The sequence below is a fragment of the Arvicola amphibius genome, chromosome 7 (genome assembly GCF_903992535.2).
Source record: "Arvicola amphibius chromosome 7, mArvAmp1.2, whole genome shotgun sequence".
Classification (NCBI taxonomy): Eukaryota; Metazoa; Chordata; class Mammalia; order Rodentia; family Cricetidae; genus Arvicola; species Arvicola amphibius.
Window position 1 is genome coordinate 120,387,945 of NC_052053.1, and position 71,498 is coordinate 120,459,442.

Genomic DNA, 71,498 nt, shown 5'->3' on the forward strand with positions numbered 1-71,498 from the left:
TAGAGCAGATAATGGAGAGAGAGAGAGAGAGATGATGATTATAGACTCGATGATTATAGACTCGAACCCTCTGAAACCATAGCCCAGATAAACTCTTCATTTTATGTGTTGCCTTGGTCACAGTGTCTTATCCCAATGGGAGAAAAGTAACTAAGACAGGGGAGTAGGTTTGGTCTTTGTTCATGGTTTCGGTCATCAGTTTCTAAAACCCTGGGAATTTTGTCAGCCATAGAGTGTTTTTTGCCAATCCTAAAAAGTCCATTGGCTGACACTTGAATTTATGCTAATATGCTGCCTTAGCCTCAGCTGGGTTAGGGCCCGCCTCCAATCTCCAGGAAAGGAGAGGGGCATGATGGAGATCAAGGTCTCTAGAAATCCTGGAGACACCTAGCATTCGCCTTTAAACCCAGCAGAGGCAGGTGGAGCTCTGTGAGTTCGAGGCCAGTCTGGTCTACAGAGTGAATTCTAGGACAGTCAGGGTGGTTACATAGAGAAACCCTGTCTCAAAAAAAAAAAAAAAAAAATCCCCAAAACCAAACAAAAAAAAAAACCAACAACAAAAAACAAAAAACAAAACAAAAAAACCAAAGCAAACATTCCTGGAGGAGCTCTGCTGGCACTGAACACAGAGAACCACTAAGAGGGTTGCCTTGCCCTGTCCCCCTGCAGCTGGGTGCTCACAAGGGTTTCCCTGAGTGCCCTGAGTCCTCCTGGCCAGTTATCAGGAAAGCATCACGGGAACCCTGATCAATGTGCTAATGGTGTAGCAACAACTGAGTTCTTGCAGTCCATGTCTTAAGTGTGGGGGGCTGGTCACTCACTGTTCTGAAGGACACCAAGGACCCTTTCGGGGAAAAATAAACCCATGCTGTAACCACAGCGAACGGCGCAGTCATTGATTTCCTGTGCAGTTGTACCACACTGATGAGGGGGGCCCCACTTTCAAAGACGTGCAGATAGGAAAGTAGCCACAGACAACGTATGTAAGACCACGCCTGATTGTCCCAGTGCACTGTTTGTTCCACGGACTGCAGGCACCAGCTTTCATGTTAGAGACTCCCCCCCCCCCATCCTAGAATTCTCTTTCCTCAGATATTTGCATGGGCAGCCCTGAACAAATGGATTGTTCGAAAATCAGCAAAGAAAAGCCTAAAACTGAGAAAATTATTAGAAAAGAAATTGATTTTTAGCTATTCCCAGAAAAGTATTCAGTTGCTTGCCACTAAAGGGAAACCAGAATTTTGTTGACCTTTGCACTTACGGTAAGGCTGTGTTCTTTTAATTGCTTAGGGTGCACTGACTGTTCTTTCAGAGGACCAGGGTTCAATTCCCGGCACCTACATGGCAGCTCACACATGTCTGTACCTCCAGTTCCAGGGGATCTGGCATCCTCATACAGGCAGGTAAAACACCAATGCACGTAAAATAGAAACAAAGTTTTATTGTTTAGAGAGGGAAGGGAGGAGAGACCATAACTTCCTATTCCTTCTGGGGAATTCTAGCCTCTGGGCAAAGGTAGCCTTTTCAAGGAAGACACTGAAGATCCTACGGGCTTGACCCCCACCACCTCCATTCACATGCCTTTATTCTCTTGCCACGTTCAACAGCTACCCACAGTTTTGTGCTTATCTGGGGGCTTCCTGATATTTTGTCTGTCTTCTTGCAGGCAGCCCACAGAAGTACAGGAATCCTGTCGTCTTGTCTTTGGCTCTGCTACTGGGTGCCTGACACACTGAGACATCAGGAAACTACTTGTCCATTGAATGAATGGATGAATGAATGTGTGATTGGATGCCTCGTTGAAAGCACTCAAGGAAATAAGAGCTAAAGGTGTTGATGCCCATGAGTGAATATGGAAACAGTAAAGTATACATTTGCCAGTTTATAGCAAACAGCGGTGTTATGTCAGGCTCAGGGCTTGGCAGTAGGGACACTGTGACTAGCACCTGCCTGCCCTGCCCCCATAGTCCTGGATGAAACAGAAATAAAGTCAACCCAGAAAAACAAACCAACAATAAAATGTCAGTTGTCTTTTGATTTTTTTTTCCTTTTTTTTTTTTTTTTTGAAACAGGTCCTCACCATGTAGCCCAGACTGATCAAACTTTGATCCTCCTGCTCCAGGCTCCTGAGTGCTCAGACCACAAACACTCAGGTTTCTGTAGGGAAGAGACAAGGATGGACGCTTTGCAGAGGGGCTAAGAGATTGGACTTGCTTGGTCAACTGTGGGAGATGTGGTGAGACTGGGTCCCTGTGAATGACGAAGGCCTGGTGACAGGTGCTAAGCCTGAGCCACTCATCTTCCTGAGCTAAGTTTCATTTTATCGTCCTCTGAGTGTGTTCATGCGCATACATGCCCAAGCGTTTATATTCACGTCCATGTGTGCATGCCCTTGGAAGCATGTGTGTCTATGGTATTCAGAGATCAACACTGGATCTTCTTCAAAACATGTCTTTTTCAGTTGATTCTCCACCTTGTATTTTAAAACAGAGTCTCTCACTGACTCTCACCCAGAGTTAGACAGGCCAGCCAGAAACCCTGCAGGACCTTTTATCTGTCTCCCGATGCGGAAATTATACACTCGTGTCTGCCTGGTTTTCTGTGTGGGTGTGGGTGCGGGGGTTCAGATCTCAGACCTTCATGCTTGTGGTCAATGGATGACATCTTCTCATCCCCTGTTATGGCTTTCTGTGACTGTAGCCCAGGTGAATCTCACACGCACCTTTTGTCAAGGGTTGGCAATACCAGGAAGCACCCACAAAAAGAGGGCAACTCCGTCTAACCTATTCCTTGGGAAGCAGGCTAGGGCTTCTGTGATTGTGCATGGAGGTGACCCAAGCATGGAAGCTGGGAGGTCTGAGAAGTCTGTGATCCTCACTGTGGGAAGTGGTGTGGACGTGGACTGGCAAAGGCAGTGGAGATTGGGAGAAGAGAGGAGCTGGAGGTGCCAGTGGCAGTGTTCACCGGCAGTGTTCGCGGGCAGACTCCCTGTGACCTGGAAGGGTGTTCAGGCATATCAGTTAGTGTTTAGCTAAGATAGTAGAACACGTAGAAGGTATTTCCACAAGGAAACAGTCATAAATATGTTGGACAACTGGAGGATCCTGAGGGCCCAGGTAACCTAGGAATAAATATCTTCAGGAAGTCACGGTGACTTCCACAGCTGAAGGAAAAATGGAAGGCATGATGCTCTCAGTACCCAGGAGTGGCTGGCCCCTGACTACATGGGAAGCCACGAGCACTGTTGAAAGCTAGCCGTGGTGTCCTTGAAACTGCTAAAAAGCGGGAACCCCACTATTGCTAGTGTCCCCTACCATAGCCACTTGCAGGAGTTTAAGATAAGGGCAAAACTGCTTCCTCATTTTGTATGTGTGGAGGGGTGGGGGGGGATGGGCGGGGGAGGGGGGGGGGGGGGGGCGGGTGGGGGTGTGGGGGTGTTTCCCCCGCCATGGGCGAGCAGCAGCTTGCCCAGCTGGCTGGCAAAGGCCTCTGGGAAATGCAGTTTGCAGGACTTAAGGCCCCACCAAGAGAGCAGTGCCAAGAAGCCAAGGGCCAGCACAGGAGAATAGAGACTTGTTTTTAAGCAGGACAAAGAAAAGTGTATCCTTAATTGTATTTCTTTCTAAAACTGTAACACAAACCTATTAGGGAGAAAAAAGAAAACATAAACAACTAAATGTAAGTCTCACCCCACACCCCTGCTTCCCCACTGTCCTCAATACCATCTAGACTGTGCACTTCCTCTCTCTCTCTCTCTCTCTCTCTCTCTCTCTCTCTCTCTCTCTCTCTCTCTCTCTCTCTCTCCCCCTTACCTGCTATTCTGTTTTGTAATCCAGTATAGTAAATGCATGCCATAAACCACTGGACAGCCATTTCCTTCGTTCTTCGTTGAGAATTATGCACTACCATATTTTCTAACTGTAAATATTTTTAAAAAAGGATTACTGCCTAAAAATAAACTGAAATTCAAGAAAACAGCTCATGCGGAATACAGTCAGAATGCAACCTCCTATTGGACTAGTATTTACTATTTCCTTAAGGTAGAAGTAGAAAACGAATTGTTTTAAACACACAGGAAAGACAGGACTTGACTGTTCTCTTCATTTTCTCTGCTGGGGAGAACTCCCAGGCAGAGCTAAGCAGGGTGCAGGCAGGCCTGCCCTAGGCCCACCCCATCCTTGCATTAGACCTGCCTCTGATGCCAGCCTGTCTGGCCTCTCCTGAATCACACTTCTGCAGAGCATAGGAGGCAAGGGACTCAAGTGCAGGGCTTCAAGAATACAGGTTTAGCCAGGCATGGCAGCATATACCTTTAATCTCAGCACTTGGGAGGCAGAAGCAGACAGATTTCTCAGAGTTCAAGGTCAGCCTGGTCTACACAGTGAGTTCCAAGCCAGTAAAGGGCACAGTGAGACCTTGTCTCAATTAAATTAAATTTAGTTAGTAAAAATTAAATAAAATAAATTAAGTAAAAGTTTAAAATAAAAATTAAACTAAATTAAATAAAAATAGGTACATTTGCATATATTTATTCGAGACTGGGTTCTGCCATATAATCCTGGCTGACCGAGAACTTGCTGTGTGGTCCAGTTTACAGAGCTCCTCATGCTCTGTCTCCCAAATACTGGGATTAAAAGCATGCATCACTACACCCTCACTTTAAATAGATACTGTCTCCTAGGATTACAGGGTGGCCTCATTTCTCAGTATCTGTTAGGATGATCTTGAAGGCTGGTCACTAAGAATTGTGACATACGTTGACTGAAAGAATGAGGAAACATATGATCTCCCATAACCAGAAGTCCCAGGGTAGAAGAGGCTCCAAGTACTGAGGGATGAGCAACTCTGAGGCGCCCCAAAAGTCCCCATGTTTCTCAGCACTCTGCCTTGCCTTGTGTGGGCTCCATCCTGAGACTAGACTCCTCTGTGGTACCCAGCTGGCTGCTACAGGGTTGCATCACCTTTTCCTGGGCAGCAGAAAAGGAACGATGATTTCTCTAATGGAAATCTCCTGCTCAAGCAGACTTGTTCTTGCTCCCACAAGAAAGCTTTATGATTTGCTTATTTTTTTTATTATGTTTATGTAATGATTTACTATATATAACATCATTTATTTAAACTCTTAACAAGCTGCCCATACCCAGCCTAGGGTGGGGCCTCAGTGTAGGCCGTTTCTTTCAAAGCTCTTAGGAATTTCTACTGATCGCAGGATTTGGTTGGTGCAGTGTAGACCAGTAACGTTCCCTCACTGGGGTAATGGTGTTCTGATTGGATGGGGACAGTGGCTTTTAATGCAACACTGCAGACCAGCAGAAGCAGTTTCTGGGAACTGATCAGGGGTACATCTGCTGAAGCCCCAGGGATGGGGACCCGCAGGGACACCATTTGAACAAGTTTGTCAAGGACTCTGATGGATGCTCAAGTTTGAGACTCTCTGTCTTAGAGCATGCAATGCTTTCTCTGTAGCAAGGCAAAGGCAATAACAGGTCAAGTAAGGCAAGGCTCTGGTAGGACAGCAAAGCCAAAGGACAGCTGGGCCTGGCATGCTGCTCCCACTGCCAGGCAAGGAGAAAAAAGATGGCAAGTCAGCTACATGAGATCCCTGGATGTGCAGAGGAGAGCTTCCAGTTATCCCACTCACTCCCAGCCATGCAAGGGAGCACCCAGAAAGGAGACAGACAGCATGTCTGGTGGCTTTCTATGGCTCTCCACCCCAGAGGTCTCCCGATTGGCTTATCCAGGAGCTCCAGGCCCAGGGACATGTGGGGCGTCTTTCCACCTTTCCACGATGTCAACAGGATCCTGGGAAAGACAACCGTCACTGCATGAAAGTAAAGAAAATCTGAGCGAAATCAGGGCTTTAGCTATTAAAAATATATCAGAGCCATTTGGAAGTCACCCCAACTCTACCAAACAATACAAGATGCTAACAGTGGGGGAACAGCCTGTGAGGTGTTTGGAGACTCTGCATTGGGGGTACAGCCTGTGAGGTGTTTGGAGACTCTGCATTGGGGGGACAGCCTGTGAGGTGTTTGGAGACTCTGCATTGGGGGGACAGCCTGTGAGGTGTTTGGAGACTCTGCATTGGGGGGACAGCCTGTGAGGTGTTTGGAGACTCTGCATTGGTCTTCACAGCTTCTCTGTTCATCTATGATTATTTTAGGATACGTTTATTTTTAAAAATATACGGCATGGTGTAAAATCCTAATGAATAGAAACACTTTTTGGAAAACCCTTTGTGAAATTAAGCAAAAAGGCTCTTAAAATACTGTCTTAAAAGTTGACACAGCTGTATCTTTGCTACTAATGCAAAAGCATTTTAGACACTTAAAGCCTAAACAAGAGGAAACTGGGAAAATATTAACGAGTATTTTTAATGTCACGTTTCCCAGAACCAGACCCTGACAGAATAATCACAGCACAGATGCGATGGATGGAGATGTGCCCGTGTGCTGAGAAATAATTAAGGATCGACACAAGGCCACTGTCCCAGCTCTCCAGCATGACCTGGGAAAGACGAGGAGGGCTCGCATCCACAGGGAAAACGATGTAATCAAACACTTCCTCCTAATTTATGCCCATGGGCTTACTACCATAAATTCACTTTGGTCTTGTTTCACTAGCCGCCTTGAAATGAACTCACTTCCTGAGTTCTATGAATGCACCCTCCATAGCTCATGGCTAGGGATTGTTCTCAACAGGCCAATACATCACTGCAATTTATGTTTTGCATCCTGGAACCCTGGGCTATAATTAGGATGGAGCAAGAAGCAGACTCTAAATTTGCAGTTTGAAAAGTGCCTGGCATCTAAACAGCGTATGGTATATTTGGCTTATGTCCCATTGGCAAAAGGTATTAGTAAGGAAGCAAAAGTTTTACACACTTAAGTGTCCCAACTAAGAACAGTAGAAAAAAAAAAAAGTGCTCCAGAGTAAGGGATCGCTATACCCAGCACATAGCCTAACATTTCCCACAGCCTCAGCGTACTGGAAGACCCCACATTGTGTGTTCAATGTAAACTTCAGCAAATTATTTACCATTCCCATGTCCCACTTTTTTTATATAGTCACAAAAATAGTCACTGGTAGTTTTTTATAGTCACTCATAATAGAAGTTAAGTCCTAGTGTTATAAAGGTTAACTGAAGTAGTGGTTGTAAAGTCTATGACATCAGACCAAATGATAGGAGAGTGTTTTAGTCAGTAGGTATCATTTGTATATTCATTCAGTATAAATCTGTAAGTCATTCAGTATAAAGGAAAATCTCAATGACAAATCTCTCTCTCTCTTTCTCTCTCTCTCTCTCTGTCACACACACACACACACACGCACACACACACGCACGCACGCACGCACGCACACACGCGCTATCTAGACACCTACTAGGATGGAAGGAAACGCAGACAGCAGGAGTTTGATGGAAAATGATAAATTACACAAGGACTAAGCAAGAATCTGAGGGGCTGCAGTGACCGGCCATCAGTCAAGAGCAAGGATGGATCGAAAGACCCAGCCCATCACTCACACAGGGGCTCACAACCATCTGGAACTCTAGTTCCAAGAGAGCCAACTCCCTCTTCTGACCTCTGTGGGCCACAGAAGCACACATATTGTACAGAAAGACATGCAGGCCAAACCCTCCTACAGACAAAATAAAGAAGAATTTGAGATGAAGATGACGGCAAGTACCTTTAATCCCAGCACTCAAGAGGCAGACAGATCTCTGTGGGTTTGCCAATAGCCTGGTCTTCTAATGAGTTCCAAACCAGTCAGGGCTATAAAGTGAGACCCTTCCTTGGGAAAAAAAAAAATGGATAGACTCCTTCCACATTAATGGTGGGTATAGTGGTATATTATTTGTCTTTTAGTAAATAAAGCTTGCCTGAAGATCAGGGAGCAAAGCAGCCATACTAGTCAGCCATACAGGTAAGGGAGTGGTGGTGCACACCTTTAATCCCAGTACTCGGAAGACAAAGGCAGAAGGATCTCTGTGAGTTCAAGGCTCTCCTGGGCCACACAAGATTGAATCTGTCTAAACGAGAAACAAAGTTCACATAAAGGTGATCCCAGCACTTGGGATCACATGCTTTTAATCCTGGCACTAGGCAGGTGGAGACAGGAGCAATATGGCTGGGTGGAGAGAGGACTATAAGGGAGAGAAACAGGAACTCAGTGGAGTGTGGAATCTTCACTATTCATTGAGACAGGATCTTGCCCATTTTTAGTCTTAGGTAGAGGTTAGAGCCAATGGCTGGCTGCTTTGCTTTTCTGATCTTCAGCTGGAGCCCCATTATCTGTCTCTGGGCTTTTATTATTCATACTACAAGTGGGAGTGCAAAAAAGTAAGTTGTAGAAAATAGTTTGGTGGCTTTTCAAAATGTGACTCCAAAATTTCACTTCTAGGTACATACCTTTAACCCCCCCCCCCAATTGAAAATGAATACTCCAATTCTTAGATACATGTGTTCACAAAAGAAGTTCTGCTAATAACAGCTCGAAGGTGGAAAGAACCCAGATACCATTGTGCTGGACTTGTCCTAGGTCAGCTTGACACTCAAAGAGTTATCTGAAAAGGAGAACCTCAATTGAGAAAATGTTACCACAGCATCAGGCTTTGGGCATTTTCTTAATTAGTGATTGATGTGAGAAGGCCCAGCCCATTGTGGATGGTGTCCTCCTTGGCTGGTGGTCCTGAGCTACAGAAGAAAGCAGGCTGAGCAAGCCAGGGGAAGCAAGCCAGTACACAGCACCCATCCATGGCCTCTGCATCATCTCCTGCCTGTAGGATCCTGCCCTGTTTGAGTTCCTGTCCTGACTTCCTTCAGGGATGAACAGTGCCGTGGAAGTGCAAGCCAAATAAACCCTGTCCCCTCCAACTTGCTTCCTGGTACCCACTAACTGTTAAGTAGATATATTATAGCATATCCACGATGAATTATTATTCAGCCATAAAAAAAGAAGCTTTGATATGTGATACAGTGTGGGTGAACCTGAAAAGCAGCTTCATGTGACATGGAAGAAGCTAGTTGGAAGAAGTCTCCTATAGTATGATCCACTTACAGGAAGTGTCTGGTATAAGCAACTCCATGGAAACAGAAGCAGATCAGTGGTTTCCAGGGACTGGTGAAAGGTGGGAATAGAAAATTACTGCTCAAGGGGTCTAGAATCTCCTTTTGGGGCTGCGCAAATGTTTTTGCCCTAGAGAGAGGTGGTGGCTCGAACACACTGTGGTTGTACTAAATGCCCCTGAAATGTTCACTTTGGAATAGTGTGAGGTCTAGTTTTGCTAACTTGACAAACTCTAGAGACCTGGAGACATCTGGGGAGTCTCTCTCAGTGAGGAATTATCTATACTTCATTTATATATATTATATATATATATATATGGGTGTTTTGCCTGCATTTACATCTATGCCCTACATATGTGTCTGGTTCTCTTGTGGATCAGAAAGCGGTGTTGAATTCTTGGGAACTGGAGTTCCAGATGCTTGAGAATCACCATATGGCTTCTGGGAACAGAATCCTGGTCTCCTAGAAGGGAAGTAAGTGCTCTTAACCGTTGATCCATCTCTCCAGTCCCTCTGTGAGGAGTCACATAGACAGGTCGGCCTGTGAGGAGTCTGTGAGGATGTTATATTGATTAAGTTAATGCCTGGGAAGGACCTGCCCACTCTGGGTGGCACCATTCCCCAGGCAGGGGTGTAAGAGCGGAGATGGTGAAGCAAGCATACATTTTTGCTCTCTACTCTTGACTGTGGATATAATGTGTCTCGCTGCTTTTCATCCCTGACAGCTTGGCTTCCCTGTGACTTCTGAGCTAAAAGAAGTCCCTTTTCCTCTGTGCTGCTTTTATCAGGGTATTTTGTCAGAATCAAAAATAAGAGAGTTGGTTTTATGTTTTTTGAAAAGTTCTTTTGATACTTGCTATAGTTTGGTTCTTAAATGTCTGCTCTAGGTTCATAGGTTAAGATTTGATTGGTAACCCATGGTACCACTGGGAAATGGTATAACTCTAGGAGTGTGTTCTAGTAGAAAGAAATTAGGCTATTGAATCATATACCGGAACCCAGAAAGAACTCTGTCACTCTTCCTGGCTCCCCCAGACAGAATAGGCCTTGCCAGGTCCCTAAACACTGTGGAGTGACTCCTCAAAAACCATGAGCCCAAATAAGCCTCTGTTCCTTTTAAAGGGTTGCTCCAGGTATTTTGTCATATCTACAGAAAGATGATCATATAATATCGATTTTTAAAATACAAGTTAATGGACAAGTGTCTGAATTAAATATACTTAAAAGGTAACTTGGGTTTTGCCTGTCTGATGTTCAGCCTTAGAGCCTGCTTGACTTCTGCTTGTCTGTGCCCTTGACGTAGTCATGACCTTTGATTTCCACCAGCTACAGTATCTCTGGCTCCCTTACTGTACTCAGTGCTGGCAGCCCTGTGTTGATTGGCAGGTCTGCGGTTGATTAGTAAATGCTCTTGCTGGGCAGGGATGGTGCTGCAGGACTGAGTCCCTTCCTTAACAGCCTGCGTTTTGGAACCAACGTCATCTAGAACAGCTTCAGCCTTGAACCCACTCAACTATTGTTCTATTACAGATAAACATGGTCATCCAAGGATGTGGATATGTACTTTTGTGTGTTTTATTAACTAACCCCTCCACAAGGACTGTAGGTTTTCAGGCCTTTATAAATCCCCTCTGTCAGCCTCAGGAACATGGGTGCTGTGGAGTAATCCTTTTGTACATTGTGGAGATGTGCTACTTTCATGGTTAATAAAGAGCTGACTGGCCAATAGTTAGGCAGAAAGAGGTTAGGTGTGAAAGCCAAATGAGAGAATGCTGGGAAAAAAGGTGGGTGGAGTCACCAGCCAGATACAGAGGAAGTAGGAGATGAATATGCTGTGCTGAAAAAAGGTATTGCCATGTGGTAGGGTGTAGATAAAAAAAAGGGTTAAGTTAAGTTGTAAGAGCTAGTTAGTAATAAGCCCAAGCTATTGGCTGAGCATTTATAATTAATAAAATGTCTCCAGTGGGTTATTGGGGAACCAGAGGTCCTGATAAAAAACTCCACCTACATATGGGTTGGACTTAAATGGAGCCATAGGTTAAAAGAATTTTGGCCAGTTTCCAAGAACTATCTGCTACTCTGACCCCTCTTCAGAGCTGTCTACTCTGAGGTCTAATACAGTCTCCATGCTGCAAAAGCCCCAATGCACTCCCTACCTCACCTGGCTAGCCACAGTGTTCCTGCAGAAGGGCACAGCTGGGCTCAGAGTGGCTCCTAGAGACGGGGAATTCAGATAACAGTGGGGAGATGGCCCTTCCTTCTCTTTGGAAGTCATTTCCATTCTGTTTTCAATGGAGATAACTAACCCTCCAGCCTTTTTCGTATTTGCCAATACTGGGACAAGACAAGGCCAGCTGGTGAGACCAACATCTTACAGAAGTTCTCACTGTCCCCCTCCAGTGGCCACAAAGGTCTTATTCTTGACACTCCATCCCAGTGAATGCCCTGGGAGGCTCCTCAGTCCCTCTTGCAAAAGGACCTGTCCTGCTGGCTCCCTGTCTAAAATCTCAAGTGGAGGTTGCAGGGCAGGCCCAGGTTCCCGGTCTCAAGAAACTATTTTTTCAACCATCTATCTTGTGCTGGCATCAGCGTTCCAAGGATGTGGGCTCCTACCACCCTGTGCTGCTGGGGGCTTTCTGTTGACAACTTCTTGAGCTCAGGCCAATTTGGACCTTTACGCTAAGGAAGAACACCTCCTCCGGGACAGACATATCCAAGAGGCCATCCAGGCACTCCCAGGGCCCGTTCTCCATAGAACCAGCTAGGTTTCATCAAACCTGCCACTCCCCAGGGGCCTGCTTGCCCTCACCTGCCCCAGGCTTCTTCTAGCCCATCAACACTCTCTTCTTCTGCCGCTCTTTCTCGGTATGAACTGCACCCCGCTTCTGCCCTCAGAAGAGGAGAGGAGAGGGGCTATTGGGAAGAGGTTGGAAGTGAAAAGGCTGTAGGGACTTTAGACAAAATAAAGGAAGCCTGAAAGACTGGGGCAGTTTTCCATTCAACTTAAGTGAAAATCCAAACGTACAAAGATGTGAAATTCAGAAAATGGGAATGGCTTTTCATGTTAGCTTCAACACTTCCCTCCTTCCCTTCCCTCCCTCCCTCCCTCCCTCCATCTCTCCCTCCCTCCCCTCCATCTCTCCCTCCCTCCCCTCCATCTCTCCCTCCTTCCCTTTTGATCTCTAGTATTTGGAAGGAAAGGGTATCAGAGAGCTATACAGCCGCCAGTTTATCGGTAGATATTTAAGTCTTTTAGGTAGGGTCTTGTACTCCCTCCCGAGTCCAGTTGCTTGTGGCTAAAGTCAGAGACTTGGAACACAGTGTATCTCTTGGGGAGCATGTGAGTGGTTTGAGGCAGACTTTCAGAGCCTTTTAGTAAGGACCTTGGGTAGTAAGTGGGGCATGAACATCTCCCGTAGGGCAAAATACAAACATTTGCAGGGTTTGGCAATGCCCCTCCTTCCCCTAAAGCCTCAGTTATGCATACCAGCCTGGCATGTGGGGGTGTCAAGGGGGTGTCAATTGTTAATGTATCAGTTTCAGTTAAAACTGAAACTTACACACTCATCTTACACTCTCAGGGGTTGGAACTGCCAGACCCAAGTCAGACAGAAGAGGGAAAGGGAGGAAAGAAAGACACCAAGCTAGCGCGAGGTCAACAGTTAAGAAATACAGTCACCAAAGAGGTGACTCCTAGAAAGTGGCTGTAAACTGTGCAGCTAAGTTCACGTACATCTCAGATCTGGGACCCAGATTTTCAAATTTGTTAGGAGATTTTATGCAAAACAATATGCAAATAGAGAGCATTTTTAAAAAAAATTCCAGTCCTTTCTTGGGTCACACACAGTTTAGTGAAGGACTCTCCCCGACGCTCCGCAGCACCAGCTCAGGAGGAAGGGCTCGGAGGAGGGCCGTGCTGGGGGCGGGACCATGACGTTAAGGTCAAGGCGGGGCCTCCTCTTGTTCCTCCCTTGGCTGCGGCCGCCGCGGTGGTGCCTTTGCATCGCCAAAAGGGGCCCTCTGACTTCTCACTGGGCCAGTCCGGCGTTGGGTGGCGGAGTCGCACACTGCTCCCGCCGGTCTTGGAGCGGGACTCCCTTCTTCCCTGAGTTGCGAGCAACTTTCCCCGCCCCTGGAGCTAAAGTGGCTCGGGGACCGTGGCCGCCTCAGGTGGGTGAGCCCCGGGCCCGGCTCTCCGCATCCCGGCTGTAAGCTCGAGCAGGTCAAGCCCAAGCCCTTGGCGCGTGCACCGTGGGGGTCCCCCGCGTCGGCTCTGCAGGCGAGATGCCTCTGGGACACATCATGAGGCTGGATCTGGAGAAGATCGCCTTGGAGTACATCGTGCCCTGTCTGCACGAGGTCGGCTTCTGCTACCTGGACAACTTCCTAGGCGAGGTGGTGGGCGACTGCGTGCTGGAGCGAGTCAAGCAGCTGCACTACAACGGGGCCTTGCGTGACGGCCAGCTGGCGGGGCCGCGCGCCGGCGTCTCCAAACGGCACCTGCGGGGCGACCAGATCACGTGGATCGGGGGCAATGAGGAGGGCTGCGAGGCCATCAACTTCCTCCTGTCCCTCATCGACAGGCTGGTCTTGTACTGCGGGAGCCGACTGGGCAAATACTATGTCAAGGAGAGGTCCAAGGTAGGATGCGTGCGGGCGCCCAGCCGCAGCTACCGCTGCCGGGGACGGGAAACCTTCCTTCGAAGTGTTGTGCCTCCTTCGCTGGGTTGCAGCGAACTTTGGTTTATAACCAAGAAGTCAGCTTGCCTTATCTGCTCCCTCGCGTCCCCTCCACCTCCCGGCCCACCTCCTTAAAGCAAAAGTCCACGTAAAGGGGCTCAGGTGTGTCGTGATGATGAGCTTCTGCCGACTCTGAAAGAATTGCTCTGGTTTTGGTGATGACCGCAGGACAACTGGCTTGTGGAGGGAAAAGATATTCCAAACACTGCAACACACATGTCCATGATCCGAAGTGCCTGCTTTAAGGCCAACCCGGCATTGCCCTACACTCTTAACCCTACTAGAGGCAAGTGCACTTTTTGCCTTGTGTGAGTTGGCTTGTAGAGTCCGGTAGGGTGGGAAGGAAGAGTTTGATATGTGGAACAGTTAAGACGCCACTTCTGCGTGCAGCCTTTGACCCCTGGCGCCCAGGATTCTCTTAGACCCATCGACCCAACTGAAAAGTCTCACCTGGTGCCGAGCCCTACGCCGTCGCCTTTCTTTTCCTATATACTCATGGCAAAGTCCATTCAAACAACCTGATAAGATCCTTGGAGAGAGTGGTGAATTAGCTCTGGGTAGAAACCTTGTTTTTCTTCACAGAGCCGGATATGGTGCCGTGGGTGGTGGTGATTTATGTTGGAAACGTGTTTCCAGGTAGAGATTGGAAGGCAAGCCAATGGAAGGTGGAGGGGCTGAGACGGTGCACACCCATTGCTTTGGGTCGGTCTTGGCTACCTTGGCCTCTTTTTCCTTTAACACTAGTCAAACCCTCTTTCCAGGAGCAATTCAGGGTGATTTGTCCTGACATTGCTGTCTGGTCAAGAGACTCTCAGAATCATTGAAACTTGTCAAGTCCAGCGAGGTAGAGCCTACTAGCAACTAAGGGACCATGAGCCTCCCGTGCCACTCTTTGATAATAAACGTGAGGTTTCCCATTAGAAGTTTGGTCTTGGGATAAATTATTGTAGTCTTATTTGTTTCCCCAAACTGGAAAGAGTATTCTTATTAAAAAGCAAGCGGTCCACTAGAAATGTCTGGAGGCGAAGGGCTGAGATGGATGAGTAGCATGGGGAGCTGAAAACTGCCATCAAGCTAGGAGGAGGTGTCCTGCCTGACTGCCTGACAAGTGTCCTCATGGACGCTTGGACCCAAAGTGAATCTTAGAAGAAAGTTTTGGCGTCTACATTTTAGTTTGATTTGGGAGTAGTTTGGAGTTAGCAGGACTCTGTTGAAGCATCACGGTAGAGTGTGTTTTTTTCTTCTTCCGTGAGTGAGTTTGGTGGTAGACTTGAAGGTTATCTGTATTTTGATCAGTGTTGTTTCTGCCCTAAAACCTTGCTGATAACCCTGGGGTTAGCCTCAGTATCGGGAGACACTTGGAGCTTTAACCTGAAAGGACAAATGGCTCTTTATCAAGTTTGGTAAAGTTTCTAATAAACTTGGGTGTTAAAGAATTTTCCCTCAGTGGTTTAGGAATAAATTCCCCTCCTCTGAGGGAGACTGAAATTAATTGATAAGTCATGTCACGAATAGAGTTTAAAATTTATATTGCTTTGACTTAATGGAAGACAGAGATCCCGAGCTAGAGTTTAATTCAAAGGGAATGAAAAACCAAACCAAACCAAACCAAAACAAAACAAAAAGCCTTAGTCACCCAGGGTAAGGTGGCAGGCTCAGTGGATTTTTCAATCCCAGGTTCTCTCCTGGGCAGACGAAGTCTCTTGTCAGCTGTGTCAGAAGGTGACTATGCATGGAAAAGGGAATGGGTCTTACCCCCTGAAGAGGCGTCTTTCCTTACCCAGATTCCTGCTCTCTCCACTGTTCCTGGCACAAAGCTTCATTCATACCCTGTAGAAAGTCCACCTCTACATTGGACTATTCCCTGGCTAATTAGAACAAAAAAAAACCAAAACAAACAAACAAAAAAAACAAAACCCAAACACAACAAAACACCAAACAAGCAAAAACCAAGCTTAACAATCAGTGTAGCTGTTTTCTTTTGTTTGTTTTTTAAACAGTAGCACTTGGATTTACTTCTGTAAGACAGCAACCTCCAGCCCCTTACTCCGAGTTCAGCGGTGATACATTGTAAGAACATCCTGTCTATAGGGCCACACTGCTTCCTCTCAGTTGGCCTGTTTTCTTCCTTACGTGCCTTTCCTCCCTCCGAGTCCTCATTCTGTGCAGCTTCCCACAGTACTGATATAGACAGACCTAGTTTCCTGCTTATAGTTTCAGGGGAAATTTTTTTTTCATAGAGAGAATTTGTACAGATCTTAAACTTATTTATAACTTTTGATTGAGGGAATTTCTAACATATACAAATATAGATCGGCTAATATGAACGTCCACCAGGCAGTTTTAGCAGACATTTTTTTTTTTTGCTCTAAAGTACACTTTAAATTTCTATGCATTGTGCTTATGAGTGCATACATCCTCGTTACATTTTTTTTTTTTAAACTGGACTTGTAAAGGTCATTGAATAATGTGAGTGGAATTGCAAAGATATTGGGAATAAACCAGAGTATTTACTGGACCTATAATTGAAATTGTGAGAGAACTGTTAGGTGGTACCTTTCCCTGTCAAAACTAAAAGTTGCTATTGGTTAGAATTTGTCTGCTTTTCCTTTGTTGAAGCAAAGTGGGGTTTGGAGTTCCCCTGGGGAAAAGCAGATCCCCGCTGTGCCCAGGAGTGTGGCATGGCGCCCCCTAACCTCAAGTGTGGTCATTGCTTCCAGCTAGCATGGGTTATCTGTTGCTCCCTCCTGGAGATCTAGACCATATCCAAGATAAATACTGCTTATAATTTGCTCCCTTTTCTTTGGCTGCCTAGAGCTTGCAAATGGCTGTTTTCCAGAGAACGTGTAATTTATAGAACCGAATGTCCCTTTGCCTGAAGCACCAGAGTTGGGAATGCTAGCAATAATAAATACCTTTTACCGAGCCGGGTGTGCTGCCCGGCCCCTTTCTCAGAACTGTGTTAATGTGCTGGCTTTACTTACTCTTCTCCGTAGCGGTCCTAAAGGAACTGAGCACCTAAATAATAGACCCAGGGCCTCTCCCAATGAGGGCAAGAGGCAATTTCAGAAAGAGTTGGGGAGTGAGGCTTGGCATTGCTAAGCCTGTGGCTTTTGAGAAGTCGCTTAGGTCTTATCCAGTGTAAAATAATAATAACACAAAGACTTTGGGAGAAAAGACTTTATAATCCATGTAAAATTCTTAGAATTTCCAGTCTCTGTCCTTGTTTAAAGGCTCCCAGTGAGGTGTGAGATTCTAGTATAGATTTGTCTGATTGAGTCTGTGTTCTTAACCACTAGGCTTTTCAATTTAACACCCCAAATGTGCATATGTGTCTGTGGGTTTCTGTGCAGGACCCGTGTGAGCCAGTTTACACTCATAAATACAGGTGAACTGTAGAATAGTCTAGTTCATAGTTAACTATGTCTCAGGCTATAACACACACACACACACACACACACACACACACACACACACACACACGTTGAATGAAGTGGATCAGTCAAATGCCTTTGAAGGGATGAAGTTCTGGGTTAGATTTTCCAGTGCTGTGTTTAGGGAAGTATTGCTTAGGGCGGTTATTAGGACCCTGACCAGAGCATCTGTGGACCGTGGTGTTGACAGGGTTTGTACTGTGTGCAGACAGGCCAGCCCTTCCCTGGAGACAGTGCAGAGGGCGGATGAAGCAGCAGGAAGTTGATGAATCAGAGAAAGTTCGGTACGCCGTGGTGGGCTTGCTCCCTGTTGTGGAGCAGCTGTTTGGCCCAACCTTCTGGTAGCGTCCAGAACGCCCACCCGTTACTTGGTGGAACTCATCCTAGCTGGAAGTGACTCTAAGCAGACACGGGATGAGGTACTGTGCCGATCAGATATCTCTCAGCACACAAGCACAGGAAATGCAATCAGGAGTCTCAGAGGACTGGGGCCATGAACATGGACCCTCATATCCAGCTGTGCTTGCTCGCTGAGTTTTAAGGCCTTTCCTTTTGCTCCTCTGCTTGTGCTCTGTATTTCTTCCCCTCTCTCCGGCGTTTGCTGCTGTTGTACACACATGGCGTAAGGTTATGCCTTACAATGGCCGCTTCAGCCTTTAGGCCAAGGTGGATGGAGGCTTGAACACCAGCCCAGAATTCAAGTTTCCATTGCCCTGGAGAAAGCCTGCTTGTCTTCACCTTAGCTAACTTTGGGGCCCTGTGAGCCCTGGTTGGGGTGATGGAAGCCTATCAAAGCATGTATCACAAATGTGATTTCCAGAGCCCACAGCAGGCGTGATTTTTAGAGAGCAGAGGTTTGCCTGTAGCGTCTCTACAGTTACCGTCTTTGACTGTTTGAGGAGATCATGTCTACAGCACAGCCTCGGTGAGAGGGAAGCCTGTTATCAGTGAGGGAGCATTCACGGTCTACAAAGAAGCACGCTGCGTGGCTACTCAGGAGTCTCTCCTGCTCATGACCGAGCTAGAAACCAGTGGGTATTGGGTTAGTATTTTCTCCAGAGGGTAGCTGGTGTCTGGTTGCTCTGTGGCAGACCTTAGTGCAAATGGGTAGGCGGGAGAAGGAGTGGAGTACTTAGAAAGCCCAAGGACTAAGGTGAGCGCGGATGTAGCAGTCAGCACAAGTGTAACTGATGTCACCCCCGACCATCTTTAGTCTGGTTTTCTGATTGGAAAGCCCACCCTTGCATTCTTTAGTCTCGTTTTCTTTGGACTGTTATCCGAAGCAGAGGTGGGTGGATCTCTGTGAATTTAAGGCCAGTCCGGTCTACAGAGTGAGTTTCAGAATAGCCAGTGCTATCCAGTGAGATGTCTCAAAAGTATTTTTATTATTTTTAATTACGTGTGTGTGTATATATCTGTGTGGGTGTGTGTGCTGGTGCCTGTAGGTCAGGGGTGCCATTATCTCCTGGAGCTGGAGTCACAGGTAGTTGTAAGCTGTCTTATGTGGGTGATGGAACTGATCTCGGGTCCTCTGTATGAGCAGTATGCTCTTAACAGCTGTGCCATCTGTCTAGCCCCTAGTGGATGTCTGTGTGTGCGTGCGTATGTGTGTGTGTGTGTGTGTGTGTGTGTGTGTGTGTGTGTGTATGTGTGTGTCTGGCCTCTGATTGAGCAAGAAAGTTTTCTTCTAGGCGAGGGAGGACACCTTGCGCAGCTCCTTGACAAGGGGCTTAGGGGAACAGGTGCCTCACAGAGAGGCCTTAGCTGATTGGTGCTGGGTCATGTGGCTCAGGACTAGCTGGTGAATTCTACCACATGAATTCAGTATTTTATTTGAGATTTTTTAAATATGCTTCAGATTGAAAACGATAATCTCCCGTAAGGCAGAACTATGTTGCTTATCTCTGTAACTGGCTTTTGGATGTCAGGAGCGGTTCCTCTTTCTGGCGGCTTAAGCGAAATCTGCACATTCTCTTCCAGTTCCCGACACTGGTTAGGAAAACTAGTTTTTCATAATAACAAAGGTAGCTTTGCATCCTGGAAAGGTATCCTGTGAGCACACCATATATGGGAGACACTGCCATGAGGCCTGAAGACTCTGCCCTGAGCAGAGCTGTCTGGCGAGCATCTTGAAGCCCCTGGGTAGGATGTGTCCTCTAGGGCAAGGCTCGGAAGGCTTGGTCAGCTCGGCAGTGCTGCTATTGGCTGAATTCTCTGGTGCTGGGTAAACAAATGACATTTGACTCGGGCCCATTGAAGACCAAAGAGTAATCGACAAGTTAGTACTGTGGACAAGGCTGGGTCTTTTTGGTTTTCTGTTTTAGTTATTTTAGCCACAGACTGGATGATTCCCTTGTAGCAGGACTTTGTGGCCGTTGACTAATGCTGGTCTGTGAGATATGTGTCACTTCTCTCTGGTGTTTGTCAAATACACATGTTCTGACGGTAATGATAGCTCTGATGTGTTCTGTTGGGCATCTGCCAGGGGTGCCTGCCCAGTGGGTGGCTGAATCCAGAAGCGCTGGAATTGCAAATACAACAGACAGATCATTTTATGATGCCAGACTAAAGAATTCATCTTTGGCAGATGGCCAGGAACCATTGATTTGGGCTTGGATTCGCGGCTCCATGGGTGCTTGCCAAGTAAGATCACTGAGCTCAGTTAATTATACATAGGATTCGTACCCCCTTTCTCTCAGTTATTTCTGTTCGAAGCCAGTGCCGCGTTTGCTTCTTTTTGCCTCCTCTTGTGATACCGACGTGTGGATGAGTTTCTGCTTCTAGTTTTGGTGAGCTGGGAGTCCCTTCTGTGCCCCTTTTTTACCCCCGACCCCAGCCTTACCCGACCCCCCCATGCTACCCTGTAAAATGTAGCCTCAGGTTTTAAAGAGGGACTTATTTGGCCCCTTGCCCAAGGTTCCCTGTGCTCAGAACGGTGTTGAGGCATCCTGTTTTAAGTCAAGCCAGTTTTTGGTTCTTTAGAAGGCACATTGGTAATGTTACCCGAGTTTTAGAGTAGATGCGTGCTGTAGCTTGGCGGACCGCCCCCCTCCGTATGTGCAGGTGTGAGCACTTGGCCCCGAGCGGCACGGCTTTGCAAAGCTGTAGAGCCCTTGCAAAGGGGAGCCTGGCTGGAGGTAGTGGGTCACTGTGGGTCACTGGAGGAGGCTCTTGGGAGCTGGTAGCCCAGCCTCATCTGCTGTGTGCTCCCAGCTTCCTGGCTGCAGGCAGGGGAGCAGCAGCCTCACACTCAGGCCTTCCTTCCCTGGCCAGGCTGGACTGCATCCCCTCAGGTTTTAATCCAACATAAACACTTCCTTGCTTAAGTTGCTTAACCTTAACTTAAGAACCTTAAGTTGCTTCTTGTCGGGTATTTGGTCGCCCCAACAAGAAAACTAATTAAAGCAGTGCATCATTCTCACTGAAACAAAAATAGCCCCAGATGTGTATAATTAAAGGACGTGACAGTAGTCTTGATTTTATGCCGGTTGGAAGACAATGGGACACTCAGCTCCAAGTGTTACTACAATCCAGGACCGATTTTAGTGGAGAACTTGAAGGGTTTCAGGATGCTGTTTGGAGGTGTAGTTTGCATATCGCCCTAAGCTCGGCCCTGGTATTCACTAGTAAACAACAAAGATGGCACCCAAGTACCTCCTTTCAGCTCCTCTGCCTTCTATACATCTTCATCATCAGTGACTGCGTGCGAAACCAGCCCTTCCCCTCTCGGCAGTTAGATGAGTTTTTTTTAAAAAACACACAAACAAAAGTGTACCTTTCATATTCACGCTGTTTTATGGAATACTTTGAGTGGCCCGAACGGACCATTACATTCCTTTCAACCACGCAGGCAGGAGGCACGCACAAGATCAGGGATCAAAACTGGGTCTATTGTACTTGCTTTGCTTCTCAGCTTCACTGTGGATCCTCAAATTTTGTGACTTCCTTTTCAACTAGAATTTTCTTTCTTTAGTAGACATCTTTAAGGAAGGAAATCAGCTGCCTTGGGTTCTCACCTTCTTCGTAACCCCCTTTCCCTGCTTTGGCTAGAATCTGGTTGTGCAGGCCCCCACTAATCGTGTCTCCATTTGTAAAAGTGTGGGAGTCGCCGGTGCTATTCCCTCCCCATTGTCCACTGTCACAACCCTTTGGACTTCTTGCTGAGCCAGAGAGGTCTTTCTGTCTGACCTCATCTGACCCTTTCACACTTCATCTCCCCCCACTGCCTTCTTCCTACACCCTGACATGCTAGAAAGGGATTTGCCAGGCATGGCCACCTAGCCTACTCTTCACCTCCCATGCCATGTAGTGCCTGACGTAGGAAGCCGGCTCTCTGTCCCCGGGAAGTCAACGGGTGGCACAGTCTAGATTGCCCCAGGGTGTTTCTTTGGTTGCTTGTTCTGCCTCCCTTCAATTTAGAAGTTCCTGAATTCAGAGGCCACTGCACTTTGTATATATATTTTCTTAAGATTCTAGGTGGTTGGCTTCATTTCATCTTTGAAAGGAATTCTGAACTCAATGAATGTCAGAGTGCTTAAAAAAGAAGGAAGAGGAGGAGGAGGAGGAGGAGGAGAAGCACATATATTTGTTAGGAGTAAAAGGGGTTTGTATCACAGTCTCTCATTGGACAAGCTATGCGGGGCCATTCCAAAGGAGAACCTTAGCTTTATAAGTTATTTTCTCTCGTTGGGGAATTCTGTGCCACACCTAGAACCTGGCAGCTTCTCCACAGATCTTCCTCAGAGATGCGAGTCGCCCAGACCTGAAACTTAGATTCCTCAAGTTCTGGTCCTAGCTTGGCCCCTGGCAAGGCAGTCTCTCAGAACATCTCCCACTCCTTTATGAGTGAGTTGGGTATTAATTTGTACATTTTAAATTAAACTTGAGTGTTATCTGTTATTAGACACGAGAATGGAACCCTTACACTTTATTTCATCTCATTGGGCTCTGAGCAGTCTATTCTCTGAGCCCATTCTCTGCATCTGTAGGATGGGCACGATATTACATCTCCTTCCAAGAGTATAAGGAGTTAGATGAAAGTGGAGACTAGATTTCCCACCGAAAAGAAAAATAGTTGATTTCTGAGGCCAATCCACTTGTTCCTAGAGGCAGACCCCAGCCTGGCAGGACAGTCGTCCTCAGAGGCAGAGCCTCTGCTGGAAAGAGACAACTGGGTGTTTCCTGCCTGCTGTGGGCCCGACAGAGCAAACCCTTGCAGAAGCACCCTGGGAGTCCTCTCACTTCCTGCTCTCTACCCAGTGTCCCTAAATTAACTAGTGCGCTGCTGGCTGTGTTTCACCTTTGCACACTTAGAACGAGGCTTTACACACTCGCGGTTCTGGCACAGAATAGTCATGGCTCTCAGGGATTCAGGGGTGGTAGCACCCTTGGCTCTAAGCACACATTCTTGGGTTTCTGTAAACCTCCTGAATCCGAAATGCCTCCCTCTCTGGGTGGCTCCCTGACATGCAGAAGTCTGAGAGCTACCATGGGAGGTTCATGAGGTATGGTGTTGGTAATTTCCTGGTCCCTCTGTTAGCAAGAAAGTCAGAGTTCAGTTGATGAAACACACGTGGATCAGTTTGTTGCTAAAGCCGATAGGGACCAAGCATTTTTAATTTACTTGCGAGATTTTGGGGAGAACAACCATGCCTCACACGCCTATAGCTTTTTTATTATTTGGGCCAATTAACTCCATTTTCCAGAACTATAGTGGGGATGAAGCTTGGAGCTGCTGACCTCTTCCTTTTCTAGTGAGTCAGGGGGAAGCCAATCTTAGTGAGCACAGGTGAGGAGAGCGAGCGGAAAGAAAGATTCATGGTCACGTTGATGATTGAAAGTCTGAAAATTGTGACTTGTAAGCAGTTGAACATCCATGTATTCCAACTTTGGACACCACTTCGGAGTCCCTGGTCCTCTAGCTATAGACAGCGGGAGAAAGCCAAAGTTTGGGACTCTCTGCCCCTTGCCTGGGATCGAAGGTATGATTCAGTAGAAATCAGGGTGTGGCTGCCATTTTGCTTCTTCCTGCTTAGGTAAGGATGTCCTCGATTTTTCCATTTGGGGGTTGGAGACTGTGTTTGGTAATTCCGAAGAACTGAGAATCCTTCTTTAATTGTTTTTTTTTTTTATTTTTGTTTTGTTTTGTTTGTTTGGAGACAGTCCAGTTGCCTAGGCTGCCTTGAACTCACTGTTAGCTAGGGAGGCTGCCATTGAACTCCGGATCCTCTCCACTTCCAAAGGGCTAAGATTACAGGCTTGGCCCTCCATAGCTTCTCCATTGCTTATCTTGGAACTGAAGGAAGGCAGTTCCATTCCTGGAATCCTCTAGAAACACTAGCACCTATTTCAGAAAAACATTTTTCCTTGTATTTTGGAAGCGGTGTTGTGTGGTGGGAAGACGACCATGCTTTGGAATGCAGGCTCACCTACCTTGCGTCTTGTATCCAGCACCTCCCTGAAGTGCCTCTGACTCTTAGTTCTCATGTTTGTTTTGGGTTTTGTTATTTTAAGACAGATCTTGCTATGATGCCCAAGTTGGCCTTGAACTTGTGGCTCTGCACCTCATGTTTCTGTTAAGTACAAGTGTGTGGGATCATACCCTACCATTCCCTACTCTTGTCAGATGGGGCCCAGGGTTGACTCCGAGGAGCTTCCGGACAATTGAATTAACTGCTTGATGCGGAGCTAGGCACACTTATCTCTACTTCCCTCGCTCCTCAAAACTGTGGAGATATCTTTCCTCCTTTCTGCTCCCCACCCCCGCCCTGCCACAGATCCTCTGGCTGTCCATCTCTCTGAGAAGCCCCCCTCCCCCCGCCCCCGCCACTTCTACCCCAGTGGAAGATCTTCTGGATGCCTGCCCTCCTTTAAGCCAGCAGTCTGCATCGGGTGAATTCTAATTAACGTGACTGTGGACGTCCTGCATCTTGTGAATTCTAATTAATGTACTAGTGGCAGAGTTCAACTGTCTCCCGAACTAGCTTTGAGCCTGAGTAGGGAAAATTGATCTCTTCCCTAGGATTCTTTTACTGGGTGTTTCTTGTTTTCTTACCAGGGGAAAATGAACTTTTGTATTTCCTTTAAATTTAATTTTTTTTCTGGATTGACCATTTATCATCTGACTCTGAAGCCAGTCTGGGACCCATAGCTTGTACTGACATGACCTGAGAAAGGAAGGTGCTAGAAAGAACGTGGAAGGACACAGGCTGTGGACTGGCTCTGGGCTAGCATGGGCGCTGGGGCATTTGGAATGGAGGCGGGGGAGAGGGGGATGTGTGGGACTGGCGTGGAAGAGGCTGAGGGCAGCAGTGACCTGATGGATCTGCTGTAAGCATGGCACAAGCCAGGACAACAGCTTGACCAGTGTTGTTTTGCTGCAAGATTTAAGGAAATTTCCTTTGCCTTGAACTCTGTCCTCAGCTTGTAGTTCACAGACAACTTCAAGCACACTCATTCCTTGGTATCTTTTGTAAAAAAATTTTTTTTATCGTTTGGTTGTGGCCTCTTGTGACTATCTGACTATCTCTATCAATCTATCTATCTGTCTATCTATCTATCTATCTATCTATCTATCTATCTATCTATCTATCTATCTATCGATCGATCGATCTATCATCTATCTCTATGGAAAAGGGTGAAATGAATACAGTTGGCTCCTCTGTATCTTTAGATTCAATCAGCTGGATAGGACATATTAGGGAGAGATTGGTCCTGCACTTAACATATCTAGATCTTTTTGCCACTTCCTAAGCCATAGTTTGTGGGCTGTTTGCATAGCATTTACGATCTAGCAGGTGTATGGGAAGGTTTGGGTAGTCCATGCGTGAATAGCCCACCATTTTATATGGAGGACTTTGGGGTACTGAGATCCTGAGGGACGGTTGTACTTTATATAGAACTGAAGACTTTAGTTCCCTCCAAAAGCCTGGGGACGCGCTGGTTAGTCTTTCACCTTCGAGAGCTTTCTTGTTCGGCTTTGGATTTCAGCTTTGGATTTCAGCTTCACTGTCTTCAGCCAGACTGACCCAGTTGAAACACAAATCACTAAACTCCTGTGTGCCCCCATTTCTTCTTCTGTGAGAAGGAGTGCCCTCCTGATTCACACGAGAATGCTGTAGCACTTAGAACCCATTGCTGGCAGGGACACCGTGAGAGCTCAGTCTGAGTGGCTGTGCAGTAACTGAGTGTGAGCCCTGAGTTTCCTGACTCCCATGCCTTTTGGAGTGGAGTGTGGTTTCTTTCACTTAGCAAATGCATTTTCCTAAGCACTGAAGTGTAAATGGAGGTCTCTTCTGTCTAGTAAATGTTGCTTCAAGGTGTGGTTTTTTTTTTTTTCAGGACATTTTTGATCATGCTTTTCTGTGTTATCTATTAATAAAGTCTTTTCTTACAGGTTGCATTTAAATTGCCATGAATCCCTTCACATATGTTGGAATTAATATAAGACAAAGGCATAAAGAGACCCACACACAATTTTCTGGGCAGTCAGCCGTCACAGGTTCCCTTATTGTGTGTGGTCTCTGGGGCGCTACGTTTGATTTTTCTGATAAGTCTGTTTTCTCATGTTAAGGAAGTTAAACGCTGCGAGTCCCGCTCCCCTTCCCCCACCCGCGCATTGCCTGCAGGATGACTAATGTATTTGTTCTCCAGGGATACGTGGTAGCCTCTAGGTACATAGGATAACCAGGGTTAATGACTCCCTCCGCAAGCGTGTGAGCAGCGTGACTGAGACACAGCTTCTGCACACCTTCCCAGGAGTCAGGCGGTGAAACAGGTTCTATAGGAGTGCCACCTGGAAGTGGCAACTGCTAACATCTGGGCAAACCTTGGGAAGGAAATGGTTAACGGCCTGTCCTGTCCCACTGTCCTCCAGCCTGCTAGACTGGCTGATTTTGTAATTGCCAAGGAGGAAGCCCCGGCCGAAAGCCTTTCTCTGGTGGCTGGGGCGCAATGGGGGAGGAGCCAGGGCTCCCCAGAGTCTGTTCCCTCCTCTGGCTGCCTGGCGGTGTGCTTGGGTGTGGGCTGGCTGCCACCCTCACGGAGCGCACGTAGCCCTGTCACTCACTCATCCCTCAGCTGGCCTGGAGCCAGGCCTCCACGGGAAGGGCTGCTTTCCCAAACCCAAGCAGCCTGCTTCGATATATGGATGTTGCCAGGCCTGTTTACTGCGCCTAATTGCAGGACTTAGATGAATCCCCTTCAAGCCAAGGAATTAGCTACAACCGAGAAAGGAATGACAATGGTCTCTTAAAAGTCCTGGCCTTCTGACTTCTTGTGGGGGAGAGCGACTCGCTCAAAACTTTGTGCGTATCTTGGGGACCCCCCTGGAATGGAATCTTGACCGAATACTGTTCGGGTTTTACAGTCCTGTGGTCGTCTGTGCTTTTGTGCAGACTTGTGGGCGTATGTGTATTGTGTGGTGGATGTGTATGTGTTCGTCTGAATGCTTCCTCTCTGGGCGTGGGATGGGAGCCCATTCCTTAACATAAAGATCTCAGAAGACTCAGGGACCTGGTACCTGGGACTATCATCAGTATCTCAGAACAACTAAATAGAAGGTTATCTTCTGCATAGTCCCTTGTGTTTATTCGTATGACCTGGAAGCTGGGGCCAAGTTCACCCAGGAGAGGCTGGGATGTGAAGATGGCGAGTTGGTTCTCTGCCCGATCCAGAACAGGAAGGGCAGGCAAACCCACTTCGCCAAAGTAACTCCGCCGCCGTTTATAAATCCCATTTGCAGAAGTGCTCAAGTTCCTTCTTGGTTGTGCAATTCAGGTGGAAGGGCATGCACACCATCACGCTGCCCTGGCGGCGAGGTTAATGTGTAGCACAGTACCCCTGGGTGTGTGGGTTCAGGGAATGGCATCAGCGTTGGTGTGAACGTGGAGCCTGTGAGGAAGGCAGGTGTCGCTTACCACGTGAAGCTAGACCAGTGGGCAAGAGGAGGGATTTGGGGTTGGTTAAAAGGATTAGAAACCTAGCATGCTTTGGGCTCTGTCATCTTGAAACTTTGGGAAGGAAAGTGGGGGAGCTGGAACCATGCTACTGCCCACCAAAACCACACTTCCTTTTCTCCCCTTCTTCCGTTTTGTTACATTGGTCTCTAACCAGAGGCACCCAGACACCGGAAATAGAAGGACTTGGTCTTAACCACTGATACAGATAACAAGCAAGATGCTAAGACAACTCAGGACAGCGGGAGCCTTTGCCTACCTTTGTTTTCTAAGTGCTTGAGTTACCTACAGCTCCTTTCTTTACCCTGCTAGGTGGTTAGAATAAATTTGTAAAAATTCAGTGAGATGGCTCACCTGGAAAAGGAGCTTGCTGCCGCCAACCTGGCCATCTGGGCTCAGTCCTTGGGAACCCACATAGTGGAAGGAGAGAAACAATTCCCACAGGTTGTCATCTGGCCTGGGTGTGTGGGTACAGGCATGTGTGGACACATGCCTGCCCCCCAAACACACACACTCATAATAAATAAAAAAGTTTAAAACCCCACCCTCCAAAGCTAAAAATACTAAAAAAATTAAAAATTAAAAAATTAATAAATCTAAAACTTTTTCAGTCCTGTTTCTCCATCGCACCCAGAACTTGTTTTTTTGCTCAGTTTCATGCTGGTTCAGTTGGCAGCTCTTGTGGACTTTATGTTGGTGACATTTTCTTGAACTTAGAAAAGGTTTTGCATGACTGTTGGCATCTTATGAAGAAGCCTTTGCGCCTCTCTCTCTCTCTCTCTCTCTCTCTCTCTCTCTCTCTCTCTCTCTCTCTCTCTCTCTCTCTCTCTCTCTCTCTCTCGTGGGCACATCCATGCCATGGTGAGCCTTGTGGAGGTCAGAGGACCACTTTTGAGAGTTCCATCTCTCCATTCTCCACGTGTGTCCTCAGGATAGAGCTCGGGTAGCCTGGCTTGGTGGCAGGCGCCTTTTCCCACGGTGTCATCCCATTGGTCTGTGAAGCAGTCTTGAGCCATGTATGTTGTAGGAACTTAATCTTGGTCTCCTTGAAGCACACAAACCCTTGCTGGAGGAGGAAGGGGACTGGGGGCTAAAGCCGCAGTTCCAGTCAGCTTTTTTATGCCTCTGCATTTAATTTGCCATGGATATTTGGAGTTCTACTCATTGTCAGAGCCAAATAGAGAACGTAATTTGACATGCTGGCTTCAGCTGTCTTTAGCTTTAAAAAAATACGTTTAAGAACGAAACTTGCAAAAGACTCCGTCTCTTCTAGTTTGTTGGTTTGTTTTCCCCTCGCCTTCACTCTGGTCTTTGTGTTCAGATGCATAAAGCATTTGGATATCTAGAGATTTTAATTTTCCTTTTTTAAATGGGAGCGATTCCAGCTCAGAGCTGTTGGTAGACCTTGTAGGGCCCCGTGCAGTCACTGTCACCCTTCCCCACCTCCGTGTGTCACCTATGGGTCCTGCCCAAGCAGGGTACCTTTACCAGCGCAGGACATGAAGTGTTCCAAAGGTAACTGGCTGTTCACTGTTCACATTCATTGTGTGAGTTCAAATCTGTGCTGAGCATAAACCACTCCAAAGCATTCTCCCCAAGTATTGACTTCCATTGCTCTACCCACAGACCCCACAAACACTGCTGCCACATGGTACCTAGGTTCTTGCCACCTGAATACTGACGAGACTGCTTCAAGCCAGAAAACCCAGCTGTGACTTTCTCCCACTGGGTTTTGTCCCAGGCTAATGAAGATGTGTGCTCTCCTGTATTTTCTCCTGACTCTCGACACATCGAGTTCTCCGTGTTGCCGTGCCTTAGGGTAGAGAGGGAAAGGGGGAAAGGGCCTCCATTGTTGTACTCGATACAAATGGAAGCAATCCCAGATCTTCTGCGATGCCTTTGACTCGGATTATCTACTTCAGTCCACTTAAACCCATTTTTACAGATGAGTTAGCTGAGGTACTGGTGACCCTATTTCTAGGCTGTGCTGCCTTCCCAGAATTCTGTTCCTTCTCTCTCCCCACATTGCTGCCCTGCCCTCCTCTTCTCCTCCCTCTCCTTCTTTCAGACAGGGTCTCCTTAACAAAACCACTCTTAATTGAACAAGTCCCAGGGTAGGGCTTACAGGTGTGCAGCTCTAGGTGTGCAGCTCTTGCGGCGGACCTGCCTTTGATTCCTAGCAGTCAGGTCCAGCTGCTCACAGCTGGAAACTCCAGCTCCAGCGGCACCCAGTGCCTCCTGTTCTCTGCAAGTGCTGCCCCCGTCACCCCCATGTACACGTAACTAAACAATAACATCAAATCCCCCAGAGAGAAGAATTAAAAAAACAAATTTTTCAAAAGTTTTTGAATATTTCTGTGTAGCAACCAAGAGGTCAAATTTGCTAGTAGCTGAGACTTTAAAGCCTGTTCAGTCAATGTCTTTAAAGGTCTGCCCCTCTTGGCTTGGCATTTTGCTTTTAAGGCTGTCCAAACTGATCTAAAATGTGGGATCCTCCTGCTTCAGCCTCCCTAGGAACGGGGTAACAGGTGTGAGATACCATGTCAGGCTTCTTAACTAATTGGAAACAATATGTGTACACCAATGATAAATTTTAAACATGAAATGATCAATTTAAATTTTTTTTTTTTTTTTTTATAAAACACCATTTTGGATTTTGTAAAGCTCAAGATATACTAAGGAATCTGACTCCAAAGCCCTGAACAATAAACCACATTTTCACAAACTACACGCTATGACTTCTTTTGTTTTCTTTTCGAGGGGCTGGGCATCAAACCTCCGCAGTCATGCATGCTGGGTGTGGCTTGACTGCTTGGCTGGACACACACACACACACACACACACACACACACACAGTGCAGTCTGCAGTAATCTGTCTTGGGAAATGCTAAGTTTTCTGTAATCTGCAAGTGATCTAAAAATGGTCACGATTGCTGCAGGGTCGGACAGTGAGGCGGTTGGTGCCGGTTAGAAGGTTAGAACGCTGGACCGTGTCTACAGTCGGGCTGCGGTTCAAGCTTTCCAGCAGCCAGTTGGGGCCTTGACCTCTCAACTTGGTTGTTCCTTGTTTGTTTTTAAAGTTCTCCCGCGGCCCTCACACAAGCATGATTTTCCTTTCTGCTATCGGCGTTTGTAAAGCAGATTTTACACTTGGATTCTGCTGTAGTTTTTCTGTGTTTGTTCTCTTCTTCTTGCTTGAACGTGACCATGGAGGTGTCTGAAGCACATATCTCTGGTGCGGAGCCAGCTTGGAACACCTGGTTCGTTCCTCTCATTTCCTGTTGCAACAGAGCTGTGGAAAGGCCTCTGGGGATGGGGGTTTGTGCAGGGGGGGGTCAGTGCAGGGAACAAGGATGCATGAGACAGTGTGCGGAATCAGAGGGCGTGTTGATTTATCTGCAAACCCAGGACTAGAACAAGGTGACTGCCACTGAAGGGAGACTGATGTGCTTACTATAAAGCTGCTGTGGATTTCAAGTATTGGTCAGGCCAGGAAGTTTTTGCCAATAAAAAAACCTATAATAAATAAGATGCCTTCCTGGTGAATGGCAGTGTTGATAATCATTAAACGACTCCAGCTCTGTTCCCATAAAACAATAAAGGGTTGGAGCGTTTCCCTCCGTTTGGCACTCTGGATCCTTCTACAGACTTGATGAGGCTTAGATAACAGATCTGATAAACCCATTGGTTTCCAGAGCCCGTTACTGCCCTGTGCACAAATTGGCACAGACTTGATGATCCGTCACTGAGGTTTGCCTCTCAGCGCATCCTTAGCTTCATGATTTGAGATCCTGGCAAGGACCAGCAGACAGTTGGGAATGAGCCCGAGCCAAAACCCGTCTCCTGTCTCCTCTGGCACTCAGCCAGAAACCACAATTGGTTAGCAAGGTTGCGGCGGGACCTTTGAGCTCTCCGTGGTTTCCTTCCATTGTTTCAAACGTGATTCACATCGTTTCTGGAACCAGAGAGAGGGTGAATTTCACTCTGGCCAGAAAAATGATCTTCCTTCCCTTAAACACATGGATGCTCACGGTTAAAAGGGGTGTCCTAATGGTAAGTCCTTAAGGGATTGTGCCAGCACATTCTCTTTGTATGCTCCGTACCCGTAACAATTAGTGGAGGATGTATTCATGGGAACTGTCATTATTTCCTGCTTGTATTTTATTTCAAGCTGTTGTTCTAAAGAGGGTTAGTGCTTCTTGATGCTCTAGAAGACACTGCTGTTCTTCTGGACGGTGAACTTAGATCGAGCCTTTGCTCTTCTTGGACACTGGAGGACTGTGTTAATCACTTATCTCATCGCTGTGAAAACGCCCGACAAAAGCCACTCAAGGAAGGGAGGATTTACTTTGTCTCAAGTCCCAGGGCATAGTCCATTGTGGCAGGAAGTAGCTGGTCACATTGCAGCCCCAGGCAGGAAGCAGAGACAGGGGGATGCTGAAGCTCAGCTCCTCTTTAGTTAGCCTGGTACTTAGGACAGTCTCCCCACTAGAGTTAACTAATCTACAAACTCCATCCCAGACTTGCTCAGAGATCTCCAGGGTGATCCTTCATCCTGCCAAATGGACAATCCGTATAAACCATGTAACCTGTGCTCCTCAGCCCAGGAAGGAGCCCAGGCTTACACAGTCGATTGCAGATGAAGTAGATGGCAGGCATCCAGACCGCTGACCTCTCCTGGGAGCAGAGCTGTTGTGGAATATGACGCGATAGCACCGGCTGAAGGCAGTTTTCTTTTCTTTCCCTTTTTTCTTTTTTTCTTTTCTTTTTTCTCTTTCTCTCTTTCTTTTCTTTCCTTCCTTTCTTTTTTTTAAGGTCTGCTCAGCAGGGAGAGACTGGGATGGTGGGGAAATCAGCAAGTAATAATGCCTAAATGACTTTCATTGTTGGCCCTTACACACCTGACAGCTGCCTGAACACATAGTAATTCCCTGTGTGCTCTAGGTGACTTCATTTGTCTCTTCCTCTCCAGCCAGGCCGTTCTGTCTGCTCCCAATCACCTTTCCTCAAACCACCGTCTGTCTGGTGGTGCCATCATTTGTCAAATCCTTACCACAGTCACCTCCAAATCCCACTTTCAGGGAGATGCTCAGGCCAACAGACTAACTTCAGCTCTGCACATGACACCACAGTGACAAAAACTGCTAGAGGAAGGCAAGCATCTTGTTGATGACGTAGACGCATGTCTCTAGAAGGTTCTCGATGTTCTAAAGCACGCTTGCCCTGCACCTAGTCCTAAGGCACGGCCTGCCTGATAAGCTTTCCTACCAAAGGTTGCCTCGTGCTAATTTTATGTTCTGACGGTAATCCAAACGTCTGCTGTACGATGAGGCTATTTAAACTTTTTTTTTTTTAAAAAAACAGTATCCTTGCAATGTCTCCACAGGCAATGGTGGCTTGCTATCCAGGAAACGGAACAGGTTATGTCCGCCATGTGGACAACCCCAATGGCGATGGCCGCTGTATCACCTGTATTTACTACCTGAATAAGAACTGGGATGCCAAGGTACTGTGGAATAATGGGAAGGGTTGGCGTGGGTTTATATGCCGTAGAAGGTGCAGATAGGGGTGTCCTGAGAGGAGCATGCCACTTCCAGTTAGATAAAAACAGTCAGGTTAGAGTTGCTAATAGTTTGTCGCCACTGTTTTATTTCTTACCTTTCCCCTACTTGTGGAATTAGTACCAAAGCTGATGAGATTAAGGACAGTGGCTATAAAGTTAATTTGGTGGGGGAGGGGGAGGGTGATTGTGAAGGTCAAGGGTTAATGAGGGAGGTAATTTAACACTGGGGTGCAGAGCTCATGTGGTTCTCAGCTCAGCATATAATATACACCTCCCAGCAGCAACACTGAGAAAGCTCCACAGAAACAAAAGAGTGGGGTACCAGACTGTCCCTGACACAGATTTCCCATGTTGTCCTCTTTCTCGGGATGATGTGTCCCAAAGGGAGCCATTTGTCATAGCTTGTGAATGGCAGAGGTTGTGTGGCTTATTTTTGAATGGGAGGTGGTAGAAAGGGAATGAATTGAGATGTGAAGTTGGTGTAGCGTGGCCTGTTCCTTGTATACTCTCTGAAAGTTAAGAACGATTTGGGAGTCTGGGAAGCCAGAGAACTTAGAAGCTTGTTTAGACTGGAATTCTGTGCATATGTCCATTAGTGCAGGCTCGGCTGTGGTAACGGCTGTAACGATGACTCTCTCGTATTCGGTAGTAAGACTGGAAGAGTTCCTTTAGGGCTTAAAAGTATCTTTGGGGATGCTATGGTGTGCAGAATTATTGCTCCAACAATAATAAACAAGGAAGTACGAAATCAATGAATATTTGATCTTCTGCCAGTGTTGGAGGGGTGTGGTGTAGAAACATTGATGTGTTAAGTCTGATTTCTACTCCGATGCCTGTTCCAGGAGGGCAGTCGGTTGTTCGTGTGACAAAGAAAAAGCAGGTGAAGAGAGTGTCAGGTATCCAAAAACGTGTAGACAGTGTGGTGTGAGAGCTAGGCAGCGGTCCAGCCAAGGAGGTCAGATGGCATTTGAAGAAGTCAGAGGACTTCTGTTAGTGCAGGGGCAGCTGTCTGCGATGAGCACTTAGACTCAGTGTCTGACGGCGCTATGAAATTGTTTAGGATTTGTTTGCTTGCTTTTTGGGGTTGAAGCATCCTGACATGGACAGTTTTGTGTGAGGCCCTCTGACTGTCCGCTGTTTTGTGCTGTGGCCGTCATGGCTGTGTGAGATGCTGGTCTGAAGTGAGAGAGGAGCTGATGTAGCTAGGTCTGAGATAAGTTTAACTGTAAAGTATGAGGGGAGTAAATATTTGGGGGCAGAACCCACTTAAAGTGAGGTAGACGAGGTGTTTCTCTTTGATAGTGCAAACGCAATCGCTGGTACGCTTCCTGTAGAGCAGGAAATAACCATTCCTCTTCTTGGCCTTCAGTTACATGGAGGAGTTCTGCGGATATTTCCAGAAGGGAAATCGTTCGTAGCAGATGTGGAGCCCATTTTTGATAGACTCCTGTTCTTCTGGTCGGACCGCAGGAACCCACATGAAGTCCAGCCCTCCTATGCAACCAGGTAAGAGTCGGGGTTTTCTGAGAACTCTTAGAACTTATGTCCCATACTAGGAAGTACTGGTCACACCCCAAAACTGATAGGTAAGTCTGTTTGGAGTGATAGAAATTGAAGGGCTCTTTAGGATTCAGTAATCTACAAACACAGCCACTTAAAAATAACTATTAACTTGTTTTCTGTGAGTTGTGCATACTGGTCTCCGTTCCTTAGAAACCTTTCCCTTTCTTTCTGTCCCTTCCTCCGTCCGCTTAAGGAAAAAAAAAGTTGCTTGGGCACACTCTTGTAATACCAGCAGTCAGAGTGTAAGCAGGAGAATTGAGAGTTCAAGACAACGCTAGCGAAGGGAGACCTAGGCTCGGGAACATCGAGGGCCAAACAACAGCAACAAAGCCTAATGTTGAACTAAGCCATGGTCATCAAAGTTCTGCTTCTTCGCGCGAACTTGGTTCGTCAGTTTAAGCAAAGAAAGAACCTTGGGAAAGGAAAGAATAATTCGTTCTGAATTCATTTCCTTTTCCCTCTTTCTGTTTGCCCGAGCTAACCTTAAAGTTTGCCCGGACTACATTATCTGTGTCATAACAATTGGCATTTTTAAGTCTTGCTTGCGCCATCGTTCACCCATTCATCAATTTTTGAGACAGGGTCTCACGTCGGGATGACGTGGAACTCACTCTGTAGCAGAAAATGACCTTGAGTTTCTGATCCTCCTGCCTCTGCCTCCTGAGTGCTGAGATTATAGGCATGTGCCATTGCACATGGTTTTTGTGGAGCTAGGGCATTGTGCGCACTGTGCAAGCACTCTGCGAACTGAGCGACAGCCCTAGACCTACAACTGAATGTTTTAAATCTTTCCTTCCTTCCTTCCTTCCTTCCTTCCTTCCTTCCTTCCTTCCTTCCCTCCCTCCCTCCCTCCCTCCCTCCCTCCCTCCCTCCCTCCCTCCCTCCTTCCCTCTCTTCTTTCCTTCCTTCCTTTCCTCCTCCTTGGCACATTGATGTACAGGTTTTTAGAGTCACTGAACATCTTAGAATTATCTAATCTTAATCTAGAAAGCTCTGATAAAAAATACTTATGTTTGCTTCTACTTCCAGTTCTCCCTTATCTCCCACCAAGCGCTTTGGGCCCTGCCGAGTGGGGCTTATACTGGGAGTAGCAGCGAGGTAGGGGAGAGAACCTTGTAGGAGGGCGGTGCTATAAACCTTGTAGAAGCACAGGGCTAAACCTTAACAAGCTTAGCTGTGCCATAGGCCTAGCCCTCTAGACCTCTCCAAGCCGAGCCCAGAGATACAGGTTTAGTCACACTGTAACGTGCTCTGCACAAACAGGCCACTAGTTCTTTCCGCTGAAATCCACTTGTGGCTTGTTTTGTGGGGCTCAACAATTGGACCCTGTTTTGTGGCAGGGTTCTTTTATTTCCCAGTCCCATTGTGACCAACTTCAGAGGAAAAATACCAGCAAAAGTGATTAGAAGCCCTTGGGATTTTTGCTGGAAATCTTAATGGAAATTTTATGACTAAGAATAAATATAAAAGTCAAAGTTTTAAAAGTTCAAGCGTGAGATAGCTCCAATCACAGTGTGTCCTGTGGATAGGACGAAGCCAGGGACGGTGGGAAGCGTGAAGGCGTCAGTGCTGAACTGTACCGTTTTACCAAGGTCTAAAACTGAAGAGAGCAGGCCTGGTGTTGGAAAGAATCCGTGACTTGGGAAAGCTCCACTCAGATGTTAGCTCCCCTGCTCTGGTCCCTTCCCAGGTCTTGAGCCTCTCTCCTCCAGTCCTTCCTGTGCAAACTGCACTTCCCCAATGGCATCTTTCCTGTAGAATCTCCCACTGGAGACTGAGAGCCTAAAAAGGGGGAAATAGTGACGGCATCATTGAATTCCCAGCGCCTGGCATGTGCCCGGAACCCATGTGCTATATGACATTTATGTAGAATTGAACCCAGAGGAAATGATTTGAACTTGAAATAGGTGCGGACTTCTGATAAGAGGTGGTTTTACAAATGGTTTTAATGTGAGCTTTGCAGAGTACGTTTGAAGACTTTGGTGTTTTCTAGTAACATGGGCTTGTCTTTCACAGGTACGCTATGACTGTCTGGTACTTTGATGCTGAAGAAAGGGCAGAAGCCAAAAAGAAATTCAGAAATTTAACTAGTATGTATCTGATCATTTCCTGACTTTTTTTTTTCTATTTTGCAATAGGCTGTTTAATCTCAGTTGTAGCTTCAGCTTCATATATAATGATATCTAAAACATTGGCCTTCATGCTCTTTAAAAAAAAAAAAAACAGAAGGAAATGTGGAGGTCATTTCCCCTCACAGTATCAAATTTTGTCCATGAATTTGATATTTATGCAGAAAATATAATGGATCCTAGCTCCAACAGCTAATTTACATTGATACGGGATTTGACTCAGTCTAAAATATAAATATATATGAAAGTGTGCTCTTGCCAAACTGCTGTGACATCATTCCTGTCACCTCCATCCGTATTTATAAACCACACTTCTCAAACTTGGTGGCACTAAGCTAAGCATTGCCGAACAGCACTTTAGAGGCTGAGACAGGCGGAGCGTGAGCGTGAGGTCAGCCTGATTCCTCTACTAAGACCATATCTCTGACTCCCCTATGGACTGCCTCCCCAAAACGTGTACAAGAGTAGTAATTCTTCCAGGTTGGTTTATAAATGCTGCACCTGTATCCTCCTTGCTAGTGACTGCATGCCTAAGACGTCTTACAGTAAGACCTGGAGATGCAGCTCAGAGGTAGAGGGCCTGTCAAACACACGGAATGTCCTGGGTGCAGCCTTCTGCACTGACAGACAAATAGAAGTATGTTTTCATAGAGACATGGGTGTAACTTTACCTCACTCATAGGTGTAGAGATACTTATCAAATGCCAAGGAAGACACTTTTTCAAAGTTCTGTCAGGAATCTCAATTTGCTTATAAAATGGGAGTGTGTGCTTACGTGTGTGTGTGTGTGTGTGTGTCTGTGTGAGAGGAGTGTGTGCTTAAGTGTGTGTGTCTGTGTGTGTGTGTAAGAGAGGGGGTGTATATGTCTCTCTGTGTGTGTAAGGATAGAGGGAGAGAGAGAGAGAGAGAGAGAGACTTGGTGACATAATCCATCAAATTGACTTTCTAATCGCTCTCTTTTCTTCTTTTCTCTCTTGCCACCGACCCAGGGAAACCTGAAGACTGACCATGACTGTGAAGTCCGCTGGCCTCGTCCGTTTAGTAACGGTTCCTGAAACGTTAAGAATGCAGAGCCAAAGAGTATGTAAATCCCCCCACTGCCTCCTCATTCGCATCCCTGTCTTGTTTGTGGTACTTCGCGTTTCCTTGCCAGGACTGAGCTGACCTTCGGACACCCTTTGCCGGATGAACTCATTAGCTAACTCTAGAAATGCCTGCCAGCGTCCTCACTGGCCAGCGGTCTAGCGGATAGGTTTGGGGATCCGGCTGCTGAGATGAGACCCAGGAGACCCAGGAGTGACTCTTATTTGCACTTTATGTATATTTCCTGATTTGAAAGGAGGAGGATTGCAAAACACATTGGTGACAGACGCCACAAAGAGGCACCCTTGAAACCTTAGCAGCAAGAAACAGAGAAACATATCATCTCAACAATTTCCAGATGCTAACCCGAGACTGGACAGTTACAACAATCTAATGACATTATTACCTCTAGAAAGAGCTGCTGTCATTGTGATCAATTTATAAATGTCCCACGGTGGACACCCCTTTTTCCTGGCCCTACAACCTGGACTTCCTAAATCGATGACTTTCTTGTTGAAGATGACAACTCCATTATTTTTACTTCTTACTTGGAGAACCTAATTATGCAAAGAATAAAACTGGCCATGTAGTTTGGGTTGTTTTTCTGGCATTAAAATTGGAAGTTAAATCAAAGGACAGAAAAACTTCCTGGTAATTCAGCATTAGCTTCTTCTGCCCACTGTCTGGGCAGAGCAAAGCCTAGCGCTACCCAATCAATACCCATGTGCGCGGTGAACAGGTCGAAGAGGAAGACTTGATCGGAAGCGCAGGCTACCCCTTCGCCAGTGCTCCTTTCCACCGTTCATCGTTAGCAACGACAAAGAACAGTGTGCTGTATTCTTGAAAGAGATTGGAAATAGAAAGATCTCAAAGCCGTTGGAGTTCTGCCAAGTTGTCTGCCCCCACCAACCGTCCTTTAGCCAACTTGAACCTTGAGAGCCACTGGTTGGTAGTGCGGCCAGACTTGTGGATGCTGCTTCCTCCAGAACTCCGCATTAAGCACCTGTTTTGTAAAAAGTTATCCGTCCTAGTTTTTGCTTCTACCTCCCCATCTCTCAGATCTCTGTAATTTCTTGCTAGAATCCCACAAGCATCACAGACCCAGAAATGTTTTGTTTCATCGCGTTCAGATGTACAGACTTTCCAAGAAAGAAGCTGGTATTTTTCCTTTGATCATTTTGGAAAGTGTCAAGAAAGAACTGCCATTCCTTCCCACCATGGCTCTGTTTTATTTTATTTAGTATTTTTCACCTTCTAACTTACGATGTCATTTCCTTATTTATTATGTCTATTGTCTTGTAGCCTATGGCATCTAGAGTGTTAAGTACAACGAAGACAGGGACTTTGTACATGTTTGATCAATGCAACGTACTCTCAGCACCTGGCCCAATGCCTGGCATATAGCAAGGGCTTAGTAAACATGTGTTCAATAAACTCGGCCTCCTCTGTAATGGTTGGATGCATTTTCTTTGTCTTTGGCAGGAAAGGCTTGTTGGATTTTTTAATCTGTGTTTCTAGCATTTAGACTGTGTTTCTTTCTTGCTTGGATCTAGGACACTAGTTCTCAACCTGTGGGTCATGACCCCTTTGGGGTCAAACTACCATTTCATAAAGGTCTTAATATCAGATATCCCGCATATCAGATATTTAGTTTACAATTCATAACATCATCAAAATTATAATTATGAAGTAGTAATGAAAATAATTTATGGCTGGGTGGGGTCACCACAACAAGAGGAACTATATTAAAGGGTCACAGCATTAGGAGGGTTGAGAACCATGATCTGAGACCTCATAACGCCCTGGCAAGTGCTCTCCCATTGAGGTGTACCGTCATGGCCCCTGTTGTTATTATGAATCCAGGCTGGGAGTTTTACAGAGCTCTGGCTACAGTGTCATTTCTTGTGATAGTAGGTCATTCACAGGTGCCATGTCCCACACAGCTGGGGCTTGATCTGACTGAGACAGGAAAGAGAATGAAAACAGGACAGACAGACAGACTGGAATCAGGTGGACGAAGCAGTACCTCCTACCTAACAGCAGAACCTTATTGCACACAGCACTGGAGGAGTTAACCGGTCTCAGGAGGAGATATTTCAAGGGGGCGCCGTCTCAGGTTGCAGTCTCCTGAGAAGAAACTCCAAGTACTATTACCATTAGGGCTTTGCCGTCCTGTGGGTCTGAGACATTGAATCTTCGACATGGCCGTGTCCACGTCAACAATATTCCTCCACTCCAGACTTCATCCCCACTATACACACGTACCCAGGACTGCCCCCCACTCTCCCCACCCCCATCCCACCCCACCATCACACCCTGCTGCCTGGAGTATTGTTTCCTCGGCAGTTTAATGGCCGTGAAATGGGTGAGGGTATCAGAAAGTACCTTCACACACACTCTTTAAAGGTTCAGTGGCGGAGGAAGGTTGATAGGTGACGGATCAAGCACCTCCGGTTCTGTAAAGCTCCAAATACCTTTTCAGGATTACTAACGTCTCCGAGTGACCACGACAACTGTGGCTGCTGATATTTTAACTTTTGTTTCTTATCTTAAAACTGTTTGTAGCTGGCTGATGACAGTGCACACCTTTAATCCCAGCACTTGGGGAGGCAGAGGCAGCTGGATCTCTGTGACAGAGTGAGTTCCAGGTCAGCCAGGGCTACACAGAGAAACCCTGTCTAGAAACACAAACAACAGAGTTTTCATGAATAAATGTTAACGGCACAAGCTCCTGGACCCTTCCTGTAGTTGCTGCATCTAACAACTCGCCACTTCTGCATTGTTAGCCCAGTACTGTAGCGCGCCACGCCTGCTCTCCGTGAACTACATGCTATGATATGCTTACCTGTGCTACATGCTATGGTATGCTTACCCGTGCTACACACTATGGTATGCTTACCTGTGCTACACGCTATTGTATGCTTACCCGTGCTACACTCTATGGTATGCTTGCCCATGCTACACGCTATGGTATGCTTCGGGAATCGGGTAAGGCGCTGGAGACCTAAACAGAGACACTCAGACAGAGACATGGGTCATCCTTGAATTCCCCAAGAGTGCCAACTTGAATGAAGAAAGCCCACTTTATTGTGTTCCAGGGCAGCTTATATATGTGCCTTCCCTGACCAATGGCCACACCCAACCCTCAGCTGCAGGCCCACCAGAAACCACTCCCCTGTCTCCTGCTCAGAGCAGCTGCAAGCACAGGAAAACAAATGTTTACAGGAAATTCAGGGTCCAGGGGTCCACAGTCCCCAACACAGTACCACTAACTGGAGAGAGAGATGTGGTCCACACGGCTTCCATCTTAAGAAGCTACAGGCCTCCACACTTCCCATGAAGAGCAGAGTGGGAGGCTGCAGGGCATAGCCAGTCATGAGGAGAAGAGGGCCTGTTACCAGTAGAAACTGGCTTGTGCCAGTAGTACAGGGAGCTGCTGCCTTAAGCCATCTCCCAGGGCATCAGTCAATGCACAGCCAACAATTATGCTACTCCTTTGTATATGGTACCCACATCGGGGCCAAGAGTAGCCGGAAGCCATGATGGTCATGGGGTTGCAGCTGTGAGCAGTAGGGTCGTGGATGGACCCTGCTAGGTGAAGCGTCTGTAGCATTCTCCTGGGCACGTTCTAGGCTGAGAGTAGCTTCCTGGAATGAGCAGCCCTTCCACCTTGTGCTAGATGGAGGGAGATAATTTCTGGTTGCATTGCCGAGGGTGACGCTGAGTGCACTAAGTATGAGATGTGGTGGAAGAAAGTCTCTGATACCTCGCAATGTTCTGAGCTGGAAAAAGAAAAACATCAGGCAGCTGGCGCAAGCCTCCAAACTCCCAGGTGTCCTTGCTGAAGGCCAAAGGATGCTTGAGAGATTGCAGAGGTGTGACTTGGGAGGATTCCTGGTCTCCGTTTTAACGGATAGCAGATCTGCACTCGGACACTCTGTCCCCAGAACAGTGTGGAGCGCCAGGTCTTACCGACCAAATAATGGGAGTGGCCAAATTATCTTCCAGCAGCATAGCATGACGTTCCTGCTGTCGTAGGCCTGCCGCTGTACCACGTCATACTCCGGAACCAGTATCACCAGGTAAACGCCACACAGCTCCACATGGGAAACAGGGGCAGAGACACCAAGCAGCTCGCTTGGGGAGACAGAGCAAGTGACAACCGAGTCAGTCCTTTGATTTATAAAGTCAGCAGGTGGGGAAAGGGTTTGCACTGTCAGGGAAGGGGTCAGTAGGGAGAAGCCATGCAAATCAGTGGCTCTAACTGGGTGTGGCTGTCCGAGAGACACCGAGTCTTTGGAATGCGCGGAGGTGCTGACTAAGAGCTGACCGGCTTTCCTGTGGAGGGCCATATCCGTGCCGCTCAGGAGACACCGCCAAGAAAAGTGGGTGTCGAGCTGCCAAAGCCAGCCTGCTCACCCACTGCTTGCCTAAACCTTCTCAGAGGGGAGAGGATTCTGTCGGTAGGAGCCACAATGTACCAGGCTCTTGACACATCTTCACGCAGCCCACAGAAATCAGCGTCACAGAGGACACATTGTGGACTCTCTAAGAGATACTAAGTAGCTGTTCTGGGCACAAAAAGTTTGGTCAAGCAATCTTACAGCTTCATAGCCAGACCTTTGGTTCCAGGCATAATGCTCTTTGTGGCCAGAGACTAGGAATTTAAGAGTTCAGAGGTTAAGTCCAGAACTCTCAGGAGCCATCTTTTCTTTTCTTGATCCTGAGGAACCATATTGTGTGATGTTTTACTCTTGTCTTCCTGAGGGGCCCACCACCCAGCTCTCAAATAAATCCCATGGAGGCTTATTCTTAATTATGAATGTCCAGCCTTAGCTTGGCTTGTTTCTAGCCAGTTTTTCTTATCTTAAATTAATCCATCTACCTTTTCCCTCTGGGCTTTTTATCTTTCTCTATTTCTGTATATCTTACTTTCCTTCTTACTCCATAACTGACTGGCTGGCTGGGTGGGTCCCTGGCCCCTGACATCCTCCTCTCCCCCTTCTCTCATTGCCCCTCCTCTTCTAGGATTCTCCTGTTTATCCTCTCTGCCTGCCAGCCCCACCTACCCTTGCTCCTGTCTCGTTAGTCACCATTCATCTGTTTATTAGGACCATCAGGTGTTTTAGACAGGCACAGTAACACAGCTTCACGGAGTTCACGGAGTTAAACAAATGCAGCATAAACAAAAATCACACACCTGAAAATAACATTCCCTGACAGAACCATGTGTTCTGTGTGGAGGCTTCTCCTGAGAGAAGGGTGAGAAAGCTGGGGTGATGGAGGGCAGAATGGCCAGAACCAGACACTTTGGTAGGGGGGTCTCTGTAGGCTGGTCATGCTGTGAACACCTAGGAGGCAGAAGTTGCAGTTGCTAGTTTTTCCAGGCACTGGGTAATGGTTGGAAATTCTAGTACTTGGACAGAAGGACGGCTTTGCTTACTCCCATGCATCTGAGGCGTTGGTCTTTGATAGTAGATGTCCACTCGGGAGGGCGTTCACTCTTTGCACGTTCACTGAAGGCTTCCTTGGCTCCCCATAGGTATAGTACCAAACGCAGTACCTGTCTGCTATTTGACTTTATTGTTTTCTTTCAGGGCCCTTTATTGTTTTCATTTCTCTTGGACAGATTCCTGCACGTGGAACTGTCCTGTGGTGAGCTTGGGAAGCTTGTGTTTAGTATTTTATAACCACCTGACCGATTTTCCAATGTGTGAGGGTTCACTTTCTCCCCATTCTTCTCAGTGGTGATGTCTGTTTAACAGGCATTGCAGTGCTAGCGTGGTAGTTTTGACTTGAATCTCCCTAATAGTTAATGTACTCCCGTTTATATATCATTTCCCCACAAAACGTCTACTCTGAATCTCCTTCCAGAACAATCTTTTAAATTGTCTTTCCACAGAGGCTTTAAAGTTACATATACTGAACACGTGTCATTTATTAGGGATGTGAGCTTCAAACTTTTCTTCACATCTGTGGCTTATCCTTCCATTCCTTGAACCTTGTCTTTGTAAAAATAAAATAATTGAATTTTGATGCAAGTCAAATTTATCAAGGTTTTCATGTTTTTTTTTTTTTAATTTCGTATTTAAGGGGGTTATGGAGATTTTCCTCTGCACTTTCTTTGAGAATTTCACCTTACAGCTACAAGGACTGAACTTAGGACCCCATGCATGCTAATCCCATGCTCTACCACTGACTTGCAGTCCCACTCATTCTTTGAAAACTATTAAGGCTCTTACATTCAGGTATATAATTAACTATGCCTTCGTGTTTTATAAAGCATTAGATATGTTAACTGATTTTGATTATGTCTGTACATTTGCCTTAACATTATTTGTGGGTGAAAATAAAAGAAATGAAGACAGCAGTGTAAGGAGAGGTTGGGGGAGGAAGTTAGCCTTCCTCACATGAATTAGATCGGGACTTTGTTTAATACAAATGGACAATGGCTGGCATAAGGATTTGTTCTGAACACTTTCCCCATGCACTGTCCCGTGCCTAGACTTACCAACGCAAAAGATACAACTTGTGAGGAAAATGAGAAACACAATGTGTAAAATAAGTAATTTTAGAGAGTCAAAATGTCAGAGACTGGTGGATAGACCAACATTAACTCTACTAGTGCCTCCGAGCCTGAGCTGCTCGGTCTTCAGAGAGAGGTGGCAGTGCTGACTGTGATGTTAGACGTAAAGTCACTGGGACTGGCAGCAGCCAAGCTTCCCAGCAAGGTTGGAGCTAGCTAGAGAGCTCTCTGGGCCATACTGGTGTCCAGTCCTAGTCCTGGCCAGAGGTTTTTTTCTGTTAATTCAGGCCAAAGATTTGCTTTACACTGGTACTGAGCCAGCATGGAGCTGTCCCTCTCTAAGTAGGGGACCCCTTACTGCTCTGCTGGTCCAGAGAGGAGGATAATTAAAAAATATCATCTTAGGCGTCTCCTTGGAGAACCTGGCTTCCAAGTAGATCGTGTAAGAGGCAGCTTGGATCCGGGGAGGTTTGGAAGCAGCATGGGGTTGCAGTCCAAAGCTTTGGGAAAGCCACCAGGTGGCTGAGCCAGGACAGCGGGCTAGCCTCGCATAACAGGTGTTGCATCTGGTTCATGAGCTCATGGCTCTCCCCGCACAGGGAGGGCATGGTTCAGTTTCAGGATTTCCTGCACTATCTCCACCAGTGCATCCAGCCTTGCTGCGCTGCGGCACCACCAGCTGCAATCCCCACCCCCACCCCAGCAGGCCGAGTTAGGTCATTTTAGCTGTGGACTGGATGAGGGATGTGGAGAAGTGGAAAAGCACTGTTTGAGGTATGTCCATTGAGGGTGATTCTACAGGTCTGCATGGATCTGAGTGGGCAAGACAATGAGTCAGGTGAGTGAACACGGGGTGCGACACAGACCAAATGCAGAAGGTGACCTAAGTCCCCCCCAAGAGTCCCCAAGCAATGTAACTAAAGTGTCTCGGATGCAACCAAATTGACTAGTCAGTCACATCAAGGCTCAGGAAATCGTACATTTAATGAGAAAAGAACTACAAACAAACAAACAGAAATGCCTGGTGTGAGCAGCGAAATGAATCCCGCGGACATTATTTCACAGGGATTAAAAGGTTCCCCGTATGAACACTTCAACAGATTCCCTTGACACAATGAAAAATAAGATCAGCAAAGAAATATGTGCTGTAAACATATGGAAACTGTAGAACTGAAAAATACAAGATAATTATAAAGCTAATGGTCAGGGGCTGAGGAGATGGCTCGGTGGTTAACAGCCCTTGCTGCTCTGACAGAGAACTCAAGCTCAAGTCCCAGTGCCCACAGGATGGCTTACAATTGTTCATAATGTTAGTTCCATAGCATTTGGTGCCTTCTTCTGGCTTCCTCAGGCACCGAGCATGCACACAGTACACATACATACATGCATACAAAACACTCATAAACATAAAATTCAGTCTTAAGGAAAAACAAAAACAAAAGCCCCTCATTGGGCAGGCTCAGCACTACAGCAAAGACTACAGGAGCTAGACCCTGAGAGCGTAAAGATATCAGGGTGCACTCAACCTGAAAACCAGGGGTCAGTGAACTGAAAACAACATGCAGAGCCTCAATAATCTGGGGGAGACACGCACCTGAACACCTAAGTACCCAAGATTCCTATCATCAGTGTTCCAGAAGCTAACAGGGAAAAAGGGTGGGGCCCAAAAGTCCTCAAATTGGCCAGAGACAAGAAACCCCTCTAAATCCTATAGGTAACAGTAGCTAAAGGCTAAACCAGAGCAAATTAATGGTAAAGCACATTGTAACTAAACGTCCAAAAACAGCAAAGAGAAAAAAAAAATCCTAAAATTGCCTGAGATGAAAACAGTACCTGTTCAGGAAGATCAGCTGCTGAGAGACAGCAGAGCTGAAGTCAGACCAGAAGTCAGCGGCACTGCTATCGAGTGGTAATGGAGGACGAGGAGTAGGGAGGGGAGGAGATCTATTAACCACGAGTCCAATACTGAGAAAACAATACCGCAGAAATGGAGGGTGTGCAGCAAGAGGAGAAAGGAGCTTGCTGTCAAGCCTGGTGTTCTGGATCTGGTTCTCAAATCCTACATCATGATGGAAGAAGAGGTAGGGGGGAGGGAGGGAGGGAGGGAGGGAGGGAGGGAGGGAGGGAGGGAGGGAGGAAGGAAGGAAAGAAAGAAAAAGAAGAAAGAAAGAAAAAGGAGGAAGGAAGAGGAGAGGAAGGGAAGGAAGAAGGAGGAAGGGAAGGACGGAAGGAAGGAAGGAAGGAAGGAGGAGGAAGGAGGGGAGAAAGGAAAGAGAAAGAAAAAAGAAACTAGCCTAATAAATACACCTCCGACCTTCTCCTCCCTCCCTCCTTCCCTCCCTCCCTCCTTCCCTCCTTCCTTCTCTTCTTCCCTTCCTTCCTCCCCCCTTCTCTTTCTTTGTTTTTTTGAGACAGTGTTTCTCTGAGTATCCCTGGCTGTCCTGGCACTCATTCTGCTCATGCCTCTAGAGGGCTGTGATTAAAGGCATGAGCCACCACTGCCTGGCTCAAAGAGGAAAGAGTTGTCTTCCGTTCTTCACACACCAATACCATAGCAAGAGTGTACACACACACACACACACACACACACACACAGAGAGAGAGAGAGAGAGAGAGAGAGAGAGAGAGAGAGAAAATAAAAACCAAAACAAAACAAAAATAGAGGGTTCAATGGGTAGAACACTCACTGTGTAAGTTTGAAAACCCAAGTTCAAATATCCTCAGATATCCCCCTGTAAAACCAGATACAGTGGAACACACCTATAATCTCATTGTTTCTATAAAGACATGGGGGGGTGGAGATGGTAGGATCTCAGAATCGTTCTGACCAGGTAGCCTGTTTAAATAAAGAAATTCTTCCTCAAACAAGGGGAAAGCCAGGAACCTAAAGCTGTCCTCTGCTCTCCGCTCACCGGCAGTCACAGCAGACACACAAATGACAAAGGTGTCTAAGACACTCTCCTAAGAAAGGGAACTAGGAATGTGCTGCTAGGTCGGCTCCCTTAAAGACTGGTGTCCGAGCCAATGGGGAGAGTGTGATACAGATGTTCCATTTGCAGCTGAGCACTCACCGGCCCTTATTCTCAATGCTTTGACCAGTTCTGAGTTAGAAAAATTAAACTTTCACACACACAAAAAGGACATGAATATCAGTATACACCTTATAACCGTAACAACTATAAAGGGGGTAAGAGGGATTGCTGCCACGGCTCAGTCCTTGAGGAGCCAGCAGGATGAGCAGTGTGCCAAGCCCAGGATCCAGGCAAAAGCGAACCAGCCAGAGAGGCTGAGACAGGATTGTCTTGGAGGCCCCATTGGAATGAGGATCGTGAGACCTGGGGATTCAACTTGGTTGGCCATGACCTGCAGCAAATACCCTATCACAAGCCCATCTCCCAGAACCTATTTGGATGTTTCAGGAGAACGCACATCTCTGTGTAATTTAAAAAATTGGAAAGGGAAATATAAGGCTGCTCATCTCCAGAAAGATAGAGGTCCTCGCAGGTCAGATGGACACACAGGTACCGGGTCACAGGACAGAGGTGGAGGCGAGGCAGCCTAGCTACAAGCCCCTCACCTGAAGTCAGCCCTAGGGCAGTGAAGAGTTCATCTTCTCTGGAACAGAAAAGACTAGCGACAGCCACTACCCAGACCCTGGGAGTCTGGGTGCTGCTGGAACCCAAAGTCACTCAGCAGTGTCCTAGGATGCCCACCTGAAGTGGACTTTTTTTATGCAGGCAATGGAGGGAGCCTTGTAGACGCCACATGAATGTTGTGTTCTGGGCTAAGGCACCAATGTAACCCTGATTTTTGTAGAAGAAGCTGGAGCCTAGGCCTTCCTCCCACTTCCCCAGGGATGGGGGTCCCCCCTACAGAAGATGCTGTTGAAAGTTTTCTCAGAACTTGGGCCTCAGAAGCTCCTGTGGAACGAGGACTGTTGGAAGGCACTACCAGAGCTTTGGGCTTCTGGGAGCTGCTGAGGCCTATAGTCAGCCCTTCCCTGGGAGGACCCAACTATTTGTGGGTTGCTCAAGTGGGGAGTAGGCCTGCACTCTGGCTCTGGGCCTGTTGTCTTTACTAACAGCATCTGCACACGTATGGCCTGCCCGGTACACTTTTAAGTGGTGTCACAGCAGCCCTTGGACAGAGGGCTTAACAACTGCTTATTACTGTCTAATCTCTGTATTTTGTAGCTTTCATTTTAGCATTATTTTGACCCCACAAGGGACATGATTCTTTAGCCTTTCCAGACAAAGGTCCCCTAAACTAATGAGCCACACTAAAATCACTTTTCGTGCACACTAATTTTTCATGGCTGATCCGAGGCCTACACGGTCACACAGGAAAATGTGATTCTCAGGGTCTGCTCTCTGGTCCCTCGCTTTCACAGCCCACTTAAGGGAGGACTTGGCCCTGCTGAAGAAACATTATTTGGCAAATAATCTGATCAATTTCATTTATATTCCTGGCAATGAAATGTTAAGCGTCTACCTCACCGTTACATCATCTGAGTAGAGCAGAGTCCGCAGGAGGAGATTAAATTTTGGAAGCAAAGATCCAATTTCATGGAAATAAAATGCCTTACCTAAGTGCATTTAGAAACTCTTTAGTAGAGTAGTTAATACCAATTAAATTGTGGGCTGTCTGAATCAATTCACACATGTTTTGTTTTTCTTCTGTAATAAGTAACTCAGGTTGGCTTTATTATTATTTTTTTCTTTTTTTTTTTCATCTGAATTCAGCCATTCAGTCTTGATATTTCCTGTGTTGCTTAGAAAGCAGTACTGGGAAATGCCATAAAGCCATGCCAGGTCAACGTTTTGTGTAAGATAGGAGTTGGCATGCCAGGTACATCTAGGCTTGATCACGTGCAAAGGTCATACTCAACAAAACTATTTCCAATAAAAATAACCAAAATTAACTCGGCTTCTGGCCCAAAGTTTTTGCGTGGCGTGGAAAGAACATAGGCCAGCGGGGTGGTTCAAGACTTAGCAGACAGAGTGGAAACCAACAGCTCCCCTCAAGCCAAAGCTGTCCACACTTGAACTAAGTGGAGCAATGATGCCCCGGTTTGCACTAAAGAGCCAGGCTTAGTTAATCTTGTCTCATCCAAGCGGCACTTCCGATGTGTATTTCTCACCGCATCCATGGGTGGGCCCTTGGCATCGCCTTTACGTTTGTAAGGGCAAACACAGAGCTAAGGAGTCCTGTACGGAAGCCTACAACAATGGAGGAGCCGCAGTCCTCAGGGGATACCTGTGTGCACAGCCTGCGCTACGTGACACACTGTTGTTCTTTGCAGCTGCAACAAGACAGCTCTTCCTCTCTCCCGGCTGAGGAAACTACCCAGAACAGTGAGGTGGCCCTGCCAAGGTTACAGCGATGGAGTAGCACAGCAGGATTGGACCCCAGACCTCCAGTTCCTTGGCGTTTCTTTTCCTTCCTGCAGAACAGACGGCAAACAAAGAGCGGGAGTGAATGCGAGCTTTAAATGCTCAATGCCTTCTCTTTTTTTTTCTCTCCCCATAATGGGTTATTCACAAGTGTTCCGGGCCTAGCCTCCTGGAGGAGTTCTTATTCAGTAATAACCACACAGGCAGAAGCCCCAGCTTCATTCTTGAATTCTTTCTTTCCTCTTAAATAGGATCTTCTGTGCCTGCCTCATAAGACTGGGGGGGGGGCATGAGTTGTTTGGGGTACATCCTCACCCTTAAGATAGAAGTAAGCAACACTGGTCGTTTGGAATAGAGAATGCTGGGGTGCAGTCTGGAGCATTTGGGCAGTGTGCCTGCTGCCTCCGCTGTGTTCCTATGTCAGGTCCTCTCCAGGGAAGTAAGGGGACTCTACCTTCTTCTTGACACAGCTAGATTCCTACCTGTGACACATGGCCTTCATTCTACTTATATAATATGAAAGGCTGTGTTGAAATAAGACTAAAATTAAAATATATATATATTTGGGGGGGGGACCTTTGATCTTTGGTAATTTTTCCACTTAAGACAGACAGCCCTTCTGGAAGGAGTCGCATATGTTCCTGAGTTCCAGCTCTCTTGGGAAATCTCCACGGCCCCTCACTCCAGGGTTTCTCTATGTAGCTCTGTCTGTCCAGGAACTCACTGTGTGTAGACCAGGCTAGTCTCAGACTCACAGAGATAGCCTTGCTGCTGCTTCCGAAATGCTGTGATTAAAGGTGTGCGCCACTACACCTGTTCTCTTGGGGAAATTTAGAGGGGTCATTTTGTGGTTCTCCTTAAAAAAAAAAAAAAAAAAAAACCTCTTAGATATTTAGGGAATACTGTTGGATCTTATTGGTAATGTTTTACTAACATATAAAAACAGTTGAGAAAAATTGCTCTAGGAGTGGATAATTACTGAGTTGATTAAGACACTACATGTTTCAGGAAGTCTGTTTCTTGGGGGAACCCTGTGACTGATGTGTGTGTGTAGATGTCTAAAGGTGGCTTAGGATTAAAGAGTAGAAGGCCCCTTTGTCTTTGTTTGTTTGTTTGTTTGTTTTTTGATATTTTGAGACAGGGTTTCTCTGTAGCTTTGGTGTCTGTCCTGGAACTAGCTCTTTTGAGGACATCTGAGAAACAGGATTTAAGAGGTGAGGGGCTGTACTTGGTATTAAGGGAAAAATCATTAAAATGCCCATATTTTATTGAATACAGCACTCTCTGGTGACCGAATGCATGGCACAGAGACAGGAAAGTGGGGAGCACACGCAAAACCTGGAACTATGTGTTCCTCCTCTGGGTGCCCACTTAAATACCCCGTGGGAGGGGTCAGGACCCAGCATGCTGGGATTTGGAGTCCAGATGCAACTCCTAGGCCAGGGGGCTGGGATAGATGCCCGGGGCTGGGGTGATGCTCCCAACTTAACATTGTGGGGGCCAGCATGATAAGCTAAGTCTGGGTAGGTCACCCAAAGGAAGTTCTTTGCTTCCAACCATTATCACCTGGGACTCTGGCCATCGATGAATTTAAATGGAGTCTGGGGTCTCAATAGTTTACCCTGAGACAATGCCTGGCAGGCTGAGATTGCCCAACCCCCCACCCAAGAGCAGACCATTCAAAGGAAAAGCCTGGTATTCCAAGAGCTGTAGATAGGGTCACCTGCCAGCGCATCTCAGTAGGACACCCCTAGACAAATGTCAGCCAAGCAGGGGCCTTAAACCTCAGAGACCCCCTCACCCCCACCTCTACTACTATAAAAACCCATTCTAATTGAGCTCGGGACTCTCTAGGTATTCCAATACGTTGGACATGCGGAGAGACCGAGTTTGTAAACTTGATTAAAATAAAGGCTCTTTGCTTTTACATATGGGACTCAGTCTCCTTTGTTGGCTTTTGTGGGGACCCCGCAGATTTGGGCATAACAAACAATATTACATTTGGTGTGCTGGTATTTTAGTGCCTTGGAGTAGCCACCTGGTGGCTCTAGGAAGCCTCTTGCCTTCAGAGCTGGGGGTGGCCAAGAAAGGAGCAGGGGCTGGGAGAAGGACCTGGGGATTCACCAACTATCTGGATTCTGGAAATTTAACTGCGTGTGTGCCATAATGTGCTGGAAGTAGGAATTTCCCAAGAAACCTTCTCGGTAGACTTGACTTTTTGCAAACAGAGGGAATGCACAATTCTGAAAAGGTGGGAGGGGGCAAACTGTTTCCTTCCCCCACACAGGGTGTCTGCCGGTGTGTGGAGAGTTTTGCCTCAGCGAATTCTTGTCCTGGACTCTGACTCTGCTGTCTCAGCCAGCGCTCCAGCAGCCCGCCACTGCGCACGCCTGGCGCGTTTGCATGGTCATTTCCTCCTATTTTTCTGCTTATTCATCCTGTGGCCTGTGTTCCTTTTGACAGCCCCCCCGCTCCTGTGGTGAGAGATAACATTCTCAAGACTTAAATCTATCTGATAAGTTCTAATTTTAGCCAGGCCCGTGGTCTTTCTTCCTGGCTTCTTGCTTTCTTAGCCCCACACACTCCTCAGCCCTGTGCTGCTTTCTCAGTGGTCACCCAAACCACGACTGATACTCTTGTGCTAGGGTTTTCCTGACTGGCTGGAGTTGAGTGAGCATTTCCAGGACAGGGACATTTTCTCCTGGGTGTGGGGTGCTGGTTTTAGCAGGGACATTTACTCCTACCTCCTGCTTCCCCAGCCTGCTGTCTATCATTTCCTTTTGTCAATTTATGTTATCTTGATGAAGGATACCTGCTTAAAAAAACAAAAACCAAAAAAAAAAAAAAAAAAAAAACCCAGACATCTGTGAATTCTGATGATTAGCAAGGCTGTCTGGCAGTGGCAATGTCCTGTAGCCAGTAAGGCTTCCAAAGTATGACAACTTACCCTGCAGTCTTTGAATTGAGATTTGATCAAAGCAGCCAGTTGTTCTCCCAAATGGAGGGAGAGGGTTTTGTTTTGGATTTGGTGTTATATGATCTCGGCTGGTTGCTTTCCCAGACAGTATGTGGGAACTAAATGTCTCACTGTTTTATATACGCATAGTTTCTCCTTTAGGCCCTTGGCCCAGCATGCCCCTTCCTCAAATATAACCAAATATGGGTCCAACTAAAGCTCTTAGAGTAAGGAGTTTGGAAAGGAGGATGGGGCCTGACTGGAAGTGTTCCCTGGAGGGGTGATGGGAACGCTGCTGCCCGGCCACTTGCACTGCAGGGCCTCTGACGTCATCTGGCTCTCAGTGGATGGGTTGTGTCACTAAGCGCTGTCATTCGTCTTGCTTACGACCACTCTAGCACTGTAAGGGTGCTGGGAAATGGGATAGCTTCATAAGGTGGAGCACGCTCACCAAATGGCTTCCTACGGATAAGACCTGTGTAACTGATGGTGTGGTGGACTCAATAGCATGGTTTGGGCTGTTTGGCTGTTTCAGTGGGGGCTGGGGTGGGTCAGGCCATGGGAGTTATTCCTTTACTAGAGATAGGCCATGGTAGAAAAGATATGCAAGAAATATTCTAGGTCTGTAGAAGGCCCTGGGCTGAATTCTCAACTCTGCTGGGGTGGAGAGGTGGAGTCCTGTGTTCGTCTACAGACTCTAGAGTTATTGGTCGTTTAGGGGTCAGATCAAGACTTAGTATGTCAGCCTATTTTATCCCGTCCAGACCCCATAGAGGCACTGTCTTAGCCCACCTTTCATTCTTATAATGAAATACCTGAAGGAGGTTGATAGAGTTCCCAGCCCTAGATGATGTGGCTCCGTGGGTGTAGTCAGAGGCTGCTTGTTCGTTTCCCAGCTGCCCAGACCTGAAATAATCACACAGAAGCTGTATTAATTGCAATACTGTTTGGCCAATAGCTTAAGTGTATTTCTAGCTCGCTCTTACATCTTAAATTAACCCATCTCTACTCATCTGTGCATCACCAGGAGGTAGTGGCCTATTGGCAAAGTTCCAGCAGGCTCTGGCAGGCTTCTTTCTCCTCCAGGAGCTACATGGCTTCTCCTCAACTCTGCCTACTCTCTCCTCCTCTATCTGCTTAGCATTCCCGCCTTGCAATAGGTCCAAAGCAGCTTCTTTATTAACCAGTGGTATTCACATCATACAGAGGGGAATCCCACATCACATGGGTTCAGCCTAATGCTGGAAACCATTGTGGCAGGAGTGAGCGTGAGAGCTAGGGAGTGACTCAGGAGCCATGACCCCCCCTCCTCCAGCAGACCAGCGTTTGTTTCTGAGCTCCGTGACCTCAAGCACGCCCATGAGGCCTTACCTTTTAAGGGTCCCACCAGCTCTGCATGGCCATACAGGAAACAGGCTTCAACCAAGCAGATAGTAGCAAGCACTTCCGTTCCTTGATAGCAAGGACAGAAGCACGTCCCAGTGGCCTGCCTCCTGAGGCAGAGAGCCTGCTCCACTAAAAATACATTCATCATCTTACATGTGTTACACACTTTGGCGAAGACTGGGTCTGTCACAGCAGCTTGTGGAGAGTCAGTCGAGGGTCAGAGTCCTTTGAGCCCCTCTTGCTACTGGACTCTAAAGCTGGCTGACTGTGGCTACAGAGGGCAGAGAGAAAATGTCTCAGGCTTTCTATTGCTGTGATGAGACACAATGACCACAGCAACTCTTTTAAAGGAAAACACTGAGTTGGGACCAACTTACCATTCAGATATTTAGTCCACTGTCATCATGGCGGGAAGCATGCTAGCATGCAGCAGACAAGGAGCTGGAGAAGTAATTGAGAGTTCTCCATTCGGATCTGAAGGCAGTGGGAAGAGAGACATTCACACTAGGACTGGCTTAAGCATCTGAAATCGTAAAGCCTGCCCCCAGTGGAAGTGGTACACTTCCTCCAACAAGGCCATACCTCCTAATAATGCCACTTCCTATGAGCCCAGTTTTATTCAAACCACCACAGAAAAGAATCCCAGTGGCCAGGACTCTGGCCCAGGAGGAGGTGGCGGGGCAGTCCCACAGGCTGGAGCCTCCCGCACTTCCCTCTCAACCCACTTCCAGTCAGGTCTCTCATTTGAACTAGAAGGATAACAGTTTAGACACGGTCCCTTCCATCGTGCTAGATTGCAGCAAGAGGAGGTGCCTGACATTGGAAGAGTCTCAGGTTGATTTCTATCACTGCTACTTCAGAAGAAAAACAACAGAATAGAAAGGCCTTTGACTGGTGAGATGGCCGAGTGGGTAAACACGCAACCCTGATGACCAGAACCCATGTTTAGAAAGCCAGATCTGATAGTTAGTGTCTGTAATTTTAGGACTACCTTTTTTATGGGGAGATGGGAGGTAGAGAGAAGAGAATCCAGGCAGAGGCAGGAGAATGGGTCTGAAGCTCAGGTACACAACATAGTGCCAGAAATAACAAGAGAGACCCTGCCTCAAAAGCAAGGTGGGAGGAGAGTTTTAACTCCTGAAATGGTGTTCTCTAACCCATAGATACAAGTCATGGCACACACACCCGCACACACATACACATCTGCACACACACAGAACAAGAAAGGACTTATAGTAAGGACAACACTCCTCTGGTTTCTTACATCTCTTGTGATGGCAATGGACCTTTTCTCTATTTTTTATTTTATTTTATTTTTTATTTTTTTTGGATAGGGAGAGTAGGAGTAAGAAGACAAAGTCTTACTTGGTTCCCAAACTGACCTCAAACTTGCAGAAACCCTCCTGCCTCTACCTCCCAAGTGCTGGAATTATAGGTGTAATTAAAGGCATGCTGCTGTTTTCTCTAATTCCAAATACACAGTTGGCATGCCATTCTGAGTACCTGGGTGTGTGGACGTGTGTGAAAACCATGAGCCTTTGAAACAGGCCACAAGGGCTCTGTGTACATCTTTTTCTTCAGCTGTAAAATGAAGCACTCTTCTTGAAGGCTTTTATAAGGCTTATTCATTGACTATTTGTAGAATCTTTGTGTAAGAGACATTATGGTCAGGATTCCATGGTGTCTGTCCAATTGCCACATCCATGGGTGGTAGATTCACATCTACTAAAGAAGTTTAAGGTGAGACAGTCACTTGTTACCAATCACAGGAGTGGGAGACACTGCCTACCTGCTTCTTTGATAGCTACAGGTCTGGGACTCTGGTTCCCCAGACTGGGGCATTGGGATCAGAAGATACAGATGTCAGGTCTCCTCCATGCCAAGCATAAGAATGGCATCAGGCTCTGATCTCAGGAGCTTGGACGGAGGAGCATGGGAGAGGGTGCAGCCTGCTGGGTCCTCCACAGCTCTCCTGACTTGGTGGTGAGCGGCCCAAGCAAATGAAGAAGACCTGACCCACTTGAGCGCTTAGAGCCACACAAATCCCATCAGGGGCCTGGAAACTCCTGAAGAAGCCTGGTGACCTATACTCATGAAAGCAATGTTGTTATAAAGTTTCCTCTTCCCGGGGAGGAATTACATCATGGCCATTTCTTATCCTATTAGATTACGGCCAGCTGCCTCTAAAACTAAAAGCTCTGTGCATTTACTAAGAGTTAATGCTTTCCCCAGATTCCAGCTATGTCTTTCCCTGCTGCCCCATGAGTAAGCTGTGAAGGTAGAGATGAACACACACACACACACACACACACACACACACACACACACACACACCAAGGCTGCAAAGGGGAGACACTGGGACAGTCACACAGTCTACATGTAGCTTCAGAAGTCATTGTTAAGTAAATCATCAAAAATGAGGGACAGGAAGACCCAGAGTCATGGGTGACAGATGGGACTGTGTTTGTGGAGGCAGGGGAGGTAGTTAGGAAGGATCACTAATGCTTGAGGATTCGAGGGATGTGGGTGGTAGACGTCAGCCAATATCCTGGCCCGTCCTGGGCTACTGTATCCCATAATAACAGTTAAGAGACCTCTGGCTATACTCCCTGGGCAGCTCCAGGGTTCAGCCTCATTGGTAGTGAAGGCCCGGTGGTTGATTCCAGGCCTGGAAGGAAAAGGACGCGAAGTAGGTGCCAACTGATCACTTGCCAGCCCCAGAGCCGTTCCTCCATAAGCAATCACACAGCTTTACAGTAAACCTTTCTCCTTTGACTTACAGTAGGGGTCAGCTCTGTCAGCGGAGGATGCTGGGAGACACCACAGAGCTTCCCTGCTTCCGCGCACACTGTTTTCCGCTCCCACGCCTATCTGCTCTTTTGGGGGTTACCTGTAGCGTAGATGGTCACAGCTGTCACATCCAGGAGGTACCCTTCCTCTAGAAGTCCTTCTCTTCTGGCCCGTCCTGGGTGCTGTGCTGGCTGCACCCAGTGTGTGACAGGCTGCAGCCTAATCCTCTCCAAGGGGTCTGCAAGCTGGCCCCATGCCGGAGCAGCCCATTCAACTTTGCTGTCTACTCTCCTTCCAAGGCTTCCCTTCCTCAGCTCCAGGGTTGACTTGATTCTCCTTCTAGTGGCTTCTCTTCCTTTGCTCCAGAGTGTCCGTATTTACTAGCGTGTGTTCATTCACAGTTTTGCATGCAAAACCTACCTTGTTTAAGTCACCATTCCTATCTGAGGGAGAACTGTCCTTGGGATTAGTTCCAGGGGACAGGTCCCTCCTCCTGGGTGCACAGGCACCTACAGATGGCACTTGGAGTGCTAGGGTTAAGTGCAGCACTCCCCCCTGGGGCAGGTAGCTGGGTTCAGTGGACCAAGCAATCGTCTGTGGGCAACTGTGACTCAATGCCAATGGTTGCACACTCTCTGCCTTCCGGGCAGGTGCTTGACCACTGTCACGGCTGTGTGGACTGCGTGAACTTTCTGGCCATTACCAGGGTATTTGCTGAGTGAAAATGACAAGGTTGGGTCCTTTACCCTCAGTCTGGGTCACCGTCTGAGAACCTGAGCTCCGATTTCCACTCTTAAAGGAGTTATTTCTGCTGGCTACGGAGCAGATACTGCTGGGCGTAAGCTGTAAAAAGTAACCGTGTGAGCTCTTGAATCACAGCACATTCGCAGCACCCCAAATCTCTCACAGAAGAACGTAGGGTGTGAAACGGGAAAGGATGGAATTCTGCAACATGGAATGCTGTCAGACTCTGATAAAAGGGACAGTCGCTGAAAAGATTTTACTTTTACATTTATTTCGTGTGAGCAAACGTGCATCAGCATACATGTGAGTTCCGTGGTGGTTAGAGGACTACTAGTGAGAAGTGATTGCCCCCTACTGTATGGTTCCTGGTGGCTAGATCTCAGGGAGTCAGGCTGAGTGGCAAGTACCTTTACCTGATGAACCATCTCATTGACCCCCCAAACTGTCCATCTTGAAGCCCCAAGTTACATCCCTTGACTCTGGTGTCTGAAGACACTAGTTTTCTTTTGCATGGGAATCCCGAGCCTCAAGAGGGAAGTCTTGTTCCCCCGCCCAGGCCCTTTCCCAGCTCTCCTTAGCTGCTGTTTCCCTCCAGCTCTGTCCTCAGAGAGCTCCAAGGACGCTCATTTGCTCTGATCTGAGAGGACACAGGTTAGATGGAGCCCAGGTGAGCGTATAGACATTGTTAATATATTACAACTGCCCTAGGGAACAGGCACAGGTGAGGAGCGCCTGATGGACCTTGAAGATCGGGGATTAATGTCCAAGTCACTGCCACGCTCACAGTTCTGTGGGTTGTAATTAAAGCTGTCCCTTTCACTTCCTTTTAGTGACAGCAGAGAGCAAAGAGTTCAACCAGCTATTAATACCGCCACACTCACTATGATCCATTATTCTTTGTGTAACTATTCTCAGGATAAGTTACATTTAAAAAGGAATCTGTCTCCAGGATCTGGCTGAGTCAGTTACATGAGTACTTGGGTTTTGTCACCAGCATCCTCGTAAAAGCCAGGTGGGACAGCAGAGTATGACTATAAGCCCAGAGCTGGGGAGGTGAAGACGGCACTGCCAGCCAGTCCAGCAAAAGCTGAGGGAACAAGCCATTAAAATAGTTACATGTGAGTCAACTTCTGGGAGCCAGAACATACATGTGCATGCCAGATATGCACATATGACCACACACACACACACACACACACACACACACTCATTCCATTTCAGTGTTTATGTGAATCTTATTTTAGGACTATCTCTTGAAAACACCTCTAAGTTTTGTTCCCTCTCATGAAAGCTTTCTGTGTTATCACCAGTGTTTGAGTTTGACTCTATTTCCTTATTTCCATGTTTGTCTTGTCCCAGTTCTTTGTTTTGTTTGTTTGTTCATTGGTTGGTTGGTTTTTTGAGGCAGGGTTCTCTGTAGCTTTGGAGCCTGTCCTGGAACTCACTCTATAGACCAGGCTGGCCTTGAACTCACAGAGATGGGCTTGCCTCCCGAGTGCTGGGGTTAGGGGAATGCACCACCACTGCCTGGCTTTGTTTTTTAAATGGTGGGGATGGGGGAGGAGTGGTTGCCTGAGGCAGTGCTTCAGTGTGCTGCCAGAGCAGGCCCATTGCCTCAGGCTCCGTCTCCCTGTGCCAGGATTGCGGGCGTGAGCTCCCACACCCAAACTGCTTTCATCCTCGCTCCTGTTTTCACTTTGGTGTTCTAAAACAAAACCCTGCTTTCTGATTTACCTAAATGTTTTTCTATCTCCTAGATTTAGCCAGCATAAAAAAAAATACTTTCATAAATAAGAATTTTTGAATTTCTTCCTGTAGCTTACCCACTTCTCACATGGAGGTAACCTAAGATAATCTCTCACATTTGGTTTTCTGTAATAAAGATTCTCTCAGTCAGGCACGGTGGTTCAGTCCTAGAAGCCGGGCGCTATAGTCAGAGGACTCAGGAGCTCAAGGGCAGCCTTAGCTACAAAGCAAGTTCGAGGCTAACCTGGGTTGTGTGAGACCCCATGTCAACACAACGAAACAAGAAAACAAACAAAACACAAAAAAAGTCGTCGTTCTTTAAGTCCCCTCCCCTATGTTAGTATCAAGCCCAGGTAAGGCTGCATTCCCAGACGGACACGGTATTTTCCATTTCAGCTTCCCTTTGGATTCATGTTTTTCACCTGAGCAGAACTCCTTTCCTGTTTTAGGAGGTGCATGTGTTTACTAGGCATGGAGGCCTTCTTCTCATTGGAATGCTTCTTTAACATGGTCTAAGCATAACCAAGATTAGGTTACAATCATTCACTATGGATGCAGGCTTTTCCTTTATGTGAGTGTCATTTGTATTTTAAATTAATTTTCAATTTTAGCATAAAAGTAAGGACTTTCATCACAGTGTTTCCATATATATATATATATATATATATGCCATCGTTTTAGCTATCCCCCACTATCCTCTCCTTTCTCCCTGCCCCCTACCTGTTTACCTTCCACTTCCTCCCACATAGTCCTCCTTCCCCCAACTTTTGTGTCTCCTGTGTTCCATTTCCTCCTCTCTCCCCATCCCTGAACTTAAGATCTCATCCTCCATAACAAGTTTTCTTATTGGTCTTTCTTTGAACTATCAGCCCACAAATAATGATGCAGAGACTTGGTATTAATTGTGAAAGCTTGGCCTTAGCTTAGGTTTGTTCCCAACTAGCTCTAATAACTTAAATTAACCGAGTTGTATTCATCTACTTTCTGCCTTGTGACTCTTTACCTCTCCTCCATTCTGTAGGTCCAACTCCCTCTGTGTCTGGTGAATCCCACCTCCCTTCTCTGCAGAGTTTCTATCTCTGCCCAGAAGTCCTGCCTATCCCCTCCTGATTACCTATTGGCCGTTCAGCTCTTTATTAAACCAATCAGGTACCTTAGGCAGGTGAGACAAAACATAGACACATTTTCATCATATAGTGTAAACAAAAACCCCACAACAATTCTCTCCCCTTTCTACTCAACACACACACACACACACACACACACACACACACACACACACTCCAAACACATCATAAATTTAGATTTTGCATAACAGACAAAACATGACATTTGACATTTTGAGTTTGGTTTGTTTTCCTGAACATGATGGCTTCAAATTCAATCCATTTCTTTCCCTGCAAATAGACAGTTTTATTTTTTTTCCAATTGGATAAAATTCCATTGTGTTTATGTGCCACATTTTCTTATCATTCCACTTATTGATGGATACCTGGGTTGGTTCCATTTCCTAGTCACTGTGACTACCATAGCAGTCAACATGGATGTGCACGGATCTCTGTGGTGTGTTGACTTTAGCATATATCCAGAACTGGTGCGTCCGGATCATGAGGTAGTCCTATTTTTAGCTTTTTGAGGAACCTCCTTAGTGACATCTGCAGTGGCTGGACCATGTTCCCTGCCTAAAAGCAGTGTCTAGGAATGCCTTTCTCTTGGTGCCTCACCAACATTTGCTGATGGTAGCCATTTTGGTTGGGGGTTTTCTGTTTATATTTCTCTGGTAGCCAAGATCCATGAATACCTTTTCAAATACCTATAGGTCACTTGTATTTCTTCTTTTGAAAACGTTTTAATTTATTAGCCCATTTATTGATGGAATGTTTTGAATTTTTTGGTGTTAATTTTTTCCAGCTCTTTATATATTCTAACTACTAATCTCTTGTCTTGGAAAAAGGTGTGTGGAGATATGTCATCACTCTGGTGAGGTTTTTTCTTTAATTATGTAGAAGACTTTTAGTTTCATAGAATTCCAGTTTTCAATTCTTAGAATTTTTCCTGTACTAGAATTCTTTCTGAGAGTCCTTGCCTACACCCATACCCTGAAGTATTTCCCTGTGCTTCCCCCTAACAGTTTCAATGTTTCAGCTCTTACATTTTTACATTATTGTCTTTTAGCTTGGGGTGAGAGATACTGACCTAGCTTGTTTTTCTCCATGTGGGTATGTGGTTTTCTCAAGCTATTTGTTCAAGAGGCTAACTTATTGTTGACAGCATTGTCAGAAGTTGGCTGTAGTTGTGAGAACTTGTTTCTGGATCCTCTGTTCCATTGGTCTGCATGTATACCTTTGCAGCAGTACCATACAGTTTTGCTACTATGGCTCTATGTATAGTTTGAGATCAGGAATTGTGATACTTCCCGCACTGTTTTTCTGCTTAGCATTGCTTTGCTGTGTCAGATAAATGTAAGTTTTCCAGTTTTCTTTATAGTCATGTCTGTTTTGTTTTATATACTAAAGTCATTTTATTAGACAAATGAAATTTAAAATTTCTTAATATATTCTTTGTGAATTGGACTTTTGGAAAAACATAAAATGATCCTCTTTTTTTCTGGCAATGCTCTATGTTTAAAACCTCTCTTATATGTTATTTATAAAGCCATCCGAGCTTGCTTCCTTTTATCTTATTTTGTATAAAGTAAAATAATTAATTGTATATGTAAATGCCTGATGAATATGGCTATAGATGTGAGCTCTGTGTGTGTGTGTGTGTGTGTGTGTTACAAGCATCTGCGCATGTGTGTGACCAGAGGACGATGTTAGCTGTCCTGCATCCTGCTCTATGTCTCTGACTCATTCCTTTGTGCAGGGTCTCTCACTGAACATGGAGCTAGGCAGACAAATCAGTCCACCCCAGTGAGCCTCTTGTCTCGGCTCCTTTACACACACTTCCTTGCAGCACTAGAGTCATAAGAATGCATGTAGCCAGGCCTGGCTGTTTATGTGAGTGTTGTGATCTGAACTCGGGTCCTCATTTTTGTGCCACCAGTGGTTGGTCTTGCCCACCAAGCCATCTCTCCAGTCTCATTACCCCCCCCCCCCACCTATTTCAGCTCTGTGATCAATCTATTTCTTCTTTGCAGTGGCAAGCAGTGTGTAGAAACTGCGCTCAGACATGAGGCTTGCTCTTTGGTACAGAGATTTAGTTTAATTCCCATGGAATTCCATCCTTCAGTCATGATGTAGTGGCTGTGGTCTTGGAATCAGAGCCTGTTTGCTTGCCCACATGAGACCTTCACAACATTGGGTCTACTGGCATGCCCCTTTGGAGGGTGGGGGAAGGGTGCATGCAATGACAAAAGCCATTCCACCCCTCCTTGAGGATACAAAAGTTGTCAATAATTTCTCGGGAAAGACCCTTTTTAGATGATAAATTACCAGGTTCCGGTAAACAACCCCGATTAGATTCAGTGGTTTGTCAGGTTAGACCTGGTGGAATCATTTCTTTCATCTGTCCCTATCTGAAGAGAACAGGCATTTGTTTGTATCTCCCAGGAAAAGTAACACAAGTGCCCTTTTCTGTAGAAAGAAGAAACTGACTGTATCTACTTTGCTGATGTCTCGATCCCATCATACACCGTAGGTCTTTCCTCCCCTGGCCACAGTGGATCCTTTTACCTCTCTTCTCATAATGAAAGCCTAGGTTCCAAGCCATATTTTTTGCTCAGTCAGGAACTTCTGAAAGTTCATACGTGGCCCCTTTCTACTTACATGAAGAAGTTATTTATCGATTTGTGCCCCATGGTTCAGGCCGGACAGCTAGTGGCATCCATATGAACAAACAAGATGTGAGGGCATTCTGCCTTTGCATTTATACCCAAGACGGAATCAACCCTGGGCAAAGCACCCCACAGTATCTAAACACAGAGCAAGGCAGAGCCTGAACACACTGATACAACTACAGGGAAGGAAGATAGTGCCATAATTTCTGAGCCATATTCTGACAGTCCACTATTAGTGACACACTTTCATTTAAGGACAAAAAGCAAACTGCAGAGAAACTTCAAACTTTCCTCAGTGTGTTTGTGGGTGTCTCTGTCTCCCAGTTGCCGAAATCTCGGTGGAGACCTCCAATTGCCACGCACCGCGCCCCCGTGTCTGCGTTGGGTGCACTGGCACCCAGTTCACGAGATTCAGGCAAGGGGCAGGAGGTTAAAATTCACAGACACACACAGACAGAGAGACAGCAACATGGGTCATCCTTGAATTCCCCAAGAATGCCCCCTTTATTGTGTTCAGGGGCAGATTATATAGAGATAGCCATGCCCCAGCCAAACCCACCAGAAACCACTCTCGTGCCATCAGAAACTCCTGAAGGTCTCGTGCTCAGAGCAGCTGTAGGCACTCAGATCAGGGGATTACAAGAAATTCAGGATCTGGAGTCTCACTGCTCCCAACACCCAGTTGCTGGGATGGTAAGAATGGGCCACTACTCTGTGCTGACTCCCATGGTTCTGATAACTTTTAACTATGTGTTTAGTACCTCTTACTTTTAAGAAGGGCGGGACTTTCCTTTCCGAACACCTTAATCAGTCTTGAGGTTTGTTTTAGCTTGTTTTCTTTTTATGAGAGCTTATCCGCAGCCCCAGGCCACCGTTGTGAGAATCTGATGTTTTATGGTCTCCTCTGACAACTTATTTCTCTTTGCATTCTGACTTTGGAATATACGGACCCTTTTGTTTTGGGTTGCTAATTGCAATTTTTAATCAACACTTTATAAATATCTTGTGTATCTAAATGATAAAAGCAGCTAGCCTTCACCACATACAATCTAAATGTTTTATAATCTGTCTTCACAATAACCTAGAAAACTATAGAGCTGAAAGGTTAAGTGACTTCATCAAGAGCTGAAAGCCATCTGGTGTCCAAGCCATAGCCCCAAGCTAAAGCCTGACACCATAGCCTCTGCCCTCAGCTGCAGCACCCCAGTAGTCTCCATTTAGAGAGTTTGCCAAGTTGCTATGATTAAAGTCATTAGAGATGCAATCACTGAGAACTCAAATTCGATTCAATATGATGTTCTAACATGTCACTGCTTGTGAAAGCAGGGAGGATTGCAGCACCCAACCGTCCACCTATGCACACAGATCTAGTATTCCCTCCATACTAAGACTCTGGGCGCATCCCCAGTCGGGGCAGAGCTATCGCCATGTCTGTTCTGGGCTTTCCCCTCTCTCTATGTTTCACGCAGAAAGAAGCAGGCTTTTCGCTGCCACTGTCTGCCATCCCACGGCAGGATCATGAATATGGATGGGTTTTTTTTTTTCAAGGTTTTGGTCATTCTCATGGAGTTTGCAGGGCACTGGCAGTGATAGCAGATAAGACTGTGGGCTTTACAACCAAGCTCCATGCCGTGTACTTGGTTGTGAGTCCATGGAAAGATCACTTGATCTCCTCGTGCCTCAGTTTCCACACCTGAAAGAATGTGAAGCATGTACCGCATGGAGTTTTGAAGAGTGTATCAAAGTAAGGTGAGAGACTCAGATCTTGCTGAGGGTCTTCTGGCCTAACCTGATTGGGTTGTTTTTCAGATGTACTCTGGAAATTGTTAGATAAAGAGCAGGTAAGAATGGAACTTTGGCCACCATGGCACAACCAGTTCAAAAGCAAACTCAGTTGAAATGGACCCCACTTGACATACGGGGAACAACTGCATGTTCAAGTTTAGTAATTAGCATTTTTATTACTTCTGAGGATCTTCTAACTCCATTTGTATTCCGTTTTCTGAGTCAAGAGTTCGTGGTTGCTGCCAAGGGACTATGACAGTGGTTGTTGAGGGTCTATTGGTGGTTAATGGTTGCTGGCTGGGGAAAGGTCATTTTCTTCAGTGGTGTAGCCATGGGTAAATTATCCATGTGTCACTAAATAACCCCCAACCCATGCTCACACAAGAAACACTAATTAAATTTAGTGTGGAAGAAAAACAAAAGACACCATGTAGGCAGGAGATTTGAGAGCAAGAGGGAGGGGCTCATCCTTCTGCCAGAGATGGACGGTGGAGAAGTAGCGAAAACGGGGGTAAAAATTACCCCAATTCATCTGTTTCTGAAGAGAAACAGTAGAGGAGGAGTAGATGGGGTGAGGTGGGGGCCTGGGAAAATGGGAGAGGGGAAACTTTGATTGGGATGTAAGAACAAGAAAAACAATAAACAAAAACCAAGCAAACAAAAAATTGTCCCAATTCATCATATATACAAGTATGAAATTATCAAATACAAAATAGCTTTTCTCGTTGTTGACAATTCCCAAGTGGCTAACGTGTTTTCTTTTGTTTTCACTTATTCCCAGGGTGGGTGTATATTTTGAGCAGGAACATAATTAAAAACTTAAAGGCTGGGAGTCTCAAAAGGAGTAATCTAATATCTAAATGGGTTTTGTTCCAGAAACATAAAAGCATGTCTGTTTTTGAAAGAAAGCATTATTATTTGCTCACATACAAATGTCTATCAAACCATCCTCACTAATATTCACTTTCTAGTGCTCTGCAGGGCTTAGTCTAGCAGACCTGAAAACCAGAAATTCTCCACAATATCTCTAAATACATGAGAAATAGTTTTAGATCTTCAAAGTACAAAACCCTTCTCTGCAGTTGGTGGATTCCCGTACACCCTGATGAGGGCAGTATTTCCTGTCCTGTTACGCCTTCCCTTGGCTTTAGTGTTAGACTAGAGGTTTAGGCACAAAAAAGGCGTCATCTCCTCCTGCCTCCTCCTACCCCCAGTCAGAAGCTGGTAAATAAGACATAGTGATTCCCACCAGAAGCTGGATCTTAAAAAAGTCAGTACAAAACACTGGACAAAGTGCACACTTAGTTCTGGATTCCAGAGTGAACACTGGAGTCAGGACACACCTAATGGACCCGCAAAACCAGGGGATGCTCCACTCCCTTATCAACCACCTAACTGCCTCCCACCCCCTCCCTACAAAAAGACCCTGACCCAGTCCAGCCATGCGACTTCATCCCTAAAGAAATCTGCCTTTTACTTTTAAATTTGGCTCAACCGGGATTTATTGCAGAGTAGCCATTCAGTAAGGATCTCCAAGAACCATGTTTGGGGTTAAGTTCTGAGTGTTCTTCGTGGGAGAGAGGAAAGTCACGGAGGGGTGCTGGGCTTCCTGCCACCGAAATGGTACCAGGAGAAACGTGTTTTGTCATGATGAGATATAGGAATGAGAATGCATGATGCTGTCAGGCTTGTTTATTGAATATGCGTGTGTATTAAATGTGTGTGTGTGTGTGTGTGTATTTTTTTTTCTTTATCTAATTTTGTGTGTATGAATATTTTGCCTGCATGTTTGTATGTGCAGCCTGTGTGGTGCCTGTGGAAGTCAGAAGAGGACTTTGGATCCCTGGAACTGGAGTTAGGAGCCACTGTTTGGGGCTGGGAATCAAACCTGGGTCTCCTGCAAGAGCAGTAAGAAATCTTAACCGCTGAGCCATCTCTCCAGTCCTGTTTGCTCATTTTCCACCACGGTGTTCCTTTCTTTGGCTTCGGCAATCCCTTATTACCTTCCCCTGGCGGCAGACTGTGAACCCCACTCAGAAGCAAGCCCAAAGCCCAAGTAAGCAGCCCCCTAATCAGATTCTGCACCAGGACCCGAATGAGCACAAACTTTGTGTCTTCCTGGCCGTGGGCTGAGCTCCACAGGGTAGCTCAACAGGGCAGCTCCACAGGGCAGCTCCTCTGAGGCTGTTTCAGTTGCTCTCCTATGTATGAGGTGACGCCACACACCTGGTGCCTTCTTAGGTTTCCGTGAGGATTTCCCTCTCTGCACTCTACCTATGGACGTTGCTAGGCAGCAAGGAGATAAAAGCATCAGATGTGACCGTTTGCCTGCAACTCTTTGTCTATTTCTACCTGCACAGCGCAGAGCAGCTGTCCTGTGGGGATTCACGTTCAAAAGCAAAGGATTCTTGTCTTTGTTTCTCTGCCTACATCATTAGCAATGATGGCCCAGTTTTCCAAGGCTGCCAAGTCGAGGGAGCACCACCTCTGCCTTTAACTGCCAGAGTCACACTCCTGCTGGGAGTACCCGCCCACCCCAGCCCTGCCACCCTGACTTTGAAGGTTGCTCAGGGCTGGCTTTGTGACTGCCCCGCTGGAAGGAGCTGATTTACTGTTAGACACACTGGTGCGCAGCTTCCTGCCACAGTTCCCTTGCGGACTGTGTTCTTTGTGCCACTATGACACTGTTGGTCCGCGACAGCAGGATTTGTCTTTTGAACTCTTCATCCCATGGTGGCCACAGTTCCGTTCTTACCTGTTCTTTATCTAGCAGTTTCTAGACTACATCGGAGAAACAACCAGCTAATCTGGAGGGAAAACCTTAGTGAAACTCTCCGGTATTTTACCCGTCCAAAGTGTGTGTGTGTGTGTGTGTGTGTGTGTGTGTGTGTGTGTGTGTGAAGTCAGAAGATAGTCTTGGCTGTCATTCCTCAAATGCTATCCATCCTGATTTTTGAGCAAGCAGCTAGGCTGGCTGGTCAGCAATCCCTGGGACTTTGCCATTTTATATTTCTAGTGTGATTTGGTCAAAGGGCTTGGGTTGCCAGTACACTATGGGCCTCTCAGATTACAGTAGATGATCTTATCGTCATATTAATTAACAGACTCTATTGCTCCTACAGTCACTCTTGCCCCTGTCATATAGGAAATGAAAAGGTTTCCCACTCTTTAAACTTGGTTCAGTTCACTCTGTTGGTCAGTCATTCAGCCAGGAATTTTTTTTCAATCATGATCTCTTGTACAGAATTTATTGAATACATTTGTAGAATTAAGTCTGCCTTACCCAATATCCAATCTAGTTCATTGGGCATCATCCACCTCTGTAGAATGCTCTCTGAATGAACTGATAGTATGTGACCCAATGTTATTAACCACTATAACTCTTCCCGTATTCATGAATATGAACACACACATGCATTAAAAATAATATGTGAATATGAACACACACGTGCATTAAAAATAATATGTAAATAAAAGAAGCACTTTATCAATGTTCTTTTATTCTCCTACATCTATTAGGGTATAATTGAAAAGTAGAAATTGTGAATTTATAGTATTTAGAGAGAACTTTACATATGGACAGTCTATTATGTGATATGATCATTGCACAGCTGATTACCATATCTCTTCTATGCTTTATCATCTCTTTGTGATGAGAACAATTTGACGTCTACTGTGTTAGCAATTTTCGGAAAGACAACAGACGAAATCAACTAGAATCATCGTGTACTACACTGGTCTCTAGAATTAGTTCATCATGATCACCTGGAACTTCAGACCCTTTGATCAGTGTCTTCCCACTTCTCCTTATTCCCAGGAACCATGTTTCCCTCTGCTTCTGTGACTGCAGCTCTGGTGACATCAGAGCTATGGTGGGACACCAGCTTCCTGTGGTGTGTGGGGAGCAGACAACAGCAAGCTGGACCCAAGGGCATGAGCGTTCTGACCCTAAGCACCTACAAGGCTCCTGAGAGTTGGGGAAGATGAGAACGAATGGGGAAGATGAGTGGGAGGGAGCAAACCTGCCTCCACTCAGCATCTGAAGAGGATGATGTAGGGGAATTGAGGTGCTAGGGAATAGGGATGCATCAGTATTAACTGAGGCTCAGTAACATCTGATGGTGTGTGGGTCAAGTTCATTTAAAGTACATCCCCAGCTATCCTTTCTGTTCTTGTTGCCGTCATAAAATGTAGGCTCTACAGTCCCCTTTCTGGGCTGTTGTCTGAGTAACAGGCTCTCCTCAGTCTTCTTTCCTGTCCCAAGTTAGCTCTAATCTATTTTGAACAGTCGATAAGTTAATCTCTTTAAAACATTGATTTTGACATATGACCTAGAACTTTAGAAAGGTTTTAAAAAGGAGAGTGTGTGAGGTTTTAGAGAAGGCATGTTGGGGCTACTTGGGAAAAGTGGAAGTAGGGAGTTGGGGTATATATGACCAAGACATTGTTTGGGTTTGGATTTCATCTCAGTCCCTGGTACCCATATATCCAAAAAGTCTGGAATGTTTGGGTGGGAAAGTTCCATCCCAAGTCCCCTCCCTTGAGAGTTGCCTCAGTCCAGACTCCACCTCTGAGAAAGCCCGCCAAATGATGACCCCTCCCCAGAGATGCTCGAGATCACTCCCACAGGCTATTTAAACTGCCTGCCCCCCAAGAACAAACATGTGGTTTCCAGGTCTCCCTTCACCATCTCCTCTCTGAGGGCTTGGAAGACCACCAGGAGTGCGGGCATCCATTAAACCTGGGCCTTTTCTAATTCAGTCTGCTTTGGATTATTTGTGTCAGTGGAGAGGTTTATTGGACTGCAAAATGTTTCAGATACATTGTGTACACGTATGAAATTGTCAAAGAACAAAACACGTTCTATTACAATTTTTAAAAATTGTATTTATTTATTTCTCTTGTGTGTGCATGTGTCTGTGTGTTTGTGTGTGCACTCATGTACCGTGCACATATGAGTTCAGAAGATGACTTTCAGGAGTCCTCTCTCTCCTTTGACTATGTGACAGTCCAGGGGTTGAACTGAGGTCATCAGGCTTGGTAGCAAACATCTTTTCCTGGTGAACCATCTTGCCATCCCACAAAGAACTTTTAAGAACAAGGAGATGCACCTCCTTTTAAAATGGGGCTTCGGGGAAAGGGTGAGTAAGGTGATGCCAGGCCTCCTTAGCCTTATTCCCCAGGGAAAGGTGAGTGTGCTATCTGCCTGTTATGCAGCCCCACCAGGCAGGACAATCAGATCTGCAACCCCATGATGCAGGACAATCAGTCGTGACAGGGAGTCAAGTCAAAGCAGGAACTCAGTTTATCACTGTGAGCATCAGCTTATATAGGTCAAGTGACATCGTGTGATGGGTGAGTAATTCCAGCCAATAAGAGACAGCCAAGCCCTCCCTCTGGCTGGAGGGGTGTCTACCTAGATTTTGCTGTCTCTTCCTCACTGGGTAGCTTTGAGACTGTCCTTCAAACTCGAGCCAAGCTTTTCTCTATCCTACAGGTCTCGAGGTACAGGCCCTGAGATAATTTTGTCCCAACAAAGTGACAGAGAGTGGGGATGGAGGGCCTGTGAGTCCTCTCAGTCCTTTTCTCTGGTTGTACCCTTAGCATCACCTCACTGCAGACAAAGGGAAATGAGACTCACCTGAGAAGCCCACAAACCAATAGGGACCAATCCCACCTTTAACCTCCCTCCCAACCCCCGTCTTGTTTTAAGACCATTAAACTATTCTGAGTGTACCAGGGGAAAGCAAGGCATGGTGCTGCTCCATCAGGAAGGCCTTCTCAGACTGGCAACAAACACTACCCCTGCACACATTTCTTCAGTGTCAAGCCACATTCGTATATGCCTGCCGTTTGCCTGGCTTCCTCGGAATAACATTCAGGTGCACACACTCTATCAAAGACAAGTTTTGTCATGGGAAATCTGTAGCTGAGCAATGGAGTGGAATAAGGAAGGGGGAGGCAAATCAAGGAATGAAGTCTTAGGTAGATTAGAGCCCCGGGAGGGGCGAGGGAAGGGATCCTGGAGTGTAAGTCATGCTGCCTTTGTACCCCAGACTCCATTCATGCATTGATGATAGGGGTGAGGCGGTGGGAACTGTCGCCTTCTGGATAAGATAGGGTTTTCATTGGCTTATCAGTCAGTTGTTAGCCTACCCACGTGGTAGTGGAGGGAATTGATGCTCCCCCCCCACCACAGTAGTCCCACTATAGTGGGATACTAAGAACATCAACGCCAGCTTACCCTGTTCAGTATCTCACACCAGCTTACCCTGTTCGGTGTCTCACATTTGGTATATTTTATTATATAATAGTAATTTATAATTTGTATTTTATTAAGGTTTAGATTCTGCTGTTCGACCAGGCAGTGTTCTGGTGAGTCATGGTCTCTGGGACAGCACACGAGGAGGATTTGTGGAGACAGGGCAGCCGTACTTTTGCAGGTGGCCCTAAAATTAGTCACAACTAATGCTCACCATCTCCATCCTTTACTTCACATTCTAGATTCTTCTCAAACTTAGCTGCTGTTTCTGAAAGTCTGGGTGACCTGTCTGGTGGGATGGCCCACACTTTTATCCCTAGGTTGGGGGTTCTGGGCTCAAGAATTGTTTTTTTTCTTCCCTTTTGTTCTCTGGCATCTTAATCTGTTTTCTATAGCTAAAACAAAATACCCAAGGCTGAATATTTCACAAGGAAAGGGCGTTAACTTAGTTTATGCTTTTGGAGGCAGAAAGTTCAAGATTCAGTGGCCTCATCCTTTGGCACCCCAGGGCCTTGTGGAGAAGGACATCACAATGCTGAGGGTACATGCAGAAGAGATTGTATGGGCAGACAGAGATGTATGGCCAGGACTGTTCA

At 46.5% G+C, this 71,498-nt stretch overlaps 1 protein-coding gene across 1 annotated transcript; it reads left to right on the forward strand.

The window, feature by feature from the left end:
• The first annotated feature begins 13,087 nt into the window (after nucleotides 1–13,087).
• Nucleotides 13,088–38,967, forward strand: Egln3 (egl-9 family hypoxia inducible factor 3). The gene is made up of 5 exons (XM_038337278.2): nucleotides 13,088–13,709; nucleotides 32,585–32,704; nucleotides 34,131–34,267; nucleotides 36,341–36,414; nucleotides 37,443–38,967. The coding sequence occupies exons 1-5, from the start codon at nucleotides 13,353–13,355 to the stop codon at nucleotides 37,457–37,459; spliced, it is 705 nt and encodes a 234-aa protein (XP_038193206.2). The 5' UTR covers nucleotides 13,088–13,352; the 3' UTR covers nucleotides 37,460–38,967.
• Nucleotides 38,968–71,498: the final 32,531 nt, after the last annotated feature.

What these genes read in the sequence shown, in the direction of transcription:
- Egln3 (XM_038337278.2), top strand. Translation starts at nt 13,353, where the DNA reads ATGCCTCTGGGACACATCATGAGGCTGGATCTGGAGAAGATCGCCTTG. An exon ending in ATGTCAAGGAGAGGTCCAAG is followed by an intron (nt 13,710 to 32,584) that starts GTAGGATGCGTG and finishes ATGTCTCCACAG; the next exon opens with GCAATGGTGGCTTGCTATCC. An exon ending in CAGCCCTCCTATGCAACCAG is followed by an intron (nt 34,268 to 36,340) that starts GTAAGAGTCGGG and finishes TGTCTTTCACAG; the next exon opens with GTACGCTATGACTGTCTGGT.